Source organism: Topomyia yanbarensis, chromosome 3, assembly GCF_030247195.1.
Source record: "Topomyia yanbarensis strain Yona2022 chromosome 3, ASM3024719v1, whole genome shotgun sequence".
Taxonomy (NCBI): domain Eukaryota; kingdom Metazoa; phylum Arthropoda; class Insecta; order Diptera; family Culicidae; genus Topomyia; species Topomyia yanbarensis.
Window position 1 is genome coordinate 280,820,706 of NC_080672.1, and position 57,741 is coordinate 280,878,446.

At 39.3% G+C, this 57,741-nt stretch overlaps 1 protein-coding gene across 2 annotated transcripts; it reads left to right on the forward strand.

Annotated features, from left to right (window-relative positions):
• The first annotated feature begins 8,460 nt into the window (after window positions 1-8,460).
• Window positions 8,461-45,104, forward strand: LOC131689672 (breast cancer type 2 susceptibility protein homolog). 2 transcript variants are annotated; one of them, XM_058974922.1, is made up of 8 exons: window positions 8,461-9,075; window positions 9,147-9,292; window positions 26,581-27,326; window positions 27,379-28,207; window positions 28,297-29,817; window positions 39,034-39,821; window positions 39,880-40,094; window positions 43,948-45,104. In XM_058974922.1, the coding sequence occupies exons 2-8, from the start codon at window positions 9,267-9,269 to the stop codon at window positions 45,064-45,066; spliced, it is 5,244 nt and encodes a 1,747-aa protein (XP_058830905.1). In that variant the 5' UTR covers window positions 8,461-9,075; window positions 9,147-9,266; the 3' UTR covers window positions 45,067-45,104. The 2 variants fall into 2 exon arrangements, with proteins under 2 accessions (XP_058830905.1, XP_058830904.1); XM_058974921.1 differs by having other exon boundaries at window positions 8,461-9,292.
• The last annotated feature ends 12,637 nt before the right edge of the window (window positions 45,105-57,741 follow it).

The window sequence follows — 57,741 nt, forward strand, 5'->3', positions numbered from 1 at the left end:
AGCAACGTCTTTGGTTCATGCAGGAAACATCCACATAAAACTCAGAATACCCAGGTTCAAATCGCTATAATCCACAAATAACCATCAGCGTGTTATATATTCGTAATAACCAATCAGCCAGCAGGTATGCAATAAAAAGCTTTTGCTACATGAAGCTTTTTGCTGCCAAACGAAAACGCCTTAATGTATGCTATATTTTTCTATTCTATTCTATTTTTAGATCTGCACGCTAAATTTGTTGATACTGTATAATAGGTAATACAAGCTATATTGGCTGTGGGAAAACCTAACAAAATTTGTTATAATTCTGATAGAAGCCTATCACAGGTTGTCATATTTTTGATATATACTAGAAGAATTTCTGTTATGTTTTCTGTTATTTTACCAACTAACGAGACCAGAGTTATTACACAACTTGTTATCATAACAAAGTAACATAGTCTGTAATAATTTTGTTATTTCTTTCTGATCGGGAAGGAGTACTAGCACAAAATTTGAATCAAATCGTACAAGTCTAGCTACCGGACCAACGTGACTGAAGTTTTTATGGGATTTTTCGACAATTTACATGGAGAAAAACAACTACCTCGCATTTTCGCCGCTAGATGGCACTGTATACATCGTATTATCACTGTAAGTAAAAATAAGAAAGATAATTGAAACTGTCTGCAACTTTGTCGAAGACTACTAGTCAATCCGGCTTTGTTAAAAGAAGTTATTAAACTTTTAACGACGTGATGTCTGAGTTAGTTTTGCTTAGGGCCTAGCAGAGCATGGTTGTGTATCACTACTCAATTCCAACGAACTATACAATTTTGTGAAATAATGGATAGATTTAGCTCAATAGTATGTTTAGAAGAAATTTAGTACATAATACGAGCTATGTTTTGGTTAGAAAATTTTAGTACAAGCTGTGACCGCGTAGAGGACGCCAACACTAACTTTTCATAGAAGAGAGATAGAATATCAAGATGTTCGGAAGAATTATTGCAAAATTCCTGTTCTACAACATTGTGGAAGACACCTAATTTCTATCTCTCTCCGTTGAAAAGTTAGTTTTGGCGCCCTCTATGCGGTAACATGTGGAACTAAAATGTTCTAACTAACACATGACTCATATTATTTATTATAACACTTCTGAACATACTATTGAGCTAAACCTAACCATTATTTAACAAAAATGTTTAGTTCATGCGTATCGAATACTGATACACAACCAGGCACTGCTAGGACCTATAAAAAACTGAAACAGACATCACTTCGCTAAAAGTTTAATAACTTGTCTGTAATTGAAAGTTGCCATATGAAAAACACCCATCATGCAGTCAACAAGAGGACAGACACGGACATTTACATACAGCATATGGTGGTATACTGCACACGATACACACGAGAAAGACGAAGAGAGAACCAAAACAAACCAGACACACAAACACTAGTCTTGCTGCCGAGAGTTTTATAGCCACTCATAAAACTTAGATTGCACTTGTAGCGTACTATAAAACTTCAATTGTTACTTGGGAATCCATTGTTGTACAACAACAGATCTGACAACAAAACAACAATTATCGGTAAAATTTATGCCACAATGTTATACAGTAATTTTCACATCAATAAACTTTTAGAATCCTTGAAAAAGGTCTCAAACGGACCGAAACGTCGGATGAAGACAAAATAGTTTGTTTTTGCTTAAAAATTAGACTGCAAAGCCATACACCTAACCTAAAAATTGGTCGACTCCAGTTCAAAAATTCTTTTAACAAAGCCGAATTGACTATCAGTCTTCGACAAAGTTGTAGACCATCCAATTATCTTTCTTATTTTCACTTACAGTGATAATACTCCTGGTGGGACTAGGAATCGACTCAGGGGTGGGCCGATAGGGGTCATTTTTTTCTTGTCACTCTATTAAGCATGGATTGAATTGCCTCAAAGTCGAAGTCGCCAGAATTTCGGAAACACTGTTGGTTCCCGAGAACCACCAGTTGTTGACTAGCAGTTTCAGCAGCATAATTCGTTACATAAAGGTATATGGCAACCATTATTGCGCTAGTTTAGCAATCCAAAAAGCGCACGTGTAAAAGCCTTTGCTTATGCAACTAATCGCTGTCGTTGCTTGTTACAAGTGCTGCTTGGGTTGTCCCGTACGTCGAACGAATTAATCAGCATCCACATCATTCAACGCCAGTAACCACACCAAAACTGTTGGACGGGACCAAATTGAATATGGATTCAAAAAGCATTGAACACACAGGCTGGGAAAATGATAATGCTTTCTCGCTTTTTTCTAACGAACATTGATGGACGCGTCTCGAAAAATGAAATATCTGTTCGTGTCACTCGTTAATTAGACCTTGAATCACCGGACGAAGTTAAAACAAAGAAATTAGTACCGAAATGGAAATATTGTAGCAAATTAAATTACGCTTCGTTTAAAGTGACAATGAATGAAAAATGGAAACAAATCGCTTTACAAACAATGTCTTGACTACGGGGAGTGAGAATTTGATGAAAATATGCTTTTATTTTATTTTTTATATATGAATATTTGTCTGAGCTGTGACTATTATTATTATTCAATTGTACGCCTCATATTATGCTGTAAGTGTTATTATTTGATTTCGATAAAATTGATTTAATACTGTTTATTTGTACCCTAATTTTAAGTAAAATTCAATCCGATCATAATAGGTCAGTTGAATTTAATAAATAAATAAATAAACAAAAGCAATTTGAATTCCAAAGAATAGGCCGTGGAAGTATAGCCTAGAAGAGTTAATCTTATCTGGGTAATGGAGTATTCTGACAGATTTCGTTATTTCTACATGTAATGTGGACAAATAATTATGATAAATAAAGTGAAATATTATAGATCAAAGAAAATATTTCCTTTGTTTCATATCGGAATTTTTGTTAGACTACAAGAAATAATAACGACTATCGAAGGGAAATACAAGGTAATGATAACCTAATGCAAGGGCATGTTAGCAAAAACGAAACTTGAAATCAGATACAAAAATACAAACGCGGTGAATTTTCAGTACCTATTGTCGCGTGATCATTGACACTAGTCAGATTAAAGTCGTCTTAGGACTGGTTTTTGATGAACTATTGATTTTTACTGTAGTGTTTTCACGCTTAGATCGGTTCGCACCCTCTCATTCTGCTACTATAAACAGATGGTTGATAGCACCCAGTCGTTGCCGGTCTAAGTACCAAATGTCACCCATATAGTTAGACTTGCGTGGAGGCATGAGAGAGTAGACTTGTGAGAACTATGTTATATCGTTTGACGACCCTTCGCATTTCACCACTAGGTAATAATACACTTACTATTAGCACGCTAACTTTTGATTGGCCCCACAAAGTAGAAACCTGCTTAAAAATCAGCCAAATATGGATAGAAGAATGCAGCTTTTCGGAGTAGCAGCTGGATATCGTTTCTTCTAACAAGAGCGATTATCATATCATTTTCAATCTAAGGCCAACCGAATGTCTAAAATTTAGCGCTGCTCGGCAGGTGCCAACAATATGTAGGAGATTCATATCGACAACCAATCACTCCTGAATGCTTCGCTGGGGTATCTACCATAGCAACTATACTCACTTCAAAGGTAAAGAACGCTACTTGAGCCATCGAGGTACATCTGCCGGTTGCTCGAAGGAAATTTATCTGTAGGCGACATTTTCGATGCAACGAAGCAAAATAAACAGGTTGTCTGCGTGCCCCACATGTCGAGCTGGTTTTGCGCTCTCTTGAACCAAAACACTGCCAAATATTTGATTACCAGTTGCTTCAGTTTGGCTCCCTCGGTGAGATTGTAGACTGGGGAGAGGACCAGGCTTTAAACAACCCGAACCAAACGGCAGGTGCGTTGTTGTTATTTTGGTATTAATTTTCATATCTTCTGCTTTCGGATTGAAATTCTGTGTGGTGCAACAACGTGAGCAGGTTGTAAAGCGTTCAAGAGTAAACACGTTCGTTCTGTTTTATTTAGTTGAGTTAGAAATATTCACCTGCAATGTTCTACTAATTTCGATCAAAGATAACGAAAGGGTGGTAAATATTTTCGTGGCACGCGCAAAGCAAATTGTTCAAACTATCGTGATTTACAATATCGTAATAAAAGATTCATTCCGTTTGCTTCGAACAAAACACTTGATAGCTTCTAGATCACCAAGAGTAGCAATCTTTTATAATAATAACTAATTTTTCCCAAATTTGTGGTTTTCAAGCCCAGCGAACAGTTGTTATTCAATAGTAAAACAAGTGATCAATGCAATGAACAGTGTTTTTTGCCAAAATCGTGCAATCTATTAATTACGCCTAAATCGTTAAATTTGGATCAATGATGTCTGCGGTAGGAATTCGTCGACACTATAAGCCCTTTCATGTAGTGTTGTTATTTTAATGATTAATCTCATTAAAGGCGAGATATATCTATCAACTTTTTTGCAAACGTATATTTTAAAATGATGTCTTCGGCAAAGTTGTAGAGCAACTTTGCCAACAACTTTGCTGAAGACTCAAAGTCTTTATTTCCGATATCTTCGACATTATTGCTGGTTGTTCGTGAATGATCCCTTTAAAACCAAATCATTAATATAACTTTTGAAATAACATTCTCACAAGTTAGAGATGTTCAGTAAAATGCTTTCAATTATCAAAATGAAAAACTTTCTATATTCCAACAATGACGTATCTCGTGTATGTTCAAAGTAATTTGGATTATTTTGAAAAATAACGAGTATTAATTGGCTGGTTACGGGATAACGGCTGAGATTGTGTCAATAGTGTCATATCCTATAAGTGAGATTTTTCAACATTTTTTTTAGTAGAAGAAATGATCTAACGTCTTTGGAATAATTGTGTAGAATGCTTTTACGAATATCTTTGCTGAATACAAGAAGTCTCTTTTTAAATATTTAAGAGGTTATAACTCGTTATATTTGAATGATCCAAAAAAATATTTTTAGTGCTCAGAGCTCCATTGTCGGTCCAACTTTTTCGAATGGGATGTACGATGGGGTCTTGACACTGCGGCTGCCCAGGAAATTGATGGTTTCGCGGAAGACGTGTCACTAGCGGTGATAAGTGAGACGCTAGATGGAGTGAAGTCGGTGTTGGTGACGGAGACAATATACGCGATCGAGAACTGGATGAACGGGGTCAAGCTGCAGATAGCTCACCACAAGACGGAGGTGCTGTTGATCAGTAACTGCAAAGCCGTTCAGAGGATGCAGATCGACGTCGGAGGGCACGTGATAGGGTTGTGGTACCGGTAATACCGGTACCGAAAATCCCGGGAATACCGACCCATTTTTGGAACCGTAATACCGGTACTGAACAAAAGCCAGTACCGGTATTTTCGGTACTATACAATTTTTTATGACAAATATGTTAACTCTGCAGGGGGATCTGTTTCAAAATATCGGTCTGCAATATAACGTTTAATTATCCTTCTAGATAAATCGTTGAGATAACACCTTTGTGTGGGAATGAGGTGGGGCCATCATCATAATAATTCTAGAAGTTAAAGTTTTATTTTATTATTTATTTATCTATAAAAGAACGAACAGCGATTTAGTAGCTAACAGTTTTAGACTTGGTGAACTGCTTCAAATGGGGCGATTTGTAATTATTGGTGATTGGAAAATTCAGCAAAACTCCATAGTTTACAAGAAAATAAGGACCCTTGATATGCATTAGAGAATAGTAGGCAAACGACATAAACGTCGGAACCAATTTTCAGAAAAACAAGAGAGAAAATGCGATTAACCTGCTCGGATTTACTGCCATTCTCGCTTTGATTTACTGCTGTTAATAGGGTTTTATACATTTACCATCTGTTCAAATCGACGAAAGTCGCACCACTTAGCAGTTATTGATTTCAAAGTGGCCTAGATTTCGAAATAAAAGAAGGTGCCCTACACGAAAAATATCTTCTGTGAAATAAGTCTAGCCACTCCGAAGCAATTAAAACAATAAACATGTTTTTTGATCAGCACAAATCAATCATCTGAGAATAAGATCAATTTGGGCATTCAATTTCAGTTTGAAGCTTTTTTCGATTTTTTTTTAAATATTCGAGTACCAGTACTTTACCGGTACTGAGGGCTTCAGTACCGTAGTACCGGTTCTCGCCAAAAAGGGTCGGTACTGCGAACCCTAGCACGTGATTGCATCGATGCGTGCACTGAAGCAATTGAGAGTGATAATCGACGACCGGTTGAGTTTCATCAACTACGTCGACAACGCATGCGAAAAGTCGGCAATGGCAACGAACGCAATAGCGATGATCATGCCAGACGTCAGCGCCCCGAGAAGCAGCACGAGACGTCTGCTATCTAGTGTTTCGTCATCGATACTGCGATATGGCGTTCCTGGCTGGGGTGGGAGTGCAGTGCTGAAAACCAAGCGGAACCACGAAAGCTGAACAGGACGTTCCGGCTGACGGCCTTACGAGTCGTCAACGAGTGCAGAACAATATCAGTATACGTTATCACCTGGATGATCACCATTTGCATCGCTCGACGGAGGATATAGAGTGCTACAATAGAAGGAACACCAGAAACGTAAGGAAGATGGTGAGAATCGATTCGATGACGACGTGGCAGTAGGAATGGGATAATACGGAGAAAGGAAGGGAGACCTACCGGCCAATTCCAATCCAGTTGACGTGGGTCAATAGAAAGCATGGAGAGGTGAACTTTTACCTGATATCGCGTCACGGCTGCTTCTGGAAGTATTTTCATCGCTTCGATACGCAACATCATCATTGTGCCCGGAGTGTGAGAACGTCTAGGAAACACCGGAGATGTGATCTTCGAATATCCGAGGCTAGAAGCGACGCACAAGGAGCTGCTCTAAACGACAGGACTGGATATCAACCCGGATAATGTAAACGTAAACACATCGAACCTGGTCAACAGAGTGGTGATTCTGATCATAATCGCCTTACAACGGAAATGGCGTGATGAGCAACGAGCAACGGTTTCGGGAGAGTAATCACCGCCGGAAAACTTCGTAGGATTAGGATAGATTCACCGCCGAGGATTAGTTGAGTAGGCTGCGACGCACCACCGAGTATGGGTAGTCGGGACGCCACGCTCCATCCGAAATCGCCGAACTGACCTCGGCACCTAGCTCATTGGCTCAGTTTCGGAAGAACTTCGCTCGCCATAGAAGTCTCCGTCCGAGTAGGCCAGTTCCATCGTTGGGGCTAGATTGTCCAAACCGTTCTCAGAGTTGTTTTTGTAAATTTGCATAAATGACGTAGCATTTTGGCGGGCAGGGGGGTACCTGCTGTGCTAATCATTCACATATAACATATAATATATTCAACTATTACCCGATGAATGAAACCACAAAAAGTTTATCTAGTTTTTCCAGTGAAATTAACGTGCTTCATAAATAACAAATTCTCTGTCTCTGCTGAACAGCTTACATACTCCAATAATTCAATCTTTTTTATATTGTCACGAGGCATCAATTAGTTAATTCCCTTTTCCAAATTTACAGAGTATGTGATACCCGGAAAATGAGTCTTCCGATCATCGAATTCCTGCGGCTCTTTTATTGAACTCGCGAAACAATTCAAACACGAGGCAAATTAGGTATCATCAAAGCGGCACACAATTAAATACAGATGGATAAAGCATCCCTTCGGACCCTGGTGCTATTACGCGTCGTCTTCGACTGGTTTTCTGATACAGTTATTTAGTAGCGTTGAATTCGCTCGCTTCCGCCAATCTTCATTGTACTACTCTGTCTCAGCTTGGTGTTGCGCTAAAAAGAAGCCATTTGCACCATAAAACCAGAAATATAATTAACTCATTTGAAGAAACATTCGGAGGCTGCTTTTTAGTAGGTATTCGAGTTTCGTTATTGAACCACTTTCTGTGGCAGCAGGAGCTGGAAAAATTCCAAAGTTTTTCTTCATATGTTCGGCTTGCATTGACTGGTGAAAGTAACTGGCTTTCGAATTATATAATTTTTAGTATAGACAGGATAACTATGGTCTAATTCATCTTAGCTCCTCTATTCATCCCATCTATTTGAAAACATTAGTTGGAGCAGCGTCTGCTATCTCTATTTAGGTAGCTTAAATGGTAGGATAAATGAGAAAACTACTATTTTCACCTGAAATAAATTATTAAAAAATTCATAACATTAATACCAAAATTTTGATGATAAAATGGAATCGTTCAAGAACACGGCAGTAAAATTACGAACAAGCTAAAAAAAATTTTGAGATCGGTTGAAAACTTTTTCGGCAATCGGGAAAACATAATTTCGAGATATTCGCGTTTAAAATTTCAAGTATAAGCCACGTCTCCGTAAGGGATCAAGATGAAAAATGCTATAACCTTACGTCTACTGCTCCGATCTCTATAAAAAATTGAAATAACATTCTTAAGAACCTGAACTTTACGATAGAAAAATATGTAAAATATTTGAAAGTTATTTGTGATATAGTTGGTCCACCAGGCCCACCCTACAACGATCATCAGTTCACTGACGATCGCGAGAGTACGGGAGCTCACTCTCGCACTATCACTTGATAATACTATCAGCGTAGTAGTAGTAATAGAAGCAAAGGTACGAGGGTAAAAATCTATTGGTTCGATAACACAGTTTTAGTTCGAATAAAGCAGTCGTTTGGATCGCATGTCTTTGCACCGCTAGAAGATCACCTTTTTAAAATAAAGTTCCTTTGCTATTAACGCGTGAGTTTAGTTCGATCACCGAGAAAAGAACAACCAGTGATTTTATATCGGAGAAGAAATTTACACATGGTCCTTCGATCCGGATTACTCCGCAAAGGGTCCGGTGGTCGAAATTTCCGTGAACAGTGAAGGTGCACAAAACGGTGGTGTGATCGCCGCCATTGTCAAAAATCGTCGACGGCAGACAAAGAAGCTTCATCTGAACATCGTGGCCGTGTTAAATATAGCGCCAGGCATTGCATGAACGTTTGGAATTTCATGGGCGATTGGAATTGCATGGGACCAATCCGCATTACATAGGAAATTCAGCCATCGGCAGCAAAATTCACAGATAAGTAGCTAAAGGTTCAGGTTTGTCTGGGGTGGTGTTCTGAATGCATAGACTTTTCTACGGCTCATGTACGTACACGGCACAGGACACAAATACTACATCACAAGCTGGTGGAAAATAATAAACAAAGACGGCAAAAGTAAATGGGATTGTTTTCAACCAGGATACTTCATTAGTGTTCGTGAGACCGGTCGCAAAGAACTCAATGGTCAGACGTCCGCCATTGCAAAGGTGAGATTCACACATGGCGATAAGGGGCCATGCATAAATGACGTAGCATTTTGGGGGGTAGGGAGGGTATACCAAATTTATGACGAAGTGTGACGAGGGGGAGGGTAGGGTCAGAAGTTGTGCGACGTAGCATTAAGTTTAAAACCCATTGTTTAGAGAAAACAACTTAATGATCCTCCATTCCCAAGAGAAATAAATTTAAATTTAAACAAGTTACTTTTGACGCGGTTTTTCATGAGGTAAATTTTACGTTTAGCGGAATTACAAGTTCGCAAAAATACAAAAAGATTTTGTGTGCGGATTTAACTTGCTACATTGGTTAGCTAATGTTGCCAGCTAGCAGACTTAGTTTGGTAGCTGAATTAAATTTTCACTTCGGATTCAACCAAACAAACTTAAGTAATTTAATTAAGATGAACGTATGCTTCTTAGAATCATTGGCGGCTGCAGGATTGTGAACTGAGAGAACTTCTCTTCATGCTCCCCTTGCCATATAAAATTTAAAAAAATTATTAACACTATATTTGTCATTGAATGGGCTTATTTTGAACCCAATTTGCCTTTTTAATGAAAATATTGATAGTCAAACAAGTATTTCAAATAATTGTAAAACATGTGTATTTTTTTTCATCCCCCGGCCGCTTTGCACGGGACGAGGGGGAGGGCGTAGGTAAATGCTACGTTATTTACGAGGGGGAGGTTAGAATTTTGTGACCAAATGCTACGAGGGGGGAGGGAGGGGTCAAAAATCGCCGAAAAAAAGCTACGTCATTTGTGTATGGCCCCTAATCTGCTCTTGTGATAAATAAAGGAATGTAAATTGCACGTTATGCGTTTCATTGATGAAAGGAAATATTGGGTTTGGGTGTGATGATTATTTGAGTTAAGTTTCTATTGTTGGTTGGATTATTTTGAGAGTTTTTTCAATTCTGTGATTGTCTGTCAGTCGGTGAGTTCTGTCAATTTGAGAGCGGTTTTCGGTTATATCAGTCGGTCGGTCAAATTGTGAATAGTGCGGTGTGATTAGAAAGGTGCAAAATGTCTAATGACGAGCTGCGACGACTGTCCAAGCAAGAACGGCAATTGCGAAATGTGATGGACGTAATGAAGGACTTCGTTCGAAACTACCAAGAGCACCTCGATAAGGGATCTTTGGCAGCACGAATTCAAAAACTTGATGAAATTTACGATTTATTCTGTGAAGTTCGAATGCGCATCGACCTGATATTGGAGGATACAGACTTTGACGAAGATTTCGTGGATCCTGATGAATCTGAAGAAGATCATGCGGTTAGGACGGCAAGAACGAAGGCAAAGAAGGTGAAAGAGAATGAAAAGGTTCTAAAAGACTTCATCAACGAGTACTTCGCAATAAAGCAATCGATGCTTTATTTCCGGATCGAGTTCCAGTGTGGTGCCTGTCGAATCAACCAACCAGCAGGGATCTTCTCTATCAATGATGCGTGTAAAACTCCCAGAGCTGAAGCTTCCTACATTCGGTGGACACTTGAGAGATTGGATCACCTTCAGGGACACCTTTAAGAATCTGATTTCAGACAACGCACAGCTCACTGAGATTGACAAGTTCACCTACCTTCGCACGTCTTTGTCAGGAAAAGCTCTGCAAGAAATTGGATCGATAGAACTGTCAGCGGCGAACTATTCGATAGCTTGGAAGTTGTTGGAGTCCCGGTATGAAAACAAAAAACTTCTTGTAAAATCTCATCTCGATGCGCTGCTATCGATCGAGCCTATGAAAAGGGAGAGTTTTGAATCATTGAACCATGTGATAAATGATTTCGATAAGCATTTGCAGATGCTGCACAAGCTGGGTGAAAATATATTCGGATGGAGTACAATATTGGCACATATACTAGCGAGTAAGCTGGACACAACAACACTACGCTTGTGGGAAACAGAACATCGATCACGAGAAGTGCCCAGATTTACCGCCATGTTGGAGTTTCTTAAAAACCACTGTATTGTTCTACAATCCGTTACTCCCGAACGATCCAGTTCCCAGCAACATGATCCCAAGAAGACATCACGGGCGTTCAATAGCTATGCGGGGTCAACTCAAACAGCATGTCCATTCTGCGGCGAGTCTCAACATCAATGTTTCCAGTGTAAGAAGTTCAAACCCATGAAGATAGAGGAGAGAAGAAACGCGGTGAAAACTGGTCGACTGTGCTTTAACTGCCTATCTCTAGGTCACATTTCCAAATCATGCTCTCGCAGTTCCTGTCGATTGTGTGGACAATGACACCACACGATGCTGCATCAAGGTTCAAGCCAGACTGGAAGCAATTCATCAGCTGCACAATCGAATAAGCTACCGCAATCGCAGCCGAACTCGCAAAACCCACATTCGATCCAGACACCCTCAACCTCATACACACAGAAACCAACACAAACTCTTCAACAACCATCCAATCAACCCAACACAAATTCTTTCTCAGTTGCTACTTCAAGTAGACAAGTTCAAACGCCACCCAATACAGACACAACCACAAGCCACAACGCAGTCCTCTCCGCTAGTGAAACCAAGGCATCACGAACGGTCCTGCTTGCAACCGCACTCGTGATACTTGAAGACCATTATGGAAATTTTACCCTAGCTAGAGCTTTGCTTGATAGCGGCTCTCAGTTATGTTTCATGTCAGAAAATCTGTCGCAACAGATTAGGTTCAAACGATCTCGAGAAATTCTTTCGATAAGTGGAATTGGACAAGCCACGAAGAAATGTAAACAGTCTGTCGTTGCTCGTATTCGATCCCGAGTATCTGGTTTTGTGGAGGAGGAGACCTTCTACGTGCTACCACAAGTCACTCAGGACCTGCCAACCACGAAGATCAATACTAGCAGTTTGGCACTTCCCCAAGGAGTGATTTTAACCGATCCGAATTACTTTGAGCCAGGATCGATTGATATAATAATCGGGGCTGGATTATTCTTCGACGCGTTCACAGCGGATAAGTTCAAGCTCGGAGAAGACGGTCCTGCTATGCAAAATACAGAGTTCGGATGGATAATCTGTGGTAGAATTCAAAATGAATCGAACCACTTCAGGCGTGCGGTAGCAAGTGCATGTAGCGAATGAGTTGATGACTTGTTAACCAAATTCTGGGAGCTAGAAACCTGCCGTTCTAATAGTATCCATTCCGTTGAGGAATCCGCCTGTGAAGTCTACTTCGACCGCACAACTGTGCGTGATTCTAACGGGCGGTTCGCCGTTTCGTTGACCAAGATAGATTACCTTATTGCTCGGCTTGGTGATTCAAAAAACACAGCACTCAAGCGCTTCCTTGCCTTGGAAAGGCGCCTAGTAGGTGATGCTGATACCAAATTGATGTATACCCAGTTCATCGAGGAGTATCATTGCCTCGGCCACATGAGGGTCTACAATGCAGCAGTACTATATTCCACATCATTGTGTACTCAAACCTGACAGTACGACCACCAAGTTCCGCGTGGTGTTCGATGCTTCGTGCTCGACTAGTAGCGGAATTTCCTTAAACGATGCGCTAATGGTAGGACCGACTGTGCAGGATGATCTCGTTTCAATAGTCATGCGGTTCCGGCTTCACCGATATGCAGTAGTCGCAGACATTGAGAAAATGTATCGGATGGTGCAAGTCCAATCCAGCGATTGTAGGTTACAAAGCATTTTCTGGAGAAACATTCCGAATGAGTTTATTCGTGTTTTTGAGCAGAAAACCGTTACCTATGGGACGGCGTCTGCTCCGTACCTTGCAACAAAATGCTTGCGACGATTGGCCGAACTTGATGGAGGTATGTTCCCGGAAGCGGCAAAGGTGTTGGCAGAAGATTTTTATGTCGACGACATGATGTCTGGCGTTGACAGCATCGATGAAGGTGTTCAACTGTGTGCTGACATTCAAATCCTTCTTAACGGGGGTGGATTCACGCTTCGAAAGTGGAGCTCAAACTGTGCTGCCATCCTGGAGAAAATACCCGATGACTGCAAGGATGATCGCACATCATTTGAACTAGACGATTCCAGTGCAACAATAAAGACGCCAGGGCTGGTGTGGGAGCCCAGGTTAGACATTTCCTACCAGGTTCCTACCTGGAATCATGCTGAAATTTGAAAACGAACTGTTCTGTCTGATCTGGCTCGAATATTCGATCCGCTTGGAGTAGTCAGCCCTGTAGTCACGACAGCAAAAATATTCGTCCAATCCCTCTGGAGACAGAAGGCATCTTGCGACGATGCTCTTGCTCAAGACTTGCAAATGCAATGGAGTGACTTTCGGAGAAGTCTGGATAGCTTAGTGAATCTGCAAGTTCCACGTTGGGTCGCTTTCAGCAAGGATTGTCTGTCAATGCAATTGCACGGATTTTGCGATGCCTCTACCAAGGCCTACTGAGCATGCATTTACCTGCGCTGCAAGCATTTCGATGGAAGTGTCACGTCGCACTTGCTGTTGGCAAAATCAAGGGTTGCACCGCTTGACGACTTAAAGAAACGGAAAAGGAAACAGTCGATTCCGCGATTGGAACTGTCGTCCGCACTATTACTCGCTCATCTTTATGAGAAGGTGGTGACCAGTCTGAAAATAACTGTTCGATCATACTTCTGGACCGACTCTATGATAGTCCGATATTGGTTGTCATCGAGTCCATCACGATGGCAGCAATTCGTTGCGAACAGGGTATCGGAAATACAACATGCTACACGAGGCGGCGTGTGGAGTCATGTACCAGGCACAGAAAACCCAGCAGATATACTATCTCGTGGCGTAACTGCAGATCAGCTGAACGAAGATCCCCTATGGTGGAATAAAGCATTGTGGATGCGAGGAAACGAAGACAGTTGGCCAGAAAATGTATACCTAACCGTGGCAGGTGTCGACCCAACTGTGCTGGAAGAAAATTCGGATGTGTCCGTGGTAGTCAATAAGTCTCCGCCGAACGAAATCTTCAGCCTCAGATCATCGCTGACACGTCTAGTGAGAATCACTGCCTGGCTTCTCAGATGGAAGCACAACGCGCAACAAAGGACTCACACAAATCGAAGGTCTGGGATTCTAACCTATGCAGAACGAGAATCAGCTCTACTTCATCTTGTAAGATTCGCTCAACGGGAGTGCTTCGAACAGGAACTAAAGGATTTGCAACGAGAGGGTCAAGTTAAATCGACGTCTCGCATTAACACTCTTCATCCGATAATGCTGGATGGTATAGTTCGCGTCGGTGGCAGACTGGTGAATACTCTAGTTTCAACCGAGAGAAAGCGTCCGATAGTGTTGGATAAAAATCATCCGTTCACGTCACTAGTTATGCTTCATTATCACTACAAATTGTTACATGCCGGCCAGCAACTGCTCATTGGCAGCGTTCGTGACCGATTTTGGCCGCTCAGCATACGTAGTCTTGCCCGGCAGACAATACACCGTTGTGTAACCTGCTTTCGCAACAAACCGACGGTTCACGAACAATTGATGGCAGACCTGCCTTCTGAACGTGTGACGCCAGCTCCGCCTTTTCTCCCTGTGGGGGTAGACTACTGTGGTCCGTTCTTCATCAAATACCCTAATCGCCAACGAATTCCTGTGAAATATTACGCTGCCATATTTGTGTGTTTAGTGACCAAGGCGGTTCATATCGAAATGATCGCAGATCTGACGACGTCAGGATTTTTAGCCGCTCTGAAACGATTTGTGGGCAGACGTGGCAAACCAGCGATCATCATGTGTGATAACGGCAGTAACTTCGTGGGGGCAAAACGTGAACTAGACGAGCTCCGCCAAACCTTTCTGTCGCAACAATCACAACAGTCGATCATCTCCGAAGCTGCAGATTCCGGCATGCAATTCCGGTTCATTCCAGCGAAAACTCCTAACTTCGGCGGCTTGTGGGAGGTTGCTGTCAAATCGATGAAACAGCATCTCCGAAGGACGATCGGATTGAAGATTTTGACTCCGGATGAACTGCAAACGGTATTTGTGCAAATAGAGTCATGTTTAAACTCAAGACCTCTCACTCCGCTTAGCAACGACCCGTCAGATTTCGAGGCATTAACACCGGGGCATTTTTTAATACAACGACCACTGACGGCAGTTTCCGAGCCAGCATTGACAGAGGTTCCAGAAATTCGCTTATCTCGATGGCAACAAGCACAGGATTTCCTACAGCGCATCTGGGCCAAATGGTCAACGCAATATTTATCCAATCTACATAATAGAACCAAATGGACAAGGCAGCGGAACAATTTGTTCGTGGGGACGATGGTTTTGGTTAAGGAAGATAACCTTCCCCCACTCAAGTGGGCACTTGGACGTATAACACATATCACATCAGGCAGCGACGGAAATATCCGTGTTGTTACGGTGAAAACAAGGGATGGTAGCTTTAATCGGGGAATCTCAAAGATTTGCATTCTGCCTATCCGCGACAACGACGACCAATCAGCTGAAGAGGAGATCTGAGCCTCCCTCATCGAAGGCGCAAGAGCGCCCGCGGGGGCCATTCGGCTGCCGCGAACCAGTTAAGTGTCAAAAAAAATCATGGAATGTTCGTCTCCCATAGCTGTCGACCGTCCCTGGGTAGCCGCTGGCTCCCTTGGAAACTACTAGAAAGGCTGCTGCTCATCCTTGTTCCGAATGTCCAGATGACTGTCCTTCGGTCAACTCAGCAATTACCATTTCTCCGGTTCACCTCGGATAGTCTTGTGATGATGGCCACATCACTGGGTCTAGCCGAATTACTGCGCTTGGTTTGCTCTTCATAATCGTCAGGGCAGAAACATCGACACGAGGAACTCGGCGTCGTCACTACACGTGCTTCCATTATGCTGGATTTGGATCAGCAAACCGCACCATTGCACATTCGCGAATCCCAAATTCTCATCAGCACGAGCATCGTCATCGCTCCAGGAAAGTCATTGTTAAATTGTTAAATGCTTGTAAAAAATCGCCTCTCATTTGTTTCAGCATGAATTTCATCACGGCGGCCGGGGAGTGCACCCCCACAGCGATCGCCGCTCTGACATCTGAGTAACTCGAATACCGGTGCAAGGCCGGCAAATTGAATCGAGACATAGGACTTACATACAGGAGCATAGGGATGCAACAGCAGCATGGATACTACGTAGAGTATCGTATCACCTTCTTCGTCTTCAATAATCATCATCAACACAAACTATGTCACCAGAAGCCGGAGCAGGAAAACATCATCAACACTTTTTTTTGTTATTAAGTACTATTGTTCAAGTTAATTGTTTCTATGTATCATACTCTTTATTAGAATGCACGATAGGTTGTGCATAGTTGATTGAAATGTCGCGTATTTCAAGGCGACCGGTGATGTAAAATATTTGAAAGTAATTTGTGATATAGTTGGTCCACCAGGCCCATCCTACAACGATCATCAGTTCACTGACGATCGCGAGAGTACGGGAGCTCACTCTCGCACTATCACTTGATAATACTATCAGCGTAGTAGTAGTAATAGAAGCAAAGGTACGAGGGTAAAAATCTATTGGTTCGATAAGTAGATACAGAACACTAGATTAGGATTGTCGCTGGTGTTCCCATTGTTTTCGTCTCGGAACATGTTTGTTTTGCTTTCGGTATATATCTGTCAAGGTATCGAAAGTCTCTCTAGTAAAAGTCTTTGGTCCGCACTTTTGATACACGCAGAAAAATATGGCCTGCTTGTAACCACAAACCGTTTAGTTGAACTTCAAATTAGTTAAATGCAGAGTTTACCTTTTCATTTCAGTATCGTTTATTCTGCTCTGAATTTTATGCATTCAAAACCGAAAATGTCCAATGCATAAAATTTACAGCAGAATAAACAATAGGCAAACAGAAAAATGATGTGATATCTGCTATGAAACAAATTTCTATGTGGCATACTATTAAAATTTCATTAGTTTTCACATGGTATCTATGCGTGACAGATATTTTTTATGTTCTACTACAAATTGCAAAAAATATGCGTGAAATCAATATATTCAATATAACGAATTTTCTCGGTGTCAATTTTCGGCTGTTATTGTTATGAAATGAAAGAGTTTGTATATACCCCACAAGGAAATGAAAATTCATCAAATTCAGAACAGGTTATCTAATTTGTGCATTCTAATTAGTGAAAATACATCAGCCAAGAATGGCCATTGTGTTGCTGGCTAAAAGGAACAAAAATGACACGTCGCTATGAAACGACGATAGAGGATTATTTTTTGCTTTCTTTTGTTTGGCCTATTTGACAGTTATATCCCGGAATCAAAACAATGATGTTCCTACCAATGATGCCAGCGACAATCCTAATCTAGTGTTCTGTATCTACTGTTCGATAACACAGTTTTAGTTCGAATAAAGCAGTCGTTTTAATCGCATGTCTTTGCACCGCTAGAAGATCGCCTTTTTAAAATAAAGTTCCTTTGCTATTATCGCGTGAGTTTAGTTCGATCACCGAGAAAAGAACAACCAGTGATTTTATATCGGAGAAGAAATTTACAAAATAAAAAAAACGATTTTTTTACCGACCTCAACATATGCATTGCATATTATGCAACCCCTTAAGGAACCCCTACTAACAGATAGATATTAAGGTGGAGCATTGTTATATGGAAAAACGTAATCATAACCACATCAACTGAGCGCAGCACTTTTCTGGTTCCATTTGGGGTCCCAAACAAATGTGCAAAATTTGGGTACGATTGGTTTTGACCCAGCGTAGCGTATTGCGTTTGAAATTTGTATGGAAATTAGAATGGGAAAGCCTACTTTTTGCATTTTCAATATAGGGGCCGTACACTAATTACGTAAGGCTTCTTTAGAGCTTTTCAATCTCCCCCTCCCCCCCAGATAAGAGTTCGTAAGATTTTGGGGAACTCCCCCTCCCCCTACATAAGATTTTATCATGATTATCGAAATTAAAAAATCAAATTGTTAATTCATCAAATAATAAGATAGCGAAAACGATATGTATAGAATTATTACAAGAAAACTCATGACAAAATTTAACTGTAATCATCTACAGAATTTTAATTGCATGCCACTCATATTATTTGATATACAAGGATTATATGGTACAAATGAATATAGTTCCCTTTTCTTATTACAAAAAATATTTTCCTTATGGATTTAATTTTTTAAACTTGCTTTATGATATTACGTAAGAAAGGACAAACCCTCCCTCCCCCTCAGATAAGAATTTGTAAGATATTTTGAAACTCCCCCTCCCCCCATATACCCTTACGTAATTAGTGTATGGCCCCATAGACTACAATTATTCCTGCAGTATGCCAAGAAATCAGCCAACTGGCATCCCTATCTCTACATACAGAGTTTGACAATAGGCAACATCGTTTTTCCACCGATCGATGGAGGTCAGTTTGACAACGTCAGAATCGCTTAAAATGTCATCAACAAACAATAGTAACAGTAAACAAAAGAAAACAATGAACACTTTAACTCATTTGATGTAAACTAAAGTGCTCCTCGTTCGCATTTAGAATTAATTTCGGTACAAGCAAAGTTCTTATGTTGGCTACGAAAATATGACGTCACGTCACCCTCTTGCAAGAAATAGATAGACAACAATATTTCAGTTATTTCCGTTCAAATTTCTATATAATAAAGCCCTCCCCCTCCTCTTCCCTCACTCCGGCCTATTGCTAAATACCTACGCCCATGAAATTGAGCTAAGCCTTTTGAATAATTCATCCAAACATACCAATGTGGTAAATCTAAAATATATGATGTTATTTTGGTAGGCTATATGAAATAGTAACATATATGAAATATCATTGGTGCACCCGCAGTGTTGGAAACAAAATGATTTTTGGCCTTTAATTCGATCTATCGAATTTTGAACAGCTATGACTTGTTTTAGAAACATTCTAACACCATGCATCCTTCGGCAAAGCTGTTCAGCATATCTCTGGACTACACTTCTATCTATTTGTTGGCATGCTGCAGGAAGAATTGTATGTACGGGATGTTTGTAATCTTTAGGTTCCAAAGCTTAAAACCTTGTACCTCTCAGTTAAACGAATAGGAATTCTTGATGATTTCTGCCTGCATCTTACTCAAATAATTTAACCGATTCTGAGTCCATTTCTATTGAGTTCGCATTCCGAAGAAAAGTAAACAATCTAGCTTAAATAACATACGCCTTGTTATAATAAAAACTAATAATATACACAGAATTAGTTTTATCCACCATGAAATTAATGTAATATTTGTACGGCTTGTATTCACAGTGTACTACTTGACGACCGGAATGAAATCGGCGCATTGAAAAATGATTCCAGCAATAACGTATTTTTGTGTATTATCGCATTTTCGGCGTATTGAACAAATCTTCCGCCAGTAACGTATTTTAGTGTAGTGGTGCATTTTCGACGTATTAAATGTATAAAGGTGTATTGAAGTATTTCTCGTGTATTTTTTCAATCGTGTATTTTCAATTCCCTTTGAATGGGGAGTGAACTGCCCCTCGCGCCTGACCATGTTCGCCCGCATTTTTTTTACTGTGCTTCGTGAACGCGTTTGACAATTTATTCTACGGCGCACGCTAATCGCACAATGATTGTTCCAAGGAGTTTTTATTCTCAGGTGATGCGATCCTCAAAAACGCCGATCAGCCATGTTGGTTTAAAAAACGATAGCTAACAACATTGTTTACTAGTTCTCTCCATATGTTTGCTTGGATTTCAGTGGGCAAACAAAGTTGTTCGCTGTCATTTTTCTTCCCCGCAATCTGCTGCACGCTTACCTCACTCCTCACCTAGTTACTGCCAAAGACGAATCACCTTAGAACTCTAAGCACCTTGGATTGTTCATTAATGGCGATTTCGCTTGAACCTGAAACTGAGTCAGGTTCTAACCCCAACTGAAAAATTCGTGGAAGCAAATTGGTCTTTCAAAAACGTCACCTTCTAGGGCACCCACCTTAGCTAAGGAGTCCGCCTTCTCATTGCCCGGAATGGAGCAATGAGAAGGGATCCATACTAAGGTAATCTGGAAAGATTTGTCAGATAAAGCACTCAGTAGCTCCCGTATTTTCCCCAAAAAATACGAGGAGTGCTTTCCATGTTTCATCGAGCGAATAGCGTCAATAGAACTCAGATTATCCGAGACGATGAAGTAATGGTCTGCGGGTAATGTGTCAATGACTCCAAGGCTATACTGAATAGCAGCTAGTTCTGCGGCGTAAACTGAAGCGGGGTCACTGAGTTTGTAGGAGGCGGTGAACTTTTGATTGAAAATACCGAAGCCAGTGGACCCTTCGAGGTTTTATCCGTCAGTATAAAACATCTTAGAACAGTTGACTTCTCGGAATTTATTATAAAAAATGTTTGGAACCACTTGTGGGCGTATGTGGTCCGGAATTCCACTAATTTCGTCTTTCATGGATGTGTCGTAGAAAACAGTAGATTCAGAAGTATTTATGAAATGCACGCGGTTGGGATTGTAAGAAGAAGGGTTAATATTCTGCGCCATGTAGTCAAAGTACAGGGACATAAAACGGGTTTGAGAATTGAGCTCAACAAGCCTTTCGAAATTTTTAATCACCACCGGGTTCAAGATATCGCATCGAATGAGCAATCGATATGAGAGTTCCCAAAATCGATTTTTCAACGGGAGAACGCCCGACAGCACTTCGAGACTCATCGTATGGGTCGACTGCATGCACCTTAGGACGATACCCAAACAACGATACTGAATTCTTTCGAGTTTGATAAAATGTATGTTCGCGGCGGAGCGAAAGCAGTAGCATCCGTATTCCATTACCGACAGTATCGTTGTTTGATACAACCTAATTAGGTCTCCTGGGTGGGCACCCCACCATGTTCCGGTTATTGTACGAAGAAAGTTGATCCTTTGCTGGCATTTCTGTTTCAGATACCGAATATGGCATCCCCAAGTACCTTTCGAGTCGAACCAGACTCGTAGATATTTTACTGTGAAGACCTGAGCGATAGTTTGACCCATTAATAGAAACTGTAGTTGTGCTGGTTCACGCTTCCTAGAAAATACAACTAGCTCAGTTTTCTCCGTGGAGAATTCGATACCCAGCTTAATAGCCCAAGCAGACAACTTGTCCAAGGTATTCTGTAATGGTCCTTGTAGATCGACAGCTTTGGGTCCCGTTACAGAAACCACGCCATCGTCTGCAAGTTGCCTTAACGTGCAGGAATTGTCAAGACATTCATCAATGTCGTTGACATAGAAATTGTATAACAGAGGGCTTAAACATGAGCCCTGGGGAAGGCCCATGTAACTAAATCGTGATGTCGATAAGTCACCATGCGAAAAATACATGTGCTTTTCCAACAACAAGTTTAGTAAAAAGTTGTTTAAAGTTGCTGAAAGACCATGCTGCAGCTTCTCTGAAAGAATGTTGATCGAAACTGAATCAAAATCCCCCTTAATATCTAGGAACACTGATGCCATCTGCTCTTTGCTAGCATAGGCCATTTGAATTTCGGTTGAGAGCAACGCAAGACAATCGTTCGTCCCTTTGCCTTTGCGAAAGCCAAATTGTGTATCTGACAGTAAGCCATTTGCTTCGACCCAATTGTCGAGGCGGGATAGGATCATTTTCTCGAACAACTTCCGAATACAGGATAGCATTGCGATCGGTCGATACGAATTGTAGTCGGAGGCTGGTTTTCCTGGTTTTTGGATGGCGATGACCTTCACTTGCCTCCAATCGTGTGAGACAATGTTAGCCTCAAGAAACTAAATAAGTCTCTTGGCAGAGTCTAGCAGATTCTTCAACAAGTTGAATTTGATTCTGTTTGGCCCCGGAGCTTTATTGTTACACGACAAGAGAGCAAGTGAGAACTCCACCATCGAAAAAGGTGTTTCGTTCGCGCTATCGTGAGGAGACGCGGCGCGGTAAATCTTCTGTGCCGGGGCGGAATCCGGACAAACCTTCTTGGTGAAATCGAATATCCAACGGTTTGAATATTCCACGCTCTCATTAGTACTGTTTCGGCTTCGCATACGTCGGGCTGTTTCCCAAAGAGTGCTCATCGATGTTTCACTTGTTAATCCGTCGACGAACCGGCGCCAATAACCGCGTTTCTTGGCTTTCATCAAACTCTTCATTCGCTTGTCTAACGTCGCGTACTGTCGAAAACTAGCGGGTAACCCGTCGTTCCGGAAGGTCTTAAACGCGGCGGCCTTCTCCGCGTACACGTCTGAGCACTCTTTATCCAACCAGGGATTGGGAGAACGTTTTTGCATTTTCGCGCCGGGTACTGGCCTAGTCTGAGCTTGATTCGCACTATCGAGAATCAAGCCAGCCAATAAGCTGTACTCTTCCTCCGGAGGAAGTTCTTGGGTAGATTCGATGTTGTCGGATATCGCGGCCGCATAGCTCTTCCAATCGATATTTCGTGTGAGGTCATACGAAATATTGATTGATTCCAATGGTCTTGAGCTGTTGGTGATCGAGACTACGATCGGCAGTATCCTGAGATTAGTCGATAGTTTTGATAGATTAAAGTTCATTCACGAATTACATCACTCTTAAAAAAAACATTTTTCGTGTCACTGTAATCGTGCCCTGTACACAACCCCTTTTATTTATTTCGATTGCCATTTTGGTGAACTTATTATAGTGTATCTGGAATCATCACTTGTACACGATATCCCAGAAGTTTCAATTTGGCAGGTTATCAACGATCAACGATATTATTATTATTAATTATTTCACAAAGAACATACATCCATGTTTGAACAAACAAGTTTATAATATTTGTGTAAACATCGAATATACGTCAAAACTTTTGCGACGAAGAAATCAGAAGAAAAACATTGAAGAAATTTGCATTAAATCGCATCGTTACCATTTTAATTTTGTTAAAAACCCTTACGAAAAGCTTCGCTTCCGATTCGCCATTTCGTTTTCCTTTTCAGGTTTCGTTTCACAACCCATAACTTACAGCTACGAGATGATAGAGCCCATTACAATATATACGCGAACGGAGGTCTTAGTGGAATGTACGTAATGTTTCAAAGATTTTCTTCCATTTAATTCCACTATGTTTTACTGTGTAACATAGTGGAATTAAATGGAAGAAAATCTTTGAAACATTAGAGCCCATTAGTTATTCATGTAACTTGAATATGTTATTCTAATCATGTTCATGTTGGTTGACCTCGGAGGATTAAAACTTATTGCATACGACCGCTCAAAAAAATTTTAAACGTTATGCCTATTGATTTTACACATAAAATATTGCAATTATCGGAGGCAGATAGATATTATTTGCTAGCACATAAACCTAATGTGTGTATTTACAAGGCATATTAATCTTACATTCACATTTCATAACTATAAGGCACATAAAACCCGATTCTATAACAATACGCGCATATAGCTTATGTGTGCACATACATAGTTTATACAGTTGACACATAGAAGGTATGTGTGCGCGTGATAACATAAGCATTTCTTCTTCATATGGGTTTTAACAAAGAGAATAGGGAAAGAGACGAAGAGTGAAAATCAGTCAAAACGGCAACACGCCCTTTATGATGATTTCAACACTAGAATTTTGGCAACCGCTTCTATAGGCAGCACTTTAAATGACTCCTATTATATTTTGAAAACAAACCGTATGTCGATCGATGGATTTGTTTATCAAACGATGTGCATTTCGAAACAAAGAGATGAAATAATTGTAAAGCTTATTTTTACTCATACATATACTCTAGAATGCACCTTACAATCACGATTGAACTAAATTCTGATGAAAATTCAAATTTCTTTTTTGATAGAAGTACAATACTTATCTCCTCCAACTCAGGCATGAGTAATGTTTATTTACATTGCACGATTGGTCTGCTCAATAAGGTATTTTTGGCTTCACACTATTCGTCTCTTTCCCTATTCTCTTTGGGTTTTAAGTGGTTTGAAGCAAATAGAATTAACGTTTAGATTTTTTTCAGTGACCAGGGCCGGCGGAAAGCGTGGGTAGTATGGGTAGTACTACCCACTCGAAAATAACCGAGTGGGTAATTACCCACTCGAAATTTTGAACCATTTCAAAAAATTTAGATGCCCAACGCATGTATCTCGCACTACACACATTTGAAAACATCGATGTACCACAATTTCATTTGCATAAACGAACGTGATTTAATGTGAATGTAATGTAAGCGTGTGTATTGCGAAAAGGGAAACAATGCTTACTAATGGACCCCTCACCCTATGCTTTCTACCCACTCGGGCGTAAAGTGTTTCGACGCCCCTGTCAGTGAACTTTGAGTAACATTCATATAAATATTGTTTATTGCTTTGAAAGTTGGATTTTTGATGCACTTCGCTATCACACTATCACGGTTGCCAAATGAAATTGATATGAAATCGACAAAAAAATTACTTTTTCGATAAAATTTATTAAAAAAAATTTGAGACTTTCAGCCATGCTAACCTATCAGATATTCTGATTACAGTTGAAAACTGGAAAATTAATCACACTTTCAAACTGTGCAGTTCGATTTGGTGTGAACCTAGGGGCAGATCACTTCTGATGCATTTTTAACCCATTCATGCCCATGTTGTTTGTGGACAACAACGTTTTTAAGCAGCTATAATTTTTGATTGAGGCAAGATTTGCTCACAAAAACAAGTAAGGCTAATAAATGTGACTATTGGCTTTCATTTGAGTATGAACAGTTACAAGGATCAGCTTTAGAATTGAAGTTATTGTAATTAGTCTGATTGAACTTCGATGGAGCAGTGCTGCCAGGGACAGTTCACGTTGACGACGGAAAATGAATTTTTCATATAATTTTGTTAAGTTGCAATATTAGTGAAAACTGATAAAACTTATTAATTTAGATTATTTTTGGCTACGTTTTCCACGCAGTTGGAGTATTGTAAATATTCTAGGAGAATTGTAGTGAGCATTGGAAGGTAAAAATTGAGCAGCTTCTAGCACTGCCATGGAAGGAACTGCCTTTATGAAAAAAGGATTTTCGAGTTTCTTGACCTCACCGTTCTCAAGAAAAAATAGTTTTGAAACCCTACATGCACTAGAAAAAAGTTGGGCATGAAAGGGTTAAAAATCAGCGAAATTTTCCATCAAAATAGAAATTCATAATGTATTTTGCGTATTTTGCGCACTCGACCGATGCAAATTGAAGGGGTGCGTAACCAAGGGATGCAAGAGGTTATTTGGAAAAAATAACAACAGATTTTTCAGTGTTGGTAGTTTCATGCAATTTCTAACGAAAAGTCATATTTGACATTACCAGTTACCTGAGTCACTGAGGGGTAGTCAGATTTGCGATACACTTTTGGAATGCCAGTGTCTAGTCGTGTCGTTGGCCCGGTGGTGCATGGCTAAAAAGTCGCAGTGTGGATTTAAGAAAAGACTCGCAATAAATACTAAAGATATTATTATTTTAGTGTATAGAGTACTTGACAATCTGTAACTGTATTAGTGTGTTCGACGATTTGTTTTCCTCCACCTGTCATAGGTGGAGAAAAACAAATCGAAAATAACTTTTCAGTCGGATTATTTTCATGATGGAACCTGACCAACCGGCATTGTACGTCTTCGGAATGACTTTTACAGCGACAAAGAGCATTTCAGCACCATTATAAATACTTTATGCGAGCTATTTCAAATGATTAAATTGGCTGACAGTTTTACATATGACAGCTGGAGGAAAACAAACCACTAAAGTGGTGTGTGTGAAATGGTTTGCCTAGAACTCTATATCGATATTAGGAAATCCAATCTGGCAACCCTGGGTGTCGCAAACATTTCATTGTCCGTTTTTAGCTCAGTGTAAACTGTCACATTAGTGACAGACCACCAGAGATGCCATATTTGCAGACATGTCTGCAAATTCGCAGACTTTTAATTTAAGCTGCAGATTTTTTCGATGACGCAGATATTTGCAGATTTTTTAGTTTGGTTGCAAATATTTACAGATTTTTTAGTTTGGTTGCAGATATTTACAGATTTTTGAGAATAAAGGCTTTTGGTTAAACTAGTTTCAAATCTACTTTAGGTTGTTTCTCCATAAGCTATTTCTCTGTACTTATCTTGGGCTATAAATGCACTATTTTCATGTAATATAACACATCATCAATAAGCCATTTTTGGTCAAGAATAGTTTTACTGACATTTTTTGTTCTTCCAAGACTTTTAAAATTATTATTGCAGACATTTGAAAAAAGTATCTGGCATCTCTGCAGACTACCAAAACATAATATTCTGTCAATTATTGTTTTAATTTACCAAGTACTTTGTTGATATGTACATAGATTTGCAATTTTAGTTGTTTTTTCGGAAAAATGGATGAAGTACCGGCTAGCCCAGAGTTGGTGAAGCGTAAAAAATCACGTCGGATTACTAATCAAATCCAGCGGCGTTCGAGGTTATCCTTGAATCGTGACAAACGTGATAACGACCAGGACACTACCGAGCAGAGCAGTATTTTGGTAGATGGTTCTGCTGTTGCAAACGAAACGGATGGACAAGATGAACGTTTGGAACAGCTGATAGATGCTAATTTGTTGTATTTGGATGATAATACGGAACCAGTCGTGTTTGCTGATGAGGATCCACTTGTATTTGCTGCAATTTTGGAAAAGGCCAATCAGATTGAACTAGAACATGCCGTTAAACCTTCCAGGGAATTCCTGGCTAACGTGAAGCACAAATTTGTTAAAATAAAAGAAGTAATTGAGCCACCACCAGTGTCAGAGCACCATGCAGAATCTGAAGCTAAGAAGCAGGGAAATGCGTTATCTAAAAAAAATTACAGTTACACTCAGTTTGATTTGGATACGCAAATGATTGGTATCTGTGAAGCAGCGGATATTTTGGCCGATTTGAACAGTGCCCCAGATCAAGAGCTGAAGGATTGGAGCAGCCCTATTAGTATTTCAGATAAACCTGAGTTAGTGTCTCAAAGGGGAATTGGGAAATGTGACTTACAATGCCAACAAGAATTGTCGTTTCGACGCAAATATCGTTGGTGTGATGTTAGACAATCGTCTCTTTCTAGGGATGGGTCAAACGGTAAGCACATTATCTACATTGTCTTTTCTTAAATATAGATTAAATTTTTCAGATATTTTCCTATGTAAAACTCCTCCAATGACTGATTCAAAACGGACGAACAATTTCGATTTCAGCGATGAATCTGATGCAGATTTGTCTGTAGACTACTGTAAAATCAAATCATTAAAACTGCGACAACAGCTCGCTAAGATTCAGAGTTATATAGACAGCCCACCTCAACTGGTCAATAAAACAAACAATCGAAGAACGTTTTCCAAGAAGTCTTTGAACAGCGGACCAAGAACACCAAATGTAATTCGAAGATTAAGTTACGAAAGAAGTGAAAATTTAGCATCGGAAAACGATCAAACCTCTAGTTCTTCCGATGATGAAATGGAATGTCTTGATGGCCTACAATCGCAACAGCTAGTAGAAGACATACCTCAAAGAAGAACTAGTTTGGAAGGAGATGATTTTAACGCGAGCTTGCTCATAAAAGCTAACATTCATCAACTATCGCAATTTTTCTTGAAATCCGCCGAATCATGTGACAAACCAGAGCGTGACACCGAATCTTTGGAACAAGAGCCACCTTTTCATGGATTCGTACCAGAACCTTCATCGCCAATCTCTCTGGTTTCCAGTGGTTCCCCTCGCACTTTGAATATTGCCTGGTTATTTTCTCAAAGTGAATCGGAACTTTATTCGGATGGAGAAGCGGAAATCAAGGAACATAATCTGGAAGACCCGTTGCACCAATTACTTGACGATGATGATGAGTTCTTAGTACAGTTGCATTCGTCGCAGCATAAACATTGTGATGACAAATCAGAAAAGCAATCAATGCGCGTCAAGAATAATTTGGATGCAAATGATTCGTTAGTAGTCCTTGAAGACAGGTAAGTCGACAGACTTGCACTGGCTTGTTTTTCTCTATCCAAGACAAAGTCTGTTAGGCATTGAAACCAATAACATACATTTTTTGCAGGCGTAATTCTATGACGACTCCCACTGTGCCCCACAGTAGTAGTTCTCACTTCAATAACAAAGATGGCATGTACCAATATGCACCAAGTTTCGGCGGTTTTCAAACAGCCGGTGGCAGTGGTATCAATGTGTCGGAGAAAGCTATGGCGAAAGCTCGTTCCATTTGGAACGAAGAAGAAGACAGATTTACTACAGATGCAGCGTGGGTGAAAGCTACGGAACAAGACACATGCGCTGTATCCGATAATCCCGTGCCACCTCTCGGTGGATTTACTACAGCTGGAGGAAGCTCGATAACCGTATCGAAAAGCTCGCTTGCAAAAGCAGATGAGATGTGGAAAACTTTTGATACTGATGTCGATTCGATGGCGGCACTTGATAACAAGTTTACAAGTGCCGGTTTTCAAACAGCACGAGGGAACTCTGTGAAGTTATCGGATAGTGCGCTTGTTAAAGCGCATCATATGTTCCAGCAATGGGAAAGAGAAGATAATACACGTGAAGCTTCATCATCTGCTCTGATAGGAAACAAAATAAAGATTCCCGAACAAGATAAAATCGTTGGTTGTGGTTTCCAAACTGCGCAAGGAAATTCCATCCCTATATCGGAAAGTGCCTTAAACAAAGCGCATAAAATATTCGAGGAAATTGAAAGATACATCGATTATAAGAATGAGAGGTTACCAACAACAGTCACACAATGCTCAAACAATTTTAACTTATGTGGATTTCAAACTGCTAACGGAAAATCTGTGCATGTTTCAGAATCTGCCCTTGCAAAAGCTCAAACAATTTTTCAACAGATCGAAGCGGAGTCGGTTAATATGGAACCGGTTATTGTAGAAAAAAGTGGTTCAAATATGGGTGATCAAGCGTCGAAGCGCCTTCGGGAATACGAAACAGATATTGATCCGAAAACACCTCTGAAACGGCATAGACCAAATGGCAGACTAGAAGTTGAAATTCCATTTTCAACGAGCACGCCAAATATACCTTCAAAAGTTTCCATGCAAAGTGAAGACGGCGGAATGGAACACTTTTTCGAAGATTTGAACGACCAAGAATTTCATCATTTGTTCGCCTCTGAGGACTCCATGCCACGTAAATTACGCCCGTTGAAGCAGGTACGACTAGTGAATCGGTTCGAGGAGTGTGACGTAAAAAGTCCCACGGCGGTTAATAACTCAGGCGGCGGTCATTGGGACGATAGTTTCGGAGATTTGGTCGCCAAATTGAGTGCAGAATTAAGCGATGGATTGAAAATTGCTCAACAGATTCTGGATGCCAGAAGGTTTGCCAGGCAACGGCAGTTAGACTACGTGCAAAATAAACCGCATATGGAACGAAAGCCGAGATTGCATGACTTTGTGAGAAAAAAGCAACTACGCAATAGAAAGACATTGGAGGAGCTCGTGGGTGACTTGAAGCCTTCAAACTTTGAAGGTGAACTTCCCGCTCGTATTCGACTGTTGAACGTGGAAAATGCCACCGAGTTTAAATTCGACATGCTTAGTTTATATGGGTAAGTGTTTTACGGAGAATCTATCAACATATCAAACAAGTCATTTATTACAGAGAAAAATGTGGAGAATAGGTTAATCAAGCCTCGAGATACTTTGGTTAAACGTGTGTAAGAATAGAAACCTTGTTAATATGCGTACCAGAAATGTGCTTCATTTTCCCCCATTCAATTTGTATAAAAGCTCATTAAACCGCATAAGGAGAAAATCGTTCGATTCATTTGATAATCATGAATTATGCAAAAAAAATATTCAAAGAACTATCGATCTATCTGCACCCTGTTTTTGTCACGCACGCAATAGAGCTTCGTAAAAACATCGTTGCTTTATCAAAAGCTGTGTGTTCGGATAAGTCGATTGTTTTCACTGAAGGTTTTATATGAATTGAACGGGGACAAGCTGAGCACATTTTTATCACGTATACTAACGATGTGTCGATTGCTACACACGCTCAATGTAAGATATCTACTTCAGACTTAAACGTTTTTATTTTGTTTTTTTTTTTTATTTTTGTCAAAAAGAAGACGAGATATTTGTTGTATCATACCAAAAAAACATCTATACGTCTCTAAAGTTTTTCGCTATCCGGAAGATGAAACCTAGCTATCTGATTGTCATTTCCCCAATGTATGAAGTATGTTGTTTGAACGGTACTGCCAAATCCAAGATGAATCCAATATCCTACGCATAAGAATGTCTTGGAATGCTAGAATTTAACAAACGGTCGTTGAAATGGATCAGGTGACGTTTCCGCGCAAAAGTTGCGATTGAGGATTTGTCCGTGTTTGTTCACTTTGAAGGAATTCGGCATTGGTAGAATCCCGTACACGTCGCAAAATCGCTCTCATGTCATCGGTGTAGGAAAGGTGATGTCCTTGTGGTTTGATTGCGAGAATTGGTGCAGATAAATAGTCATTAATACTGATTCATAGTTGCCTTCCATCGACATAAGAATAAAACCAGCGAACAAGTTTCCGTGAATACCGAGATTATCTAGCTTGTTTTTTATAATGTTTTGGTTGATTTTGTCGAAAGCCTTGGGTAGATCCATGAAATAGCATTGGTTTTAAGTCAGGTATTTAAGCACGAGATTCCCGGATAATTATCGACGTTCGATTTCTTTCCGCTTTTTGTGAAATGGACACATGCCGCCTTCCGTCAGGAGTGAAATATTCCAGTAGCGAGAGATAGTTTGAAGACTCGCCGAGATGGTTCTGGAAGCCCGTTGATGCATTTTAAGACAAAAATAGAACCCGGGGAGCTAGATGTCTTCAGTTTGAAGTTTACCCCAAGAATAGCTGCATTATCCACGTAAATTCATTTGGTTGTTCGGCCTGAAGTAAAGAAGTGAGAGTCGCGGTAGCTGCGACTTGTGTGGAAAGGCACTCGAAGATTGTTTGCCTTATTGAACGATACCCCGAAACTGTGTCAAAAGAACTCAACTTCATGTAGTATTTGATTTCTTACTACAACGGCTGCCTCTTTCACAGTTCTAATATTTCTATACGAATCCTTCAAACCTTAAGCATGACTGGAATCTTCTTAAGTTTTAAATGGAAGATCCAACAACAAGACAGAACGCTATTAACTTAGATTCCGATGTTTTATGCAATATTAATTCCCAAAGAAGAAAATCAGATTAACCTTCCGGCAGTCGCGCCAGTGCACTGAGTGCACGCTGGTTTGAAAATCTAGCGAAATCGTCTTCGGGCACTATTGGGTGCTCGTTCAGTTAGCGATTTGCGGAGGGTTAAACCAATTTGCGCATACAGGGTTGTTGATGATCATCGGTGTGTCGACCCTTTGTCTATATTTTTGCCATACATTGTCATTTGCTGGAAGGCAATGATTTCATGTGAGGGACCATTCAAATACCACGTGGACCAAAAACACTCGTTTTTCACCCCTCCTCCCCTACGTGGACAAGCGTGGACAATTGATGTAGCCCTACCCCTCCACACAATGTCCACGTTGACTTTCATGATGTTTTTGTCAAGTAATTTAAAAGGGTTTCCGATTTCAGATAGTAGTGTGTTGGACTGTTTTGTTACTAGCTGCAACCGGAAGAATCGAATAAAAACGTAGTTCACATTTTGTAGGTTTTCTTAGACATTTGTGAACATTACCAACATTAAAAATTGTATGCCTAAAATACATTTTTTTGCATGTCACCAAATTTAAGTAGACTACGAACTTCAATTGGCTCATATAAAATAAACAACATAATTTATAATAATTCTAAAATGTTTGTTGAAAATGATGTACAAGATTGAATCAAGTATTTTTGGAAGCAACATTTTGTTCGGTGTTGATATTCACTGATTTTGTGGCATGAACATGCTAAACTGTTAGGAGTTCTTTAAGTGTTGCACAGTTTTGAGATGATGTGAAGGAAAACATCAAACACTTATGCCAATGATGCCAATTTATAAGACATCGTTTAGATAAAATATAAGTATTTGTCCACGTGGACTGTTCCTATACCCCCACCCCTTTCTCCATGGGCAAGCGTGGACCTACCTACCCTCCCCCAAATAGTCCACGTGGTATATAGATGGTCCCTGAACATTATTTTCCGAAGAAACATATAATAAAATGAATTGCTACAGTAACGTTCGGTCTCGTTTTGGTACAGCTACGAAATGGGAATTCGCAAATAGTACTCGCGGTTAATTACTGTTCTTAAAAGGGTAAAGGTTTCAGCGCAAAAAATCAATTTTTTTGTCAATATTGTTAGAAAGTTGGGTGAAGCGAATTGATCGAAACTTTTGTACATTAAACTACATCATTTCAATAAAATCTATGAATCTATGAAAAGAAAAAAATGACCCCCATCGCCCCACCCCTGAGTCGATTCGTAATCACACCAGGAGTACTTGCTCCAAATTTGAAACAAATCAGACAAGTCTAGCTACCGGACCAACATGCCTGAAGTTCGTATGGGATTTTTTGACAATTTATATGGAGAAAGCCCACTAGCTTGCATTTTCGCCGCTAGGTGGCATTGTATGCATTGTACTATCACTGTAAGTGAAAATAAGATAGATAATTTAATTGTCTACAACTTTGCCGAAGACTGCTAATCAATCCGACTTTGTTAAAAGAAGTTATTAAACTTTTAGCGAAGTAATGTTCAGAAGAATTGTAGTACATAATACGAGTTATCTTTTGGTTAGAAAATTTTAGTTCCACATGTTACCGCATAGAGGGCGCCAACACTAACTTTTCAACGGAGAGAGATAGAAATGAGGTGTCTTCTACAGAGTTGTAGAACAAGCATTTTGTAATAATTCTCCCGAACATCTTGGTATTCTGTATCTCTTCTATAAAAAGTTAGTATTGGCGCCCTCTATGCGGTCACATATGGAACTAAAATTTTCTAATCAAAACATAACTCGTATTATGTACTACAATTCTTCTGAACATACTATTGAGCTAAATCTAACAATTATTTCGCAAAATGAATAGTTGGTGGGAATCAAATACTGATACACAGCCATGCACTGCTAGGCCCCATGCAAAACTGACTCAGACATTACTTCGCTAAAAGTTTAATAACTTCTTTTAACAAAGTCGGATTGACTAGCAGTCTTCGGAAAAGTTGTAGACAATTAAATTATCTTTCTTATTTTCACTTATAGTGATAATACGATGCATACAGTGTCACCTAGCGGCGAAAATGCGAGTTAGTGGGTTTTCTCCATATAAATTGTCGAAAAATCTCATACAAGTTGCAGGCACCTTGGTTCGGTAGCTAAACTTGTCCGATTTGCTTCAAATTTGTAGCAAGTACTCCTGGTGGAACTAGGAATCGACTAAGGGGTGGGCCGATTGAGTTTTCAAAAATTCATTATTTTTCTGGGCAGTCTAGTGTGTATGTATGTATGTACAAAATGTCATGTAATTATCTCAGCAATGGCTGAACCGATCTTAATGAAACTAGTTTCAAATGAAAGGCCTAACGTTGCCATTTGACACTATTTTTTGTTTTTTGATTTTCGATATGTTGTTTACTTTTTGAGATATGGGCGATTTTGTCAAAACACAGCAGGTTTTTTTGCAATTAACCTTCGAACGATGCAATACTGTCCCACAAACTGCACATAAATAGAAAGCTTATAAAAATACCTTTCGAACAGATTATAGATTGTCAAAATCCGTGCACGAGCGGCGGAGATATTAAACATTTTGTATTTTTAGTCCTCGCTTACCAATTTCCACTAACTAAAAATGAGATTGTTTCATACAGAGTATTGCTTTACTGGTGTTTTAGGGGCAAAACTAAACCGATTTTGAATATCGGGGTATGAAAACACATCTACGTGATTCAAGGAATTCGATGTTGAGAACATTTTGTGAATTACCTTTATAATAAATTAACTATTTCTCAAAAATCAATTTCTAGTATTTATCTCTTGGATTAGGCATTGCGTTCAATCATGAGGTAAATGTTGAATGGTATATTGTAACTCGTCAGGGTAACAATTTAGCACTGGGTGGAAATACACCCTTTCGTGCGTACTCTCTCCGTAGAGTGCATTGTTTACGAAAATTTATGCTCACCGCTGTTTCGATACCGTTCACTTTTTCTTGTAAATTTTTATATATTTTCGCGTTTGTGAACGGTTTTGTGCGTTCAGATAGGTGTAGTAATTTTTGTTTGACAATTGTACATAGTTAACATAGGGCTTAGATAGGCCACCGCTCTCATACTGCTGAAATACGTGTACTAGCTATGCTGCACATAGGTGATGACAGCTATGCGGCGGTACGGGTTTTTTGGTGTTGGTATTTACGGTCGATTTCCGTTAGAAAGTGACGGACCACGGCAACGAAAAGACGTCCAGAAAATTATTGTTTTTATTTCGGGACAGTTTCCCGCCACCGTAACCAACGTTCAGTGCGCGTGTTCGACGGTCGATTTCCGTTGAAAGTGCCGGCCCGTGGTCCCGGTGCTCGTTTATTTAGTGGTGCTGGATCGCCGTCGTGGGAAGCTAATTCCCAAGGAGCTTTCACTTCCCCGGCTAACCGTTAAGGATCCGACGCACCCGCCCCTCTCGCTGCAGAGGATAAGTCGAACGAGCCTCGCTCTCCTCTGCAGCTAACAGCCAAGGAGAGGGAAGCAGGTAGGACGACGGCTCCACCTGGGAAGAACACTGCGGTGTCTTCCGGGATTCCTTGCGGAAGCAAGGGAATCCGGTGATTCGTCACCAACGTCGCTTGGGAGGTTCCAACAAAAAAGCCAAGCTCACCTCCCTAGCTAATTGTTAAGGACCGCTGCCGGAGCAGCCAACGTAAATAGAGCGAACTCGGCCGTTGCTGTCCCGGCCGGTCGGAGGAAACCGCCCGCAGCAGTGCGTCTTCAACGGCAGTGTGCAGTGAAGGGAGAGTTGGTGGAAATAAACACGGTAAAATTAAATTTATATATTTGTGTTCTATTAGTTTGTCGTGTTACGAAAATCCAAAATTCCGGTAGAGGCACCTAGGCCGCCCTGAAAAGAAGGGTCCGCCGGGCAAATTTATATAAGAACCTGAGTAGTGGGCAAACCCCTACTTACAATATCAATACACAGATCAACAAGTAATTCACCTAGTAGTGAGATAAAAGATTTCTCATATAATTATACTCGTAGCGTCACTGAAAGCAACTATATGTTCGAAGCCCAAAAGTCTAGCGAAAATTTAGCTCTTTTGCAAGATTTAGGTTATACTGGTTATGGCGCAAAAATTACTACTTACATTATTTATGATAAGAATATAAGAAATCAATATATCATAATAATAACCTATAAAAATAATGTCACTGCATTAACCATCATTTGCCATTCCTCACACGCCCCCCCCCCCCCCACCCATCTCTCTCTCTCTCTCTCTCTCTCTCTCTCTCTCTCTCGCTCTCTCTGTCTTTCTGTCTCTCTCCTGTCGCATCTATCTAGCTATTTCTGTATCCATTTCTAAGTTGTGTGATAAGATCTTCTGCCAATCTGAAATATTTATTTATTGTAATTGCGAAGGTTTGAGAAAACAAAACTATTTTTTGTCTGCTGCTACATCAACTCAACTTTAATTCAATTGTATTCAAAGCCTTTATCTACACTATAATTAAGGAAATTCATGGCTATATCAGAAAAATATTTGGCTTAACTGGGTAATATGAAAGTTTGACGATGAAAATTTTCAAAAGAGACATTCCACTATTCGTATCTCTATTGAATTTTGAATGAAACATATGCTCAAAGACTGAAAGCTGAAGCCAGCAGGATTGAACTTGTCATCAACGTTTCGAAGACAAAATGCATGAGAGGAAGAGGTTCTAGAGACGACAATGTGAACCTCCCACCCGAGTTCGGATTGACGGTGACGAAATCGAGATGGTCGACGAATTCATGTATTTGGGCTCACTGGTAACCGACGACAATGATAACAGCAGTGAAATTCAGAGACGGATCTTGGCGGGAGATCGTGCCTACTTTGGACTCCGGAGGACGCTCCGGTCGAACAAAATTCGCCGCCGTACGAAGTTGATTATCTACAAGACGCTGATTAGATCGGTGGTCCTCTACGGCCACGAGACCTGGACTATGCTCATGGAGGACCGCGCCCTTGGAGTTTTCGAACGAAAGGCGTTGCGTACCATCTATGGTGGCGTGCAGATGGAAGACGGAACGTGGCGCACGCGAATGAACCATGAGTTGTATCAGCTGCACATTCGTTGTATTGGTACGAACTTTCATGAAAAATAACGGATCAAAGACCAAAAATATCCACAAATTAGATCCAGGAAAAGAAGTCTCCCAAAGTACCCACTCTCGATGGGGGATGCAATTACAATGTCTGGATATACTGAGTAGTTTGAACCATTTCTTTTTCACAGTATTGGCCTGTATAGGACTTATTTATTCATATTTCCTGCACGAGAATTCGGACCGAAACAATTTGAAAGCTATGAGGATGAATGGAAAGAGACTGCATTGCAATCAACTGAATGCACGGCTTTTATGCTATCGACATAGCCTAGACATTTCACACTATTTACTTCAATGCAAATAAAAACTTTGAAATATCTACCTATCTCATTCGCGAATCGCATTCTTCCTGTCGTTCTCTGTTCAAGGGGCATGTGACCTTGTTTCACTTTACTATATTCAATTGCGCGTTAAAAAACTGGACCAGTAAATTCTATTCTGTACATAAATCTTTTTTTCGGGAATAGATGACCAAAAAATAAATTTCGAATTCCAAAGCAAATTGAACGTCCCAGGTTCCTGATAACTAATTAAGGTCCAACAATAAAGTAGAAACACCAGATAATCTTAAAACGACGCCGTCAAGTAAAGAAGCATGAAAACAAAAAGAATAAAACCAAAAAAAGATGGAAGCCCTAGAAAGTTCATTGCATATTTATTAGCCTTTTCTCAGAAAATGGGATTTTCAAAAACATTTCAAAACATTCTGATGCAATGGTTCTCAAATTCGTACAATCCGGTTTATTCATTTTCTTTGTTCAAAAATGTTTTTAGCTTCAAATATATGACCATTTCATTTTAATTAATTATTTCATTTCGCATCTTTTTATTCGTTTTGTTCATCTGCGTTCATTTTACTTATTTTATTCGTTTCATTCTTTGGATTCACTCTGATCAGTTTACTCTTTTTGTGCATTTTACTCATATCATTCATTTAACTTATTTTATTCATTGTTTTCATTGTATGCATTTTATTAATTTTTTCCAGTTTATTCATTTTGTTCAGTTTCTGACTACTTTTTCACTTTTAATCATTTCATCCAAATAATTTATTTGATCAATTTATTTCTTTATATTAATTTATAACCTTTTACCATTGTTTAATTTTTCATTTTAATCCATGCATTTTATTCTGCTCATTTTCTTCTTTTTATTCATTTTATCACTTCAGCTCATTTTGTTTATTTGATTCGTTTGTTTTATTTATGCATTTCATTTATTTTTTTACTTTATTCATTTTGTTCATCCATTCTTTTTATTCATTTTATCCATTTCGTTAATTTGATTCATTGTATTCACTGAATGAATTAAGTCAATTTGATTCATTTAATTCATTTGATGAATTTGATTCATGTGATTCTTTTGATTCATTTGATTCATTGGAATCATTTGATTCGTTTGATTCATTTGATTCATTTGATTCATATCTTTAATTTTATGCATTTCATGTTCAGTCATTTGTTTTATTTCATTCAATTTGTAAGTATGAGTCAATTTATTCTATTAATCTTATAACTATTTCTAAATATAATCTTAATTTTTATTTGATAACCCAATCTAATTTCATTCGTGTATTTTATGATTTTAATTGACATTAATTTTTGTACTTATTTTATGAATTTAAAAACCTAGTATTTCATTTTTGCTTTACTTTTTTTATTTCGGTCGTTTTGTTGATTTCTATAATTTATTCGAGATTTTATTCGTGCAAGACTAGAAACTGTTTTCATCCCACCTCTAGTTGGGTGCCTACTTCTCGTGAGTGCTGCAAACTAATCCTATAGTGAAATGTGTAAGAAATGTCTCATCTCACTGCTAGGTGGATTAAATCGGTTTTTGCTAATAAAATAGCGGAATTGCTATTTTTCAAGAGAAATTACCCCGTTTTATGAGTAGAAAGCCACCCCCCCCCTTATTGAAAAATCATCACGAAAACTCAACCAACGTAGGGACTAGGTATTTTTAACACACAATATGTATGCAAAGTTTGAAATAAATCGGTCAAATAATTTTTGAATGGCAGTTAACACCGCAAATCGTGTTTTTCCAGACACGTTCCACAAAAAGCTTCGCCACCGTATCGCTTGTAGATATTTTTGCATGAAAAAATTGCAGAATGTTATTGAAATGATGTAGTATAATGAACAAAAGTTGCGATCAATTCACTTCACCTATATTTTAAAAAAAATTGACAAAAAACTGATTTTTTAACGCTGAAACCCTTACCCGCCCCTTAACTACAATAGCGTCACGGTCCATGTAAGTTGAGATCTTGTATAAAATGGATGACGTTCCTTGTATCACATCCAATAATTTTGGAGCTGCCTTTACCCGAAATATGTCCATTTTCGCTCGATGGCCGTTTGCGCCAACCAGATTGAATAATGTTAGGTATTGATTCACTGATTAAAACATATTTTCCAGTTTCTTTTAAAATACTTTAATATGTTTCCAATATTATTTTTTTTTCAGAAAAAGCTTTTGCATCCAAAATGTAGATGGAATCCCACTTGCTTTAGGAGAACCCGATGCAATCATTCAGTTGCACCTTGATGATCACTGCTTGACGGGAGTTTCCGAGATTAGATCAGCTTTTCTTGCAGCACCAGGTGTCGACCCATCTCTAGTTCCCAGTGGTTGGGTTGAAAATGCCTGGAAATGGATTCTCATCAAACTCTCGTCTATGGAGCGCAACTTATATAAGATTTTTACCGAAATAACCACACCAGAAAATGTGATCAATCAACTGCTATATCGATACCATGTAGAAATTGATTGTGCTAAACGGCCTGTTATACGAAAAATACTGGAAAAGGACGAAGTAGCAACTAAACGGATGGTTCTATTCGTGTCTCGGGTATTTCGAGGTCAGGATCCTTCTGAGGTGGAGCTAGAATTAAGCGATGGATGGTATCCTGTCAGAACTGTCATAGATGTACCATTAACAGAAGCTGTTCTGAAAGGCAAAATCACAGTAGGAACTAAGCTTATGATCCAAGGCGCAGAACTATTAAACTTAAACGAAGGATGCTCTCCCTTGGAAACACCAGGCGATGTACGATTGAAAATTCACGCTAACTCTACGCGTCGAACACGGTGGGCGACAAAGCTGGGACTATATAAAGTACCAAAGAAATTCCTAATATCGTGCAATGATATTCTGGATCAAGGAGGACTGATAGTGTGTTTGCAGTTGGTAGTTGTACGAGTTTACCCTCTTATGTACGTGGATAAATCTCAGCGGAATGTTCAAGGCTCAGGTAAACAAGTTCGTGGATTTATAGGCTAATGCCGTATTCATCTTTTATGTTTTTACAGTACTGCGATCGGAACGTGTGGAACGTCGCCATACACTTGCGAACGATGCTAGTCGTTTTGAAAGCTTTCAGGCGCTTTTTAGTCAGGTACAAAAAGAATTCGATGCTGAAAGAAACCATAAGATCGGCAATGGTTTCAAAAAAATTCCTACAACTCTGTCATCGGCTGAGCTTCCGGAACTTTTAGATGCTGGCGTTGACTTTACATGTTTGGAGGTAAGTAAAGTACTGTTATTGAACTACTTACCAAGATTCGAAAACCGCCTGTTAGTTCATGCCTACTACACAGTCTTAGGATACATTGAGTGTTTACAGTTATTGTTATGTTTCGGCATACAATTGATACGTATCAGTTGTTAACCTTATACATCTCAGCCTGGACGTGCAAAACTGATAAGCTGTTCCAAGGTATGCTGTAATATAACACCAAAATTAATCTCATCCTCTTTTGTTCAACTTGTTGCGAAATATTCACGGAGAAAGCAGCAGACATTAGAGAGTCGGTTCGTAACTTTTTCTGTACCAAATCACTACGAATTGATCTTCTACGATTTTCTTTTGCTGATAGGAGTCGAGCTTAGGCTGAATTAGTACGAATCGCTCAAGTCTACCAACTTGTCTCACTGCAAAAGGAGCCTTGTCCCTATTTACCACGTGAACCGACAAAAGAAAAGTTACGTAAGATCACCACTAGAAGCCTGTCAACCGCGACTGGTGCCTAGTGCTGTTGTTCATCTCTGTTTTGCTTTTCGAGTACATTTTTATAAGGTTATTGCTATTTGCCTGGCAGTAGTAGATGGTTAGTTACTGAGTTTAAATTTATTGTGCCCCAATAGCGATCTACTGGACACTAGCGATGGATCCCCTTAGTAATTTATATTGTTCCTTTAAATATATTTAATATGTCAATCAACACAATATGCATAAATATCAATGATTCATTATTTTTTACCAGTTTTGCACTTGACGGAAAGCTGTCTGGTTTGCACAAAAATTTCGGCTCAAATGAAACAACCAATTTCAAGTTGGTATTCTTACGGAAACTAGCCCGAATTTCTACAGGTTTGTTTGAAATATAATTCCGCATTTTCGATGGCCGTGGAAATACCTCTGATAGCTCAGCTAATGCGACAAAAATACTAGCGAGAATATTGCGCAATCGTCAGGCTCGTCCTACTATGCGGCAACGTTAAAATCAACCCCACATATACACATTGACTCTACAGAAGTTCGCCCACATGATTTATCTAGGTTGGTATGTGAGGGGGTGAATAACCCACAATCGAAACATCCTCCATCTTATTATGGTATGCCTAGTGATATAGTGGTGGTATAAAGATGGTAGGGTTTGAGAGGGGAGCAGAGGAATGGATGGAGTGGTAGTCGGAGGGGGATGTAATGAGAGGAGTGTGGGTGAAATCAACGAGGAATAAAGGGAGGGTAACCTCTCTCCGCACACGCTTATCAGGAATCAAGAAAAATGATCGATTCAACGCCATAAAAATTGCCCCATGTTACCGAGAGTGGATCGAGTAAAGTGATTTTGACGCATAACTAAATACATCACATGGTTTCCACACAAACCCTACAACATAGCATGCAAACAAAATTGAACAAAATGGCATGAAAATGTATTCCTACGGAAGTTCTCAAGACAAAAATTGTACAAAATGTTTCGCTCGATGTATCAAATCTGATCAGCATATTTTGGCATTTGAAATGCGAATCACATGAGTCTGCGGCATGTCCGGACGAACTTAAAGTAACTTTGTACTTCGTGCTGTAGAAACTGGCAGGGGATGTTGTAGCTTTCTTTTGAAAGAGACATTTAACATTTCTGAGAAGCAGATGTGAATTCAATTCAGGAACTTAGCCACATTCCTGAAGCTTCCGGTTCCGCCGAGGCAGTCAGAGAAGAGTGTAAGGTAACATTCCGGGGGGCCAGGGCACATTTAAACGCGGAATAGTGCAAAGCAGGTCCACCTGCTACAAGATGCTATGTAGAGAAGTAGACGCTAACCCCTAGGGCAATGCTCACTGTGTCGTGTTGGCTAGGGTCAAGGGTCCTGTCCTATCACGCGCGTGCGACGCCACTATGCCGAAGAAAACCCTGCCAAGAAACGGCAGACGTTCGATATATTGGTGGAGTGCAGAGATCGCAGCCCTACGATCAGCTTGCCTACAAGCTAGACGTAGGATGCAGCGAGCCCGCACTGAGGAAGTTAGAGTGGATCGCCGTGAAGTGTTTCATGTTGCGAAATCGGCCCTTAACAAGGCCATCAAGAGCAGCAAGAGAGCGTGTTTTGACAATTTGTGCGAGGAGGCCAACGTGAATCCGTGGGGCGATGCCTACAGGATCGTGATGGCAAAGACCAAAGGGGGCGCCTCACCTCCCGAACTGCGCCAGAACGGTTGGCGAGAATTATCGAAGTACTCTTCCCGTCTCGAGCCATAAGTCCCCGGCCCCCGGCGCCGCAAGGCACGGTGGGTACAGACGACACGATGGCCCCGGTGACGAATGAAGAGCTACTTGCAGTAGCTAATTCTCTAGCGGCGAACAAAGCTCCAGGGCCTGATGGAGTTCCAAACAGCGCTCTCAAGACAGCAATCATGACGAACCCGAACATGTTCAGGTTGGCAATGCAGAGATGCCTTGACGAGTGCCGTTTTCCGGATATATGGAAAAGGCAGAAGCTGGTACTGTTGCCGAAGGCCGGGAAGCCGCCTGGTGACCCATCGGCGTACAGACCAATCTGTCTGATCGACACGACGGGCAAATTGCTTGAGAGGATTATCCTCAACAGGCTAACTCCATACGCAGAAGGTACGGAGGGCCTGTCGAGTAATCAGTTCGGTTTTTGAAAGGGAAAGTCCACGGTGGACGCTATCAACTCAGTGGTAAGGACTGCCGAGATAGCGATCCAACGGAAAAGGCGAGGTATTCGATATTGTGCGTAAGTGACACTTGATGTGAAGAACGCATTCAACAGCGCAAGCTGGGATGCCATCGCGCTCTCGTTACACCGGTTTGGTCTGCCGGTGGGCCTGTACCGGATCTTGGAAAGCTACTTCCAGAACCATGTACTATTATACGAGACCGATGCCGGTCAGAGAAGTGTTCCTATTACCGCAGGAGTTCCGCAAGGTTCAATCCTAGGCCCGGTATTATGGAACCTTATGTATGACGGGGTTCTGAGACTAAAGTTCCCTCCGGGTGTGAAAATCGTCGGTTTCGCCTATGATGTCACCCTGGCGGTCTACGGGGAGTCAATCTCCGAGGTAGAACTAACGGCTGCACACGCGATAAACATAGTGGCGGAATGGATGAGCGCGAGAGGCCTAGAGCTCGCCCATCACAAGACGGAGGTGGTTGTTGTTAATAACCGTAAATCGGTACAACAAGCAGTTATCCAAGCGGGAGAAGTCGAGATAACTTCGAAGCGAAGTCTGAAGATTCTTGGGGCCATCATAGACGACACCTTCGGCAGCCATGTCGACTATGCGTGCAAGAAGGCTTCGACGGCTGTTGCGGCATTATCGAGGATGATGTCCAACAGCTCCAAGGTGTGCGCCAGTAAACGTAGGTTACTGGCAGGTGTCGCCGTATCTATCCTTAGGTACGGTGTACCGTCCTGGGCGAGGGCACTGGAAGTAACCAGTTACCGTCGCAAATTGGAGAGCACCTACCGCTTGATGTGTCTCAGAGTGATATCTGCCTACCGCACGGTATCACACGATGCATCCTGCGTGATAGCGGGTATGATGCCAGTCGGGCTGGTCATCCGGGAGGACGAAGATTGTTTTGAATTGCGTAGGAATAGGGGAGTCCGTGTGCGTGCTAGGGTGACCTCGGTCGCCAGATGGCAGCGCGAATGGATAACTCCTCGAGAGGTAGGTGGACCCACGTGCTGATACCTAACATATCGAGCTGGGTGGGAAGACCCCATGGGGAAGTCACTTCCATCTGACACAATTCCTGTCACGTTTTTTTATCCCCAACATGTGTTTTGTGTATGCTATGCATTTTTAATGTCAAAACACTAAAACGATCCATTTCTCTGAATTTCAGATCGATTTCACTGCAACACAGCGAGACACCATCGTTGAGCATCAACGCCGACAGCAGGAAGAGTGCCTTAACGAAATCAACCGCCGAGTGAAGGAACGCATGAATAGCCAAGCTACGAATCGCAAAGTTAGTCCGCTTCTCAAAGTGCGTGTGATGGATGTCCGAAAGCCCGAGAAGGTCCTGCTTCTGTCCATTTGGCGTCCGCCGGAGGATATTGATGAAATTATGCAGGAAAGTAACGTACTGGAAATAAGGAACGCGACTGCCAGTGGTACCCGTAATGGCGAAACTCAGTTGACCACTGGGAAAAGCAGTACATACCAGCTGTTGAACCAACAGGTATTCGATTTACCCGTTGGTCATCTCAGAAAACTAACGACAATAGCTGATATTGAAATTTCCACCTTTTGCCCCCTATTCAACGAGTTTGACACGATCGGTGTTGTTGTACAAGTTGGAAGTTCAGAAGCAAAAAAATTTCAAACAGCTTACTTCGCAGATACAGCTATGAATATACTATGCGTGAATTTCTGGTATGGCATAAAAGAATATGCATACGAAGATATGGTAAAAGAACGAGTAGTTCTTTGCATTTCAAATCTACAGTGGCGAACGATCAATGCGATGAATGTAATACCGAATGCTTTCGCTACCGAATATACCACGTTCAGTGAGCATTCGAAAGTAAAACACTTTGCCGAAGCACTCTCAAAATTTCAGGCAACGCTCAATGCAATGGATTTGGAAACATTCTTAAATGAATGTTGTATAAAGATTACGCAATTGAAGGAAAAGAAACTGCCTCGATCGTCTAGTCTCAACACACCGATTCGTGTTACTGACAGTTTGCACAGCTTCAACGCTTCCACTCCTGTACGGTCAGTGCTGGGGAATTCAAATGTTCTAGCCAAAACGCCGGTAGATTTTTCTCCTGGCGTTGGTCAACCGATCAGTGCGCAGAAACGCCGAATACAATTGCTGGAAGCAGCTTACAGAAGCCCCCCGAAACTAACTCCGATTGTGATGCGCAGCAACCCTCGTGCACGTAAGAATTTTCGAATTCCTGCCAAGCTGGAAGATCGAATCGAGCAAACTAGGGAGGATGATTCGGTTTGTTAGTTTATTTGATTTTGTTAATAAACTGTTGTTTAATTCGATAGGTTGTTCCAAAAAAGTTATTAAAAACATTGTGATATAATATTCTAAAGAATGTTTTCGTGGGAGAAACTTCTAAATTGATAAAAACATTGCGCATTGGCTCTGAATGCAAATTTAGCAGGAATTTTAAGTTTTTACTAAAACTAAACAACTTGGTCTTATTATGGCTGGGAAAGTACCGTAGTTTGTGAGCTCATTCTTTATGTTGAAACAACAATTAGGGTGGTTCTACTATTACTAGTATAAAAAATCAACTTTTAAATTATTGTAGGTAGAGCCATACGACCTACAGTGAAGTTTCAAAACAACTGTTTGCTGAAGACATGTAAGCCCTCTCTGTCATGCTTTTTATTTATAATTAATTTAAAATCAAGGTTCAGGGCGTTTCTTAGTGTTTCGTATAACAATTTGTTCATATAACTTTTGCGGTATTGTTTTGGAACTGAAGTAGCCTTCAGACAACTTTAAATTATTTTAAGGAGAATAATTTGTTTCATGGTACTGTGACCGGCTCTAATTTCGCCCAGCGTTAATACCGCGTTTTTTTTTCTAAAACTTATTATTGTGGCACCATCATGTTTCATTTACTTCGCATTATTATTATAAAAGCTTTATTGTGTTATACACAACGTCGGGGTATAACTGTTTGGACAGTTTGGTGCAAATTGCGCAATGAAAAAACAAACAAAAGCCCCTGCTCTATCTTTTCGGTAATTTCAAGGCATTTAATTCATTCTCGCAGATAAGAATTGTTAGGTAATCATCGAATTCGCAACATTATAATTTATGTTGTTGTATTTTTGTTGGTTGACAAATTGTCATGGAATTCAGGCTTCACCATACTAATGATGGCTGTACCATCTGGAGTAATTATACAAAGCAGTGTATAGTGTGACTAAAGTTGGATCTATCCAAACTGCGTCTCGTTTGTATGAAGTTCCGGAAACCACCATCCGCGATAAAATAAAACAGCGATATTCGACTTCCACACTCAGCACCGTCCATCATCAGGATTAAAGATGAAGATCGTAAGGCCGAATGGTTGATTGGTATGGTCATGGTTGAGCTCCCTATAAATACACGTCTTCGAGCTATTGTTGCGAAATACATCAAATTAGCTGAGATTAAAAATACATTCAAAGCTGGAGCTCCTGGACCGCGATGGGCCACTGGTTTTTTGGAACGTTACCAGAATATTTCGCGTAGTGTGGCGAGCTCATTATCGTAAAGTAGACCCAATGTAAGCCTCGAGAAAATCAAGAGAAAATGAAGAAAATGAATTTGAAAAATAACATTTTTATAAAGAAGAATCAGTTTGAGGAGGTTATGAAACATCCAATGTTCCCTATTAATACCAACACACAGGAACAAATACAAAAGAGGAGTTGTCTAGATATTGAACCATTATTCTGAGAGTTCGACGAAAACCGAGGTGATACATTTTTATAATCTAATAACATCCATTTTCCCCAGAATCACTTGTCGAAACGATACCATTAGATCTGTCTTATCGTCCAGTCGAGCATCTTAACGTCTTGGGTGAGATGTTTTGCCCTCCTAAAATGTTACAGAAAGCAAAATCAAAACCAAGATCGAAGACATACCCACTCTCGGTCGCTTACGACGAGTACCTGGAAAATATCGAGAACATTAAAATGACTGAGTTGAAGGAAAGGGAAAGAAAGAAAACTGTACGACAAATCAAGAGAAAACTCCAAACTGACAAAAAAGGATCACCTGAGATCTAATTGCCTAAAACTGAAGAAAGATTATGATAAGAAATCAATTCTGCAATACATTCTGTAAGGTTTCTTTCAAATCCCATTATTTATATTAGTATTTAGTTCATTTTATGATACATAGTATTAGGAATTATTTTGCACGGTATTCAAAATCACGCTGGTGCGCTGTATTCGACGTATTGACATGTCGTTTGTCAATGCTTTTTTCCAAGGATTTATAGCAATGAGCAGTATGACTTATTTTTTATGTCAATTATATTTAATAAGAAGTGAGTTAACGCAATTTTTTATCTGAAACGTTCTAATCCTCACGGTATTAGGGCATGTCACGGTACCACACATATTGCTACTATCTTTAAAAAGTTCTGGGCACTTTTTTCGCCAAAAATGGGTTTTTTTAGAATACCAATATCACTGATTAGGGCTAACGAAAGATAATTATTTTTCCACTACCTATAATGGTACAATGGAGAAAAAATAATTTAACAAAATCAATTTTTGAAATAATAATTACGTATATCTAACCCGTCAGGGTAACAATTTAGCACTGGGTGGAAATATACCCGTTTTTGTGTATACACTCCCTAGAGTGTATTTGTTTACGCAACATTATGCTCACCGCTGTTCTGTACCTTAGTTATAAATTTTTGTTATAATTTTTTTTATAAATTTTTGTTTATTTTCCCGTTTGTGAACGGTTATTTTTGTGCAGATAGGTGTAGTAAATTTTGTTGTATAATTGTAAATAAGTAGTATAGGGTTTAGGTAGGTCACTCTCTTCTTGCTAAATTGCGTACGCGCTGGTTATGCTGCTCATAGATGACAGCTACGTGATTTCGGGATCGAACCAAAATCTCCCAAGACATGACATCGTCCGGTAGAACCCGTTCCGTTAGGTTTCTGTCAGGCTGGAGCCGAGTAAAATGCGAGAAGAATTCTGAAGGGGATCCGTACTAAAATCATCGCAATATCTTCCGGACAGAATTATTGCAAAAGTCAAACAAAACTCTGGCATGAGTCGAACAAAATTGTGCATTCCTTGCAGCATTCTTGCTGAAACCGAGCACTACCGGTTTGCTGCCAGAATTCTGATAAAAGCACACAAAATCTATTCAAAACCAATTTTGCCAAATGTGTAGAAAATCCTACATATATTGTTTATTTTCCCGACCAAACCACTAGAATTCTTGACGTTCCTAATGAACATGAAACGAGATGTCGTAGGTTCACTATTGTTAAGCTTGGTGATTTACTTTCATTGGCCATAATGTTTTTCCTTTATATTTCTCGAGAAAAAAGCACCAATGATTTACCGATTACAAACTTCACACAACAAGAAAACCAAAACAATTTTAAGAAAGAAGAGAGCCGGTTGTTAAAAATAACGACTTCCAGCTAAATTTATAATAAGATTTATGTAGCTTTGCTGACGGATTCCTGTTAGGGATAAATCTATTCTCTAATAATAGTTTTCATTAGTTGCAAGTTGCTGGCTAACGGGGGGCTATTTGTCGCTGTCATTTTTTTGCTGCTCTACCCGCCCTTAAATCGCCCCCAAATCGCCCAGGGAACGCGCCATTTAATCGCCCTTAATTACCTAATATGAAAATTACAAATAATACTTATTTTCGGATTCATTATCTACTCACATAAACTTATCTGTACCAAATACAAATATTTGTATTTGTCAGTAAACTAGGTAGTCACCACAAAATTATAGAAAGAATCAATGGTGAAATTGTTATTACACACTAGAAAAACTCTAGTAAGAGAACTGCGGAGACTCCATTTTTGTTCGATTGGATTCGGGTTTTGCTGTCAAAAAACGAATCCAATCGAACATTGCTTATCCTTATAACATTGGACGTGACGCAAATCTCTTTCTAGAGTTTTTCTATTGCACACCAAAACTACCCAGTCAAAAAGGGCCAGTTGTTGGCTAATGGGGGGCTATTTGCCAACTCGGATGCGCTAATTGCCCTTCAAATTGCCAGCAAATTGCTGGCGCCATTTAATCGCCCTTAATTGCCTAATATGAAAATTACAAAAAATGTTCATTTTCGGATTTATATTTAAACTTATCAGTATACTAGGTAATCACCACCAAACTATAGAAAGAATCAATGGTGAAATTGATATTGCACACCAAAACTTACCACAATCTGACATTCATTAAGACTTTAGGTCAGAGATCTTGCTCCACTATACTTACACACGACTCCACAATTTCCCACATTCGTTGGCTAAATGAAGTGCACTAGACAAACAAAATACAAGCGAGAACATGCCAATTATTAAAAAAAACAATTTTATACTTAAGTCAAACATGAACCGCCATGTTTGAAAAACGCAAAATAACAATCAAGTCCATTTCAGCCGCCAGAAAATTTGTCTAAGTATTGAAATTGCCTTTAAATCGCATTCGCAAATCGCATTTGTTCCTAGGGGCAATTAGCATAGGCGAGTTGAGTCAAACGTCAAACTATTTAAATGGCCGAGACATCCGCATTTTTTGACCAGGATATATGAAACAAGCACTATCTGTCAAGTTGTCCCTGGGTTGAGTTACACTAAAAATTTGCTTTTACAGTAATTGACCCTTGGTAGTATGCTTAATAGTTTCACAGTGAACAATATAAAAGATATAGTTTCGTTCTTACGATAAAATTTTGCACTCTACAAGATTATTTTACATAGTGGCTCTAGATTTATTAAAATCGGAAAATTAACTTTTTCATGTTTTTTTTTCAACTAATATGTAGCCACACTTGCTGATTTACTTTTTAACAACATTCTTGCTAAAGCTACATATTACTAAGTAGGGAAAGTTATGAACATTTTAGAATCACACCCCTGATCTCATTTGAGTTCTGTGGCTCTAAAATTTTCATAACTTACCCTGTTTAGTAAACGCTAGCTAATTGAATGTCCTTAAAAATTAAATTAGAAAATTAACTTTTTAATGGTTCGAGTTAGAGTTTCGTAGTGTTTTAACCAATTGAAGAAAATCAAATTAAAAAAAAAAACTCGAAGACAATGTAGCTTTCATTCTTATTCTTCTCGTTATGCAAGTAATTTACCAAAAAGGACGTTTCTTGAAAAATGGCTTTATATGATTTTTTGTTAAGATTACTTTAGAGGAACTTTGAGATATTTTGAAGGAAAACGGTTTGTCTCAATATACTGAATCTCTAGCTTTGTTCGTTAGAATGTTTACTTTTTGCTAAAATAAACAAATATCGCATTTGCCATGATAATCTATTCTACAACGTATGATATTTCATCTGACAAGAAACAATCATTAATGTTAAGTACCATAATCGAAGATAATGATATTCAAATGTTACATTTTTTGTAAAAGTTCTCATATTTTTCAGAATGATTTTCTGAATCCTATGAACGTAACTGATTTAATTCTCCTAGCAGGGAGATTGAACCATTCTGATATCATATCACTGGTTTTGTTCGAATGCCGATCAATGCGATCACCCCTGGGCTGCTACTTCGTTGTCGATCTGGACTAGCTGAAGTTGCACAGCGAATCAGTAGATAATTTGCTTGGGAATAGCGAAACATCTTTCAATGTGCAAAACTCGTGGTAATCCTAAAGTGTTTTATTGATCAATACCGGAGCCGGCCAGGCCCGAACGTACACTGAAACAAAGATCATGGTATAGATTACTATATTAGAGGTTTTAGATTAAAAAGGATGTACCAGTGAATTTTGGTAGAGAATATATCATGCTTGACTCGAATATGATTCCTATCATTTATACCATACTCATTCTGACATAGAGACATGGTATTTCTCACTATGTTGTGATACTATTTCTGGTATTTTGTACGATTCCTGCGTTACCACCCAGTGGTCAGAATTACCATATACTAACTAGTTGTTTTAAAAATTACTAGACGGTTAAAATTACCATTGGTGTTTACCATTTATAGTAATTAAAATATAATGTATATTGATTATACATAAATTTAAAATGTTTTGTTTTATTTCGTTTATTATTTAATAGTTACAGATAACATTTCCGTGAAATATTATATTTTCATCCTTATATACATACTTTTTATGCTGTGTACACAAATTTAGGGGAACCATATCATCATACTTGTGCCCTATCTACTTGGCCTTCGAAAAAATGCCATTAAGTGCTTTTTGATCCAATAACTTCAGTCAGATATGAAACCATCTGAAATCAAAATTTGTAATACACAGTTCAATAGAAATCAAATAAGATCTGACCACTAACGATTTTGTACGTCGCTGATTCCAGATTGCAGATATCAGTAATGAGGTCATGAAATTTTTCGCCGGTTTCTAGAGGATGGAGATTGAAATAATAAAAAAATGGAAACTCTGTCTTAGAGACATAATCTTGGGGTCATAATTCAATATTTTACTTACCAGAAATTGCACTTAAGAATGATCTTTATTATTACCTCCCCATTCCATTCCATTTGAATAAAACTTTGATGAAACAAAATGAGAAAAACGCGTTTATTTGCATGCATACTAAGAGAAAGATATTTTCGCAACATGGTGGATATTTTTATTGCACATTCATGGTCAGAGAATATCACTATGTTTATAGTAATTTCGAAAGTATTCCGTGTTTGGTTATAAAACAGTAAACATACATAATTACCATGTTTATGGTAAAGTTGACAGAGTTCAAAAGTGCTACGAAAATTTTCGTAGTCATTTTCACCATAGAAGTCTGTTTAAATCTAGTATGCAAAATAGTAAAACCTACCATGAATATTTACTTAAACCACGTTACAGATTCAAGCATTTCTGATAGTTTAGTAATAATGTATGGTACATTTTACTATTTATTGAAAATACAATGACTCTGTGGTCAGCATTGCCATGTCATTCGTTTCAATGTAGATCGCGAAAGAAAGGGAAGGAATGTTAGCCCGATACTTGCTTTTACTAGAGGCCGTATATACTACTGCGCACTCCACAAGTATCACGGGAGGAGGAAATATTTGTTAGTAAGTATATAAATTGGATTTTACATCTCTCTTTACCGACGCCAGAGAGGTGACTCCACTATCTGAACTCTGATATCGGATCCACCAAACTCATGGACCGGGGATTAACGGCTTTACTTCCCTTCCAAAGGAAGACGTGACCACAGATTTTTTCACCTCAGAAAAATCTCAACCGCCAACTGGAATGAGTGGCGGTCACGCTTACCACTCAACCACCGGTACCGTCAGGATTTTCAGTGTCATTAGAAGCATTTTAAGTTTGCTTGAGTATGATATGCAACGCTGCATATCATACTCAAAACATAAAAAACGTTTTTGATGCTCAGGCTCAGAAAACCAAAATTTGCATGATTTTTTCTAGATATTTAGTCAACTGCTTTAAAAAATTAGTTATTCGAAGAATTGACATTCCAAATGCGCCTTATCAGTATCCGACACTGTCTTAGCGCAAGATAGTCGCTATGGTCAGAAATACTTGGGTTCACACTAACCTATTGGTCAAATGCGACGTGCGGTGGCACATTGTTGATGCTTACCAAACATTTAACATACATTCCGATGTAAGTGTAGAAATTTTCTTTCGGTATAAATGGTCAAGTTCCTGGATGGCTTTGGTTTTGACAACAAACATCAAAACTTCGTCTGGTCTTTCACAAATGCTTGTTTATTAGAAAACTTTTATTTGTTCTCTGTGCGGAGTACGACTCACGTTGCTCTGGTTAGTTCAACCGGAGTTGTCTAAAAGCTTTCATCGTTTTTCTTTTTCGAAATTGGTCTGCCACATATTGCAGCCAAGGGTGCCACCAGATCCACAATCGCCGCGTAGCTCGTACCATTTTCCCATTTTACCAAACCAGCACTCATCCCCACTTTCGCTCCCTATCCATGTCACGATGCAGCATATTGCGTTATTGATTGATTGCTCACGATTGTCTCGTTGGTTGGTGGGTATGTTTACGACATCTTCAATCCATTTGTTGTCAGCTGTTATGTCTGTGTAGTATCTCTACGATGGAACAATGCTGGGAGGTTATACGGGGTTGGAGAGACCACTACGCAAACCGATAGGAGCAAGATGACACAGTTGTTATGACTGAACTTTGACTGAACTTCCAAACAAACATCGATCGGGGTTGGGAGCCAAAGTCGACAAAGAAAAACTTTTCTAGTATTATAACATAACAATCATCAGACAAGCGCGTCAATATGTCGTCCAACGTCGATGCAATATGTGTACTCTTTGGATTTAAGTCCTTATTTTTACAAAAGTATTACATGTTTCAAAATGATAGTAACTGCTGTCAGTTGTTTCTATTAAAGCTTGTCATAGTGCGTTGGCCATTTGACGCAAAATAAATCTTTTCAGAAATCTGTAACCAAAAAGCCATCTTCAAATTTCAAAAAATTTGAAATTTGAGTTTCGACTTCGATTTATAGAAATTTTTTATTACAAACATTGTTGTTCTCCGGCTTATGCAGATTTCTTGTTAAAACAACAATAGTTATTGTTAATTACAAAACAAATTAACGTTGTTAGTTTATTCGACAGAACGAGGCGTCTAACTAACAAACAAGTTGATTTAACACAATTTTTGTGTTGAAATCATTACAATTCAAGCACCAAACATACTCTTTAAGTGCAAATTGTAGAATTCAACAACTTCACACATAATTAATATGTTCGTGTCGCTATAGAATTTGTTTTTTGTTTTATGTGGCGAAGTTATAAAAAATCAATGCGAAAATTATATGCATTGATTTTTTCTCATCAAATCAATGTGCGAGAAAGTAGTATGCATATGCTGCCGCTAATTGCGAAAATTTATGTGTAAAATTAATAGATATAACAGTGATATTTTTTTATCAGTGTGGGTAACATTAAAACTTGGCTAAAAATCTGAAAGGAATGATTTGATAATTGAAATGGCTTGTCAAAACTATTTGCAACAATAAACATATAAGTTACAATAAACGGAAATGCTTTTGAAACTATGGTGAGTACTTTATTTGTTGTCTTATTTCTTTGTTCTAATTAAATAACAAAAAACTTTTGCTTGATGTTCTAAAGGTGTGAGCCATGTCATTGACAATATACTTCTGTGAGAAACGGCTGTTTTGCGCAACTCTTAAGAACACCTTGCCGAGGATTGCTCCCGCAAAATTTCCATCAATGCAATGGAAAAAAAAAATCATCAGTGGATACATGAAAACATTAGGCTTACTAATGAGATAGATTTTTTTTGTCGTGACTAACGACTTACCTTTCAATATAGGGGCCCCTTTTCAAAATTTCGGCAGAAAAATGATGTAAGATTTTGAACGCTTATATCTTTTGTTGTACTGAATGGATTTAATCAATTTCTTCGGCATTTTGTCGAAAATATTTGTACCAATGTTGTATTAAATTTTGGAATATGTAGGACATTCATTATCAACGGAAAAATAGTGTTTTGAAAAATCTTTCGAAAACGACTCGGAAAAGTGAAAATTTTCAGCCCATCCCGCACAGAGCCGTCAAAATGGTGCAGCAAATGAACAATAAAATAATGAAAAGTTTATATATAGGTTCACTACATGTTTGTTCCTTTGATTATTCGTATTGGGTTGCTTGACGAGAGCAGTTGGTGGGGGAAAGCCGGCATATTAGTTTCGGTTATGTCATTAGAACCCGGGCGGAAAGGAAAGGCTCATGCACGCCACGAGAACGAGCGAGAAAGCGATAGTAGTGAATATTAGCGAAAGCGTTACGTACAATTTGAACCTTAATAACTTTTCTTCTACTAAACGGATTGCCAATCTTGTTTCATAAATCGGAAGGAAAACGTTCAACGCTTGCTACCGATACGTTGTTTGCTATATAAAATTTGTTTAAATAGTTCAAAAACTACTTTAAATGAGAATCAACATTAATGATAAAACCTATAAATAGGGGTGTCGCAGCTTTTCTCAAAGCCAGACGTGTGTAAGACGCAGTGCATAACAGACGTGCGTGGTCGTGAGAAGCTGCATCGGACGACCAATCAAATTGGCTACCACCGGAGAGAGGAAAAACGGTGGTGGCGGTGAGAAGGCCAAAAAGCCAAAGGCTAAGAAACGCAGTCACTGAAAAGGCGGTAGTAACTGCCACTAAAAATGCTACCAAAACATCGAAGGCTGCAAAGCGTACTCATTCGGTGTGAGCTACGAAAGGGGAAAGATTGTATGGATGTACGCAGTAAAAACAATCTTCGGCAAGGTTTGAATTGTTTTAAAAGATTCCCGTCTTGTATCAACATAGACAAACCGTCCTTATTAGGACGAATGCAAAATGGAAAAAGAATTTAATTAGAAAGTTTCTTTTATTAACCAGTATTAAGTTTGCGCTTGGTAATTCTGTACTTTTACCAGTGAATCATGAGAAAATGTTTTTCTAATCTACAAATCCGAAGGTTTTTGCAAATCCTTCCAAGAAAATCAGTGAATGTGGCAACTCTGCCACTAAGCGAAAGCTACACCAAAACGAATGATGAAAACATTTTCATTTATCGAACAAAAGGACGGCCTTCCATCTGCATTGTAAAGTCTATAAATAGGAACACCATGATGAAAACTGTGCTCATTCGGTGTGAGCTGCGAAAGGGGAAAGATGTATGTACGCAGTAAAAACAATCGTCGGCAAGGTTTGAATTGTTTTAGATTCCCGTCTTGTATCAACATAGACAAACCGTCCTTATCAGGACGAAGGCAAAATGGAAAAAGAATTTAATTAGAAAGTTTCTTTTATTAACTAGTATTAAGTTTGCGCTTGGTAATTCTGTACTTTTACCAGTGAATCATGAGAAAATGTTTTTCTAATCTACAAACTCGAAGGTTTTTGCAAATCCTTCCAAGAAAATCAGTGAATGTGGCAACTCTGCTACTAAGCGAAAGCTACACCAAAACGAATGATGAAAATATTTTTATTTATCGAACAAAAGGACGGCCTTCCATCTGCATTGTAAAGTCTATAAATAGGAACACCATGATGAAAACTGTGCTCATTCGGTGTGAGCTGCGAAAGGGGAAAGATGTATGTACGCAGTAAAAACAATCTTCGGCAAGGTTTGAATTGTTTTAAAAGATTCCCGTCTTGTATCAACATAGACAAACCGTCCTTATCAGGACGAAGGCAAAATGGAAAAAGAATTTAATTAGAAAGTTTCTTTTATTAACTAGTATTAAGTTTGCACTTGGTAATTCTGTACTTTTACCTGTGAATCGTAAGAAAATGTTTTTCTAATCTACAAACCCGAAGGTTTTTGCAAATCCTTCCAAGAAAATCAGTGAATGTGGCAACTCTGCCACTAAGCGAAAGCTACACCAAAACGAATGATGAAAATATTTTCATTTATCGAACAAAAGGACGGCCTTCCATCTGCATTGTAAAGTCTATAAATAGGAACACCATGATGAAAACTGTGCTCATTCGGTGTGAGCTGCGAAAGGGGAAAGATGTATGTACGCAGTAAAAACAATCGTCGGCAAGGTTTGAATTGTTTTAAAAGATTCCCGTCTTGTATCAACATAGACAAACCGTCCTTATCAGGACGAAGGCAAAATGGAAAAAGAATTTAATTAGAAAGTTTCTTTTATTAACTAGTATTAAGTTTGCGCTTGGTAATTCTGTACTTTTACCAGTGAATCATGAGAAAATGTTTTTCTAATCTACAAACTCGAAGGTTTTTGCAAATCCTTCCAAGAAAATCAGTGAATGTGGCAACTCTGCTACTAAGCGAAAGCTACACCAAAACGAATGATGAAAATATTTTCATTTATCGAACAAAAGGACGGCCTTCCATCTGCATTGTAAATTGTAAAGAATTTAATTAGAAAGTTTCTTTTATTAACTAGTATTAAGTTTGCACTTGGTAATTCTGTACTTTTACCTGTGAATCGTAAGAAAATGTTTTTCTAATCTACAAACCCGAAGGTTTTTGCAAATCCTTCCAAGAAAATCAGTGAATGTGGCAACTCTGCCACTAAGCGAAAGCTACACCAAAACGAATGATGAAAATATTTTCATTTATCGAACAAAAGGACGGCCTTCCATCTGCATTGTAAAGTCTATAAATAGGAACACCATGATGAAAACTGTGCTCATTCGGTGTGAGCTGCGAAAGGGGAAAGATGTATGTACGCAGTAAAAACAATCGTCGGCAAGGTTTGAATTGTTTTAAAAGATTCCCGTCTTGTATCAACATAGACAAACATAGAATTTAATTAGAAAGTTTCTTTTATTAACTAGTATTAAGTTTGCGCTTGGTAATTCTGTACTTTTACCAGTGAATCATGAGAAAATGTTTTTCTAATCTACAAACTCGAAGGTTTTTGCAAATCCTTCCAAGAAAATCAGTGAATGTGGCAACTCTGCTACTAAGCGAAAGCTACACCAAAACGAATGATGAAAATATTTTCATTAATCGAACAAAAGGACGGCCTTCCATCTGCATTGTAAAGTCTATAAATAGGAACACCATGATGAAAACTGTGCTCATTCGGTGTGAGCTGCGAAAGGGGAAAGATGTATGTACGCAGTAAAAACAATCGTCGGCAAGGTTTGAATTGTTTTAAAAGATTCCCGTCTTGTATCAACATAGACAAACCGTCCTTATCAGGACGAAGGCAAAATGGAAAAAGAATTTAATTAGAAAGTTTCTTTTATTAACTAGTATTAAGTTTGCGCTTGGTAATTCTGTACTTTTACCAGTGAATCATGAGAAAATGTTTTTCTAATCTACAAACTCGAAGGTTTTTGCAAATCCTTCCAAGAAAATCATAGAATGTGGCAACTCTACTACTAAGCGAAAGCTACACCAAAACGAATGATGAAAATATTTTCATTTATCGAACAAAAGGACGGCCTTCCATC

What these genes read in the sequence shown, in the direction of transcription:
- LOC131689672 (XM_058974921.1), top strand. Translation starts at nt 9,267, where the DNA reads ATGGTCAGACGTCCGCCATTGCAAAG. An exon ending in AGACGTCCGCCATTGCAAAG is followed by an intron (nt 9,293 to 26,580) that starts GTGAGATTCACA and finishes TTGCAATTTTAG; the next exon opens with TTGTTTTTTCGGAAAAATGG. An exon ending in GACATGCTTAGTTTATATGG is followed by an intron (nt 29,818 to 39,033) that starts GTAAGTGTTTTA and finishes TTTTTTTTTCAG; the next exon opens with AAAAAGCTTTTGCATCCAAA.